The sequence below is a fragment of the Delphinapterus leucas genome, chromosome 5 (assembly GCF_059928025.1).
Source record: "Delphinapterus leucas isolate spDelLeu-1000000601 "Yukka" chromosome 5, BTC_Dleu_Yukka2, whole genome shotgun sequence".
Taxonomy (NCBI): Eukaryota; Metazoa; Chordata; class Mammalia; order Artiodactyla; family Monodontidae; genus Delphinapterus; species Delphinapterus leucas.
In genome coordinates, this window is record NC_143133.1 from 135,684,199 (window position 1) to 135,756,287 (window position 72,089).

At 38.3% G+C, this 72,089-nt stretch overlaps 1 protein-coding gene across 1 annotated transcript; it reads right to left on the reverse strand.

Moving 5' to 3' along the window:
* Positions 1–6,074: 6,074 nt before the first annotated feature.
* Positions 6,075–49,459, reverse strand: GLRB (glycine receptor beta). Its single transcript, XM_089911288.1, is given in 10 exon segments — positions 6,075–7,130; positions 13,783–14,075; positions 21,417–21,569; positions 27,027–27,167; positions 28,746–28,828; positions 28,936–29,165; positions 42,954–43,021; positions 44,753–44,861; positions 48,399–48,518; positions 49,127–49,459. Coding segments are annotated over 10 exon segments (1,554 nt in total). The 5' UTR covers positions 49,187–49,459; the 3' UTR covers positions 6,075–6,833.
* Between the last annotated feature and the right edge of the window lie 22,630 nt (positions 49,460–72,089).

Genomic DNA, 72,089 nt, shown 5'->3' on the forward strand with positions numbered 1-72,089 from the left:
TGTTATGAGGTGGTCATTATTACCGTGTTTTTTTTGTTTGTTTTGTGGGTTTTTTTTTTTTTTGCGGTACGCGGGCCTATCACTGTTGTGGCCTCTCCCGTTGCGGAGCACAGGCTCCGGACGCGCAGGCTCAGCGGCCATGGCTCACGGGCCCCGCCGCTCTGCGGCATGTGGGATCTTCCCGGACCGGGGCACGAACCCGCGTCCCCTGCATCGACAGGCGGACTCCCAACCACTGCGCCACCAGGGAAGCCCCATTACCGTGTTTCATAATTGGGGAAACTGAGGCTCAGGATGTTAAAAAAAAATTGCCAAGATTTACCGTAGTAAATGGGACTCTAGCCTAGACTATGTGTTTGAAAATCCTTGCTTGTAACAACTATAAAAGATAGACTTACATGTTGTAATCTGTAATTCTTAGATTATTTTTACTCCCTCTTCAGGAATAAGGTAATTGAGAAAACCGTTCTTTGACAAGGTTTGCAGGGTTGTGAAAAGCAAACCCAGAGCTATAACTAAACTATAACTATAACGTATTCTTATTCCTTCCAGCCCAAGTCTTTCTACCCTCTCCTGTTCCCTCTGTGTCTATATACTGGATTGGCTTCTGACTTAGCGTAGCTCCTGGGATTATTTCTGTAGGATGCACCTCCCATGTATATACCTTAGGAAATTTCACATTTTTATTTGGACGTTTGAAATTTGAAAGCTTCCAAGATGTCAGTGGACTGATTGGAAACTCTAGAGATTTTTGAATGAAAGGGCTTTTGAGTATACAAATGAATAAACCAGAGAAGGGCAGCTGTGTTTAGAAAGAGGCTTTATAACAGTCCAAGGCAGAATTTATTAGGTATTCCCTCTAATGGGTTCCATAAAATATTCTTTCAGTTAATAAGTGAAAGATCATCTTTGTAGCTGAGAAGCCTGCAGATTCTGACTCAGATTTATTAAAAATGCTGAAGCCTGTTAGTAAGTCAGCAGATATGATGCAGCTATCGTGTGCCAAATGCTTGTCCTCCGCAGGTTTCTAAAAGCTTTACGGCACGAGGTCGTGGTCCTTGAAGGATAGCAGCCAGAGTGTTTACTATTGCGAAATGCCACGTTCCTCCTGCTACGTTGCCAGCTCCATCCCTTGAGAACAGACAGTAAAGTCAGCCGAGCTTTTTAAAAGCTAAAATCCTTTGCCTCGTCATCTAGTTTACCATCTCACAAAATAGGGTTTCTCTTGCACGTCAGCAGTGGCTTAGGGGCAAGGCAATGCTAATTGACTAATAAAATCCCTATTTGATGTGGTAATTGCTGCATTCTTGCTAAATCACCGAGCCCAGGAGGTGACTCCTGGTCACCTCACTGTGCATAATATTAATTGAACTGCCATTGCCTCGGGCTGCAAACTGAGATTTACTGAAAATTCTTTCCAGTTATAGGATCAAGATCAGATGGGAGTTTTAGTTAAGAAACAAACACCAGGTAAAGCGCCTTCCAGCATCAGCTGTGGAAAATCTGCTTTTTCCTCTTCATTATTTCCTCAGCAACGTTAACTAGGAAATAAAATTCAAAGAGCACTTTAACTTTCTTTATGGCAATATTTCTCCACTTTACAATTCATAATTTTTCTTTTCATTAATGTCTAGCTTCAAAATTCTATGATCTATAGTAAAATGGCCTTTATTTAACTACAGTGAAGTATACTTTACTTAATTTTCTTTAAGACGAGTCTTTTCCTTTCAAATCACTGATTTTCTTCCTTCCCTTATGCTTTTTAATGACATGCATTATGTATTCTGATTTGCATTATAGAGAACTGTATAATTAGCATACTTTTCCTTCTCACACTATTGACTATCATTTAAGAGAGCTTCCACTCTTAAATGTTTTCTTCATCTTCATGGTTTCGGGCTGACACAAGACCCTCAAAATATCAAGTACCCAAGAAGCATTTACTGATTTACATTTTTGTTGTTGTTATTTAGTATTCTACTCTGAGAGGATTTAGAAAGACCTGTTTTGGGTGTGATACATGAGATTTGGAGACTGTAAAAATACTTACGACAGTGAAAATGCACTTATTGTTTGGAGTACAGAAATTCCAACTGGAACAAAATTCACGAGTTTTCTCATTGTTCTTGCTGGTTAAGGACAAAATTTTATAATACATATGTAGGGCTTCCCTGGTATCGCAGTGGTTAAGAATCCACCTGACAATGCAGGGGACACAGGTTCGAGTCCTGGTCCGGGAAGATCCCACGTGCTGCGGAGCAAATAAGCCCGTGCACCACAGCTACTGAGCCTGCGCTCTAGAGCCCACGAGCCACAACTACTGAAGCCCACGCGCCTAGAGCCCGTGCTCCGCAACGAAGAGTAGCCCCCGCTCTCTGCAACTAGAGAAAGCCTGTGCAAAGCAACAAAGACCCAACACAGCCAAAAATAAAAAATTAATTTAAAAAAATACCTATGTATATATGTGTGTGTATGTATGTGGAGAAAATGCAAAATGTATTAAAATACAAAATATCAAGTTTATGCATATGTGTATATAAACACCCTAAGATTATAACCACCCTTGAATATGGCATCTATATTATCCTTTCATATCAATCACAAGAAAGTCGGTGAAGCATATTTACTCCATTGATGTTTCCAATGCTTTGAAAGAACTGGACCCTAACCTCTTAAAAGGTTACAACCAGCTTCATAAAGAAAGGTTGGGGGGAATTAGTGAATGCTAGATTATTGATAGGTTGTATAAACATATGCACTTCATTTGAAAATATAATTGGAATAAATCTGCTTTTCTAAAACAAGATAATAAAATTTTAACAAGAAATCCTTATTAAAGGTTATAAAAAAAGATTTCAAACTATTTCTCATCTTAGGCCTGGTACTTTAAATTTTTATATCCAGCTATTTATGTAAACTGAAATTTTCCATGATATAGATGATGATAAGTTGAATGGTTTTTAAAGCAGCTTAATTTGAACACTGCATGTGCAATGGGAAATATTTTTAATTTTATTATTCAGTAGAGACGAAACTGTATAACTGACACACGCTTAATGTTGAAAAAAATCATATCAGTTAAAATGAGTATGGGAAGACAAACCATCCAAGACTGACCCACTTAAGAGAAATAATGAGACGTAAAATTAAACACTAACCAAAAGGAAAGGTACCTCGCTGAACTTAGCAATCCTGTCACTGCTAAGTGTGATAAGCAAAGGTCGGCCTTCAGTTTGGCTGGAGTTTGAGATGTGAGCAATGTGAGAAACAGCTACAAGGTAAGTTAAACTTTAACAAGGAGAATTTTATATGTCAGAGGGAGGACTTTTTTCCTTAGTTCATTGGGCAATACAAAGCTCTAAAGATGTTTGAGCAGAATGCCGTGATCTCAGCTTTATTTTAAAGAAGTTAATGTCATGACAAGTAAATAAAGAATGTGATACTGGATTACATCCTGAACCAAAACAAACAAACAAGAAAAGGTGGGACAACTGGCAAATCTGAATAAGGCCTCTAGATTATAGTAATTTATCAATGTCAATTTCTTGATGTGGGTACCTGGTACCACTGTGGTTATGAAAGGATGTTCCTTGTTTAGGAAACATACACTGAAGTGTGTAAATACAAAGGGCCATCATCATCTCTGCAACTGTATTTTAAATGTTTCAGAAAAAATGTGTCTCATGTGAGCACACACACAGTGGGAGAGGGAAAATAAACCTAGTGTGATGAAGTACTAACCTTTGGGGCACTGGCATGAATGGTGTACAGGAATTCTTCGTAATATTTTTGCACGTTTTTCTGGAAGTCTGAAACAAGGTCAAAAAACGTTTTTAAAAAAGAAAAGTAATATGTACACTACATACAACAGGTTAAGAGATGACCAGGCTGTGAGAGTCTGCACACAGCATCCTGACGGTCTAAAGACATTACCAGAATTTAAGATGCAGACATCTTTCAACTCAGCAACTCCACGTCTGGCATCCACTTCATGGAAATATACGCATGTGTGCACAAAAATATTTAGTGCAATGCTATTTTGTATTAGAAAAGAAAAACAATCAAAATTCATGTTTAAAAAGAAGCTGAATTCAGGCACATTCATGCTATAGAATAATAGGAGGCAAAAGATTTATCAGCATCCAATATATCCTCACATAGAAAGAGCTCCAAAATATAGTAGATGAAAAACAAATTGCAAAAACATACATATGGTAAAATCTCATTTACGTTAAATCCCATTACGTTATCTTTTATATTTAAAAGGTAGGTAGAGGTTGTAGGTGCCTAGAGGTCACTGTGGTGACCTCTGGGAAAAGAGAAAGGTTAGGTTTGAAGATAGAAGGTTATGACAACGTTAAGGGCTTACTTATTTTAGACACACCTGTTTTGCTAATACATCGAGATATTCGTGTATTACTTATGCCAAACAAAATAAACATCACAAAGTAAGTTTGTAGACTGCTGTAATTGTCTGATGCATGCGAAAGGGAAACTGAATTAGGGTGGTGTCCGCAGAAATGGAGAAGCAGTGGTTGGTGTAAGGGGGGAAATTTTAGGACTTGGAACTTGACAGGGTATATACCGTGTGACAAAGGAAGGCAGATGGCCCACGGGGGACTGGAATCGCGATGGCTTTACTGGAAACAGAAAATAAGAGAAGCGGCTGCTTTGTAAGGAGAAGATCTTTTTTATTTCGGAAACATGGAATTTGCGATACTGACATCCAGGTAAATATACTGCAAGTTTCCTAGAAAGACATAATATTTAAAGTACACAGATCAGAACTACCCTGGGGTTAAGTGACTAAATTCTCAAGATAACAAGAGAAAGCAACTGTTAGTGGACACCAGTTGTACTACCTTATGATCACTGCGTAATGTTCCATTTGTAGGTATACATACACACTTAATCCTGGGATAGCTAGTTATACATATTTGGGTATTAAAATGGATCTTAAGAGGCTACAATATTGTATTACACAAAGGAGTTCGTTCACATTATTTTCAAGAAATAAATTCTTATGGAATGAGAACTGTCTTCCATTTCGTACATTTCCCACTTAAAACTCTATATCTAAATCAAACTCCCTAAAATGAATGAAATTGGCAAGAATGAAGGACAGAGATCATAAGCAAATATAATTATTATAACTACAAATTTAAATGGTGTAAGTATTATTCAAGACGCTTTTTCCTCTCAGAGTTTAAGATGTTATTGTCCGGGTCCTAGCAGGATGTTGAAGTCCATCAACAGGGCGACTTGTGGCATTTTTAAAGTGACTCAGGTGACTGTGCTTTTGCAACTAGAGGGTGCTGAAGGACCACAGAGGACTAGATATATCTCGTCTTTTAAAGATTCAGTAATCAGTGACTCTTTTACAAATTAAAGTCTTCAATAAAATAACATTGAATTGTAGATGCAATTTGCATAAACAATACGTAAACACATTTTATTATTGAATTGACAATCCAAACCCTCAGTTGCTGCAAACTCTCCAAATAATGTAAATATACTTATTTGGTCTTATGTTTATGTTACATGGATTACTGATAGTCCTAGCATCAGCTATAGAGAAATAAAAAGGTACATTGGCTCTGATATTACTAGGGAATACAAGTCTTATAGACCAGAAAGTACCTATTTTGCAAGTTGGAATAAGACCAAAGCAATTAATCCAAGTAGCCTGGACTTTTAGCAAGAAAGAAGATACAAATGGAGGTGAGATCTAACTAAGTAATCATTTACTTAACCTTTAAATGTCTTGTAACAAAATCGAGCACTATTCAAATAAGAAAAAAAGAAATTCAGGAAAAAAATTTAATTTTACTTTAAAAGATGTGAGCATTTTAATAAAATAAAGAAGTTAAAATCCTCTAATGATTATGGATTTTTCTTCCCAACTCAAGTTACTTCTAGTAATAAGGTATTTTCCTCTTGGTTTCTTACAAATGGTACGAAATCACATATTCATTGCTATATTCCAATTCAAAATATTTATGACTCTTTTTAAGGCACAATGATTTTGTATACTCTGTATCCACAAAATAAAATCCATGAAAATATATCTAGGTTTTAAAGTGAACTAAATAGAATTTCTTTTATCAGAAACATTTAATCAATATATCTCCTTTCATTTTTATTTTATGAGAAACCAGAATTCAGCACGAATTTAGGTAAATCTAGATTTCCCTTTGTTTCAAAAATGCTCACTGGGCTTTATCATCTGGCATTTGACAACACAGGCACACTTTAAAATGAGCTGCTTTTACAAATTAGGAATTGGTTTGAACTTTATTGCTCCACAGAGCTCATGTAGTTAGAGCTGATATACTTCTACTTATAAAGTTATATCATATGTAATATGCTTTTGCTTTATCTATGATAATACCATCTAAAATTGTACAAGAATAAGGTGGCTTTCTCCGAAAGTTACAAGGGAAGGGATCTGAAACACTACGTACATTGCGATGATGACAAAACAGGGTTCAGAGTGCACCCCGTTTTATTATCAGAATTATCGGAATATTTGCAATTTACACTAACTGGAGAGAAATGTTCGGATTCCATTTTACGTAGTACGCTTATCCTTCATTTATTCCTAAAGCAATTATGTTTGCTTTACATAAATACATCATGATTAGAGCACAGACGTAACAAGATCATGCTGCCATTCCACATGATGAAGGCGCCATATTTGTATTACACTCCAATGGCATCCAAAATGCAATATATTGCTATGAAAATGCAAAGAATGTTCACAGATTGGCATTAATGAACGAGGTTGTTCACAATGCAATGGGACTTGACTTTATACGAATGGAAAAGGTTTATCATAAATATATAGACCAGTAGATAACGTTGAAGAATAAGAAGCAGAAAGGAAACAACGCTCTTGCATAAAGATCGATCCTCTTCGCTGCCGTCGGAATAACGGGTTTGGCAGGAGGCGGCTTCTTGTTGTTCTTGGCCTGGGATTTCCCAAGTCCGTTGTTGACCTCAATGGGTTTTCCATAGCAGTCATAATTGGACAATTCAAAATCTCTCGGTAAGCTTCCCACGATGCTGAAGTCGTTAGATCTCAGATCAGACTTGGACGTACAAACCTTTTTGCATCTGGTCTCTCCAACCTGAGAATAAAAATTAAAGACAGGATATTTAGAATTTTTCTATTTATAAAACGTCTTCAAAAAGACATTTTAAAAATCGGATGGTCTATTCAGTTGACTATTATGTCTCTTTGTCAAACAGAAATAATAGTCAATTGATTAAACCACGGAATTACCTGAACATTTAGGGCTCTAAAATGTTGCCTATACAACAAGGCTTATGTCATGGAATAAACTTTGGGTAGGTTATTTTATGTTAAGGGATCAAGGCGCAAATCATCCTTTATCTTAGGTGCTTCCAGGCTTGTGAGAGTTCTCAGTTGAAAGACTGACCAATAAATGAAAATCCAACATTTAACCATGACACAGATCATATTAGCAGAACATACGGAATACAAACGTCTTCTGGTACCTCTGACCTTTGATTTCCCCAGGGATCCTATTGCCAAATTGGGTTGTTTATAAAAGACTGAGACATTTATCCTTGCAATGAGACAGGCTGTGTCTCTAAACCACACTCACAAGTAAGAACTAAAAGTGGTCACAATGATCATGAACCAAAGATTGACCAGCGAAAGGCATTCCTCACTTGCTGCCTGAAGATGAATTAGCCAGAGAATCCAAACTCAGAAAATCCAAAGAAACTGGATATTTCAGCCAGATCATATGCTACAGAGACTGTTCAGTTGATCATCTCTGAAGTATTACATTTGACTCAGTTCCCTACAATACACAAAATAATTATTCCACACTGAACTCTCTCTGGCTGTCAGAAAAGCTTGTGGAAAAGACAGAGGCTGACCAGTGGCTTAAGGAAAGGCCACAGAAGGGGGAGCCCATGATTCCACTGCTTCATCTTCCACTGTTCTTACTCCCGAGCTTTGTGATTCACCTTGGGAATCTTCACTAAAATATTTACTGTTTTACCGAAAAAGGAAACCATGTCATTGTACACTATTAGTACACTCTAGTTTTTGCCTTAGTTAGAATAAGACATTGACTAATTATGTGGATTCTATTCACATTTACTAGATTATGTCTGGGTAAAAATGATGCTTAATGTAAGATGTAAAACAAGTCATTCCCCAGCAGCCCTTCAGGTACCAGGACGGTATCCTTTATCCGAACAAACACTGAGGCATATTTTCTGGGCAAAAGCCAGATGGCAGTGCTCAGAGGTGGAAGCAAAAGTAACCAACATACACTGAGTGAAAAAACAAATGAAAATGTGTCACCACATCCTCTGGCTTTATACATTTAGGTTGTTTCCTTTTTTTTTTTTTCAATTTTGAACAAGTGCTGGTAATGTTATTTTTTTAAGCTGATCTATGAATGTTGGCTTTATAATTATATCTTTATACCACATAGATATTTGTACAATCCTGTTGGGTAAGAACTTTTGAAAAAGATGTTTATGTAAATATAATTGTACAAAAGTACACAAGAAAATGTTGATAAGTAGGAATGGGGATTGAGGCACTGGAATTTCATCCTTTCTGAATGTCTTATAGGTTAAAAAAATGTGAATCACCAACATATTAAAATATTTAGAAAGCATCGATTTAGTTCCGTCCTGGCTTGATGGGACTTGGAGCTAAAGGAGGCCAGCCGGAAGAAAGAGGATTACCGTTCCCCGTTTTTTAATGTACAATCCCAGCTTCCCCATGGTGAGGACCCAGTAGAGCTTAAAGAGGAGTTATATCCTGATGGAGCCACCATTGGTCCGGGCTCTGGTCCACATCAATTTAACCCAGTGTCTAGGAAAATGTCTGGCAAAAAATAGGGACTGATCAATGGAATGAGACAGAACAAAGCTGGCAACGAGAATCTAAGTTATTTAAATGTGACTTTGGGAAATCGTTCATGTATATATTATATATGTGTATATATATATCACAAATTATGAAAACATATATTTAAAATTTACTTCCAGGCCTTTTATTTAAATTCCCCAATTTGAAATCTTAAAAGGTCACTTTCATCAAGTAGTCTGTCACCTAAGCTCTGTCTCCACACACACACACACACACACACACACACACACACGTTCACACTCACATACACTCCTGGTAAATGTCCCAGACAGAAGACCGCATTTGAAGCTCTGGTTTTCCAGGGCTGTTTGACGAATGGGTAAGTCTCAGTGTGTGTCAGCGAACTTGTGTAAAGACTAAATCACGACCTTGATCGGAAGAGAAGTTGGGAATAGCCTCTCCATATCAAACCTTTGTACTATTCTCAGACTCTCAGAGCAGCCCGCAAGCTCTGGGACTCCGTGGGTGTCCCAGGCTCTCTCTCACTTAGAATCCTCTGCTCCAAGAGCACTAACTGTGCTTTAGAATCACGTATCAAAACAAAGGAGGACTCTGGCTTCTGACAGCAACTCAGGAAGCGTGACTCCTACCAGTTCTTTTTACTTTTGCACAAAGAAGGCCATACATATTTACTACAGAAGTGCATTTACTCTGAACCGTATTTTATTCATGGCTTTAGGGGTAGTTTCAGTATCTATAAGTAACTGGACAAGTAGCCCAATTTATATGATATTATAACCTAAGTCATACATATTAACACTTAAAATTTTCTAGTGTTTTGTTTACATAAACAAATTCTTAGATTCTGCCAGCAATTTTGTTTGTTTTTTGTTTGTTTGTTTGTTTTGCGGTACGCGGGCCTCTCACTGTTGTGGCCTCTCCCGTTGCGGAGCACAGGCTCCGGACGCGCAGGCTCAGCGGCCATGGCTCACGGGCCCAGCCGCTCCGCGGCATGTGGGATCTTCCCGGACCGGGGCACGAACCCGCGTCCCGTGCATCGGCAGGCGGACTCTCAACCACTGCGCCACCAGGGAAGCCCTGCCAGCAATTTTAATCATTATAAAATTGTACCTACACAGCTCATTCAAAATGTAGACATAGAATGTTACATTTATTCCAAGAGATTGTTTAAATATAGGAAATAGTTAAGGGAAGAATAATTACTTCAATGTTGAAGTGATAACAGGAAAAATCACTCCAAAAACTTCAGTTTGGTTACACTAAATGCTTCATCATTTAGTCTATTGAACACTCTTCTATAAACGTATTTGCAGATTCTTATATTTGAAATGAGGTGTGTGTGTGTGTTGGTGAAGAGTACGTCTACTGCAGAAGTAATTTTTAATGACGTGTCAGAGCTGAATAAGCAATAAAATTAGGTTCCCTACTGAGAAGTCCTCTAGTTGCTTAAACAGCTCATAATTCATTACCTCATTTGCTGGTCTCTTCTTCTGCTCATCAGAGACTTTACACAAACACAACTTTCTTTAGTTAATACTCTCCACACATGATTATCAAATCAAACATGTACATAAGAGTACAAAGAGTTTACAATATAAATGCTATTTTAAACAATTATAATGTCACATGCAGAGGGATTAGATGAGCTACTTATAAGTAAGACAGTAACCCCACTCAACACATTTCTAAAAGTGATCTTGGTTCTACAGATCTCCAATTTATACTTTCCCCATTTTTCCTCATATGAATATGTGTCTCATTTACTTTCATCATATAAACTTGTCACTTCTGAAAATTACTGGTAGCAAAAATGAGGTACTACGATAATGAGGCTGTCAAGGATAAAAAATGATGAAGATAAGAACTTCCAAAGGCTTCAAACTGTAGCCTCTAAGATTTTCTTTGTGGTCCTTTCCAGCTTGAATCTGCACACAGGTAAAAGCGAATCGCCCGAGGCAATATTTCTGGACCAGGAGACTTAGGTGTGATTTCACGGTGGTAAAGGTATCCTCTACAGATGATAAAAATATGCTCAGAAGGGACCTGAACAACAGAGAACTTACTAGGAAAATGAGCAGAGCCTCAGTGGTGACGTGTGGGCCTGTAACAGAGAATCTAACATCTGTGTCGTCACAGTCCTAGAAGGACGGAGGAAAGGTACTCAAAAACTAACAGCTGAAAACTTCTCCCATTTGGCAAGAAACATAAGCCTTCATTTTTTCTAACAAGCTGAACAAACCCCAAACTGGATGACCCCTAAAAAAACCACTCCAAAATACATAATTAAACTTCTGAACATTAAAGGCAAAAAAAAAAAATCTTGAAAGCAGCCAGAGAAAAATGACATTTTACCTAAAGGAGAAAAACAGTGTGAATGAAGCAGAGTTCTTCTCAGAAGCCACAGAGTCCAGAAGGAATGGGCACAATAGTTTTTAGGTGCCAAAGGAAAAGAACTTTCAACCGAGGATCCCATTCCCAGTGAAGAGATCCTTTGGGAATGAAGGGAAACCAAGACATTCCCAGATGAAGGAAACTAGGAGGATCTGTTACCAGCAGCGCTACCCAAAATAATGGATAAAGGCAATTCTCTAAAAGGAAAGAAACAATAAAAGATAGAACCTTGGAATATCAGAATGGAAGAAAGATCAAAGTAAACAAAAATAGGCACAAATACAATAAACTTTCCTTCTCTCTCTGAGTTTTCCAAATTATGTGTGATGGTGAAGCAAAAAGTGTAACACTTTCTAATTAGGTTCTAAGAAGTATTTACAATAATTTTGTCATGTGAAGAGGAAAGCAAAAGGTGTTAAAGGGAGGTAGCATTTCTACACATCACACAAAGTGGCAACAGAGTGACATCAGGAAACTGTGATAAAGTCATGTGTATATAATGGGACACCTGGAGCAGCCTCCAAGCAAGAGAGTGACATGCTTACAAACAATACAGGAAACTCAAAATGTCATTCTAGGAGCTGTTCAAGCAGTCCATATGGAAGAAGGAGAAAGAAGAAAGAGATTAAAAATAGAACAAATAGGACACAAAATATACACCCTGAAAAAACCATCATTCAAAACGACACATGCACTGCAATGTTCATTGCAGCACTACTTACAATAGCCAGGTCATGGAAGCAAGCTAAGTGTCCATCGACAGATGAATGGATAAAGATGTGGCACATATATACAATGGAAATTACTCAGCCATAACAAGGAACGAAATTGGGTCATTTGTAGAGACGTGGATGGACCCAGAGTCTGTCATACAGAGTGAAGTAAGTCAGAAAGAGAAAAACAAATATCGTATATTAATGCATATATGTGGAATCTAGAAAAATGGTAGAGATGAAGCTATTTGCAGGGCAGGAATAAAGATGCAGACGTAGAGAATGGGCATGTGGACATGGGGGTTGGGGGATGAATTGGGAGATTGAGATGGACGTATACACACTACCACGTGTAAAACAGGTAACTAGTGGGAACCTGCTATATAGCACAGCGAGCTCAGCTCAGTGCTCTGTGGTGACCTAGATGGGTGGGACAGGGGTGGAGAGGGGAGGCCCAAAAGGGAGGGGATATACGTACACATACAGCTGATTCACTTCGTTGTACAGCAGAAACTAACACAACATTGTAAAGCAACTATACCCCAATAAAAAATAATAATAAAATTTAAAAAAATAAAATAGACTGAAGCCCTAAATATATCAATAAGTTCATTAAATTTAAATGATCTAAATATACAAATTAAAACGTGAGAGGGCTTCCCTGGTGGCGCAGTGGTTGAGAGTCCGCCTGCCGATGCAGGGGAGGCGGGTTCGTGCCCCGGTCCGGGAAGATCCCACATGCCGCGGAGCGGCTGGGCCTGTGAGCCATGGCCGCTGAGCCTGCGCGTCCGGAGCCTGTGCTCCGCAACGGGAGAGGCCACAACAGTGAGAGGCCCGCGTACCACACACACACAAAAAAAACGTGTACCACACACACACAAAAAAACCAAAAAAATAAAAAAAGACCTGCAGACAGCATCACGTAAGAACAGTTTGCTTGCCTCTGTCTCTAAAAACGTGTCTAACGTTCTAGGTGTTGGTAGGAGTGGCGGTCAGCAAATGGACATGGTCTGGGGCCAGATGCAGGCAAGGTTTCCAAGGCTGTAGGATGGTCTGGACCTGTTAGTCTCTTGTGGAACTTACCATGCTACGTTCAGTGGAAATGGTCCCCTGGCCTAGGGTCTTCTCAACTAGAGGTCATCAAGTACAGGCATGCTGGAGTGAGTGGAAAACTGTCCTCAATCCATGACGTGGTCTGTGGCTCCAGGATTTATCAGTACCTGAATCTAGAGGCATGGTCCGCTATTCTTAGACCCATCACCAAGTGACAAGGCAAGGTCATGGGTTTTAACTGTTCAGTTCTTCTCTAGCTACTCACTGCACTGGACAAATCCCAAACCATGGGCATAGTTTCCCTATGAGCCAGGCACCCAATAAAGAAGTAGCCTGCCTGACATGAGCATTGTGAAGCTCTCCAACTTGATGGGGAATGGGTGGGAGATTGACTCAAGAACGTGGGCCCCGTAAGCCTTCAGCCCCCCGGCCATTCGCAAAGGTTTGTCAAATGAGAAAGAGTAGGAAGGTCTGTCACTTGGGCAAGGCCTCCACATTCAGTGGTGACCATCAGAGCAGAGGAATTGAAGCATCCTTAAATTCCACAGAAAGTTCTCCAGTAATTTGATAAAGTGTTGATTTTTTTCTCAGTTACTATTGGACCTAAGTGTTTTCTATTCTTTTCCAAAAAGTAGGTTGTGTTTAGTCCCTTTGCATCTGTGAGAGAAAAACGAGTGAGAACCAATTCTACCAAACCTTTAAACCCGCAGAACGCACTTTGCTGGCCGACGTCATCCTTACCTGTAAGGTGCTGATGTGAACAGGTGTGCCCGTGCCATTCACAGTGTTCTTCTTAGCTGCACTCCCCCCCTTCCCATCTGCTTGCTCAGCCTTGGCAATTCTGGCTTTTTCCGCTTCGACTCTCTTGGGGTTATTGAGCATCACCTGGACGACCGCGTACTCCACCAGGGACGCAAAGCCGAAGAGCAGACACGCGATGAGCCACACGTCCAAAGCCTTCACGTAAGACACCTTGGGAAGTTCCGCAGCCAGGGTTGTGCACTCAGAGGCCAAGCTGAGCACTGAGAAGATTCCTGCAGGACAGAAACAGGAATTCAAGTTGCTTTTTACTCCCGTGAAATGTTCTACAATCACTGCTCTTTGATGAAATCCCCCTCCAATAACTTTCAATGCCCCTCAGGTCCCCTTAAAACTCAAAGAGTAGAAGAAACACCATGTACTTGCTTCTTATGTAAGAATTATTGAATGTGGGTGGTATGTGTGTAAACACTTAACATTTTAAAAAATAAATATTTATTTTTTATTTTTTATTACCCTAATAATGAAAGATGTACTTGGTTCTCTTTGCTCTTGCATTGGGAATACGGGAAACACTATATTAGTATCAATAATCATTTAAAACATTGAAAAATATATATTCCACCAGTTGCATCATTTCAGAGGCTCCTGAAAGGTGTGGAGTTTTGGGGATTTTTTTTTTTTTTTTAACATTGAAGAACTAAGAGACTCTCTCCTAGAAAGAAAGGCTTTTAGTAAAATATAACTTCTGCAGGTTGAAACAATATTACATATATATATATATATATATATATATTACTATTATATTGTAATTATCCTCTATCCTGAAGAAAACTAATTAACAGGACTATGTTTTAAAAGTTAATATAGGTTTTAACATTTTCTAACCTGGAAGTGAAAAGTAACATAAAAATCCAAGATCTTCTCAAACATTGCCCTAAACTCAGTTAATTATACCTATGGGCATTAATTTAGCAAATCACATTCCCAAGTTATTTTTTTATTCTTAATCAAGTGTTAGTCAACTTATCAATCAAAAACAAGCCTTGAAGTAGTATATAGTGACACCATCCTCTGTGTTTCCATAGCATTTCATGCTCATCAATAACACAGAATGTATCAAATTGTAGTAAATTTAGTAGTATACCTGAATCTTTATCCTGATGTATTAGCAGCTTTATGAATGAAATGGAGAATAAGCCAGATTATAGAAGGCCCTCAAAGTCCTAGAGTGGATCTTTTATCATATTTGGTAGAGAAATGACATTATCAAGAGAATATTTCAATAACGTCACTCTTCTAGGGATAAAAAAATAAACTGAGAAAGAAAAATATAGGAGATGCAGAAACAAAGAATAAGAAAATGAAGGATAGGATGAATGTGAAAGGATTTTGGAGAAAACATTTTTTAAAACTTGATTACTATTTAAAGGAAGAAGGAAAAGACTGAGACAAACTTCTAAACAGAATGACTGGGAAAATACCCATGAAATATAGGAAGAGGAGAATATAGAAAAGATGTGACTTTGGAAAGAAAACACCAAGTTAGGCCAGATAAAGGCCGAGAAACAAAGAACTGGTGACCACGACTCAGCACAGGGCACCCAGGACCTTCTTGAAGGACAGATTGGCCAGTATCGTTCAGGGGAGGTTGTGGTGGAAAGGGAGGGGACTCCAGAGAGGCTCAGGCATCAGAAAAAGGAGGTCAAAGGAGCAGAGAAAGATTCAGAATAATAGAATATTAATGGACATTTGGGAGATATTTATAATCCCAGGCGTTAAGTTAAAAACCATGGTGACCAATCCCAATAAGATCTGTATCATTTCGAAGATGTAAGAATGGAAATGGAGATCAGTTGAGAAGGAAGAGAATGTGGACCTCACTGTGTGCCTTGTCTTCAGGAAATCACATTAAAATAGGAAACGTCCACTTGCTTTTTTATCCTAAAATAAGAAATCTGAGCAAATATTTCTCCAGACAAATATTTCAGCCTTATATTAACATGGCCTTCAGATGAGATTACATCATTGTTTAAGTAACTCATAGTGAAATGCTGCCTGAATTTTCCTACATTATGAACCAATAAAAAGAAATGTGAAACCCATCATTCAAAAAAATGGGTATATTTATAATTTCAATATTGTGTTCTTAATATATTATTCCCATTTAATGGAGCACCTCTCTAATAAATTCCAGGACTTCTTGGTATAATTTTTCTATAACGTGTTTAAAACATATAGTCCTTATTTGTCATTTGTTACTTTCTCTCCCTAATGCAAAAACAAACCAAGTCTAGATTTCAAATCAGGGAGTATGTCGTAAAATTGCTATCAACTCTGATAAACAGGCGTGAGGTCTACATCTACTAAAAGTTATGGCTAACAAATAATATAAATCAAAGTATTAATAAATTAACTACATAAAATAGTTAACCTGAATAAAAACTTCTATAAAGAATTCAGGGTGAAGATAAAGTTGTTTAGCTCATCAATATGCAGAAAGAACTTTATAGTGATAAAATCCTTATTTAAGAGACCACTATTGATAGTGAACTCCCATTGACTATGGGATGTCCAGAGATTTCTCGTTCAGACAATCTCAGAGGAAACATCTGAAAAATAATTCTTTAATAGCATATACTCTAGCAATCTATTGCCTAAAAGAGGAATACCAAAACCTAGAAGACTGAAAAAGGAAAGCAAGAAAAAGGGTGAAAAAAGAAAAGGAAAAGAAAGGGGAGGTAGAGATATTTTTTTTGTATTTCATTTATTTATTTATTTTATTTCTTTTTCTTTTGGCTGTGTTGGGTCTTCGTTGCAGCCCACAGGCTTCTCTCTAGTTGTGGCATGCGAGTTTTCTCTTTCTAGTGTCTCATGCAGGCTCCAGAGCATGTGGGCTCTGTAGTTTGTGGCACGCAAGCTCAGTAGTTGTGGCGCGTGGGCTTAGCTGCCCTGCCGCACAAGGGATCTCAGTCCCCCAACTAGGGATCGAACCCACGTCCCCTGCAATGCAAGGCGGATTCTTTACCACTGGACCACCAGGGAAGTCCCAGTAGTATTTTTTATTAACAACAAATAGAACCAACAGAGCAAATCAAGGAGAAATTGTGCCCAACAGCTACTGTCTAAACCTGAAATCATCTTTATCCCATACTGAGACAAACTACACCATGCACCAAATTCTTATATGGAGTTGTGATTAATAACATGAAAATTCATTTAGAAATACTGCTAAATTATTACATCAGCATGTTATCATTGCACAGCATTCTAATCAAAGGATACTAAAAGGAAAACCACAATTACTACCACGTGGGAATCCAGAAATAATATCTGACATTTTTGAAAGAGATCCTTATAATCAAAAAGATCTTGAACCACTGTTCCAGATGATAAGAAAAGACCATAATAAGGAAGAAAGGTACTGTGTGTGACCTGCTAGAGGTCTGAATTGCGACCTGAATTATTCATCTTTTTACATGTATAATTTAAAAGTATTGTTTAAAAAAAATCCTTTTTAGCAGCAACTAAACCATTTCATGTACCAGAAAAAGAATGTGTTACAGTAAAGTTTACGTAGGGTAAAAAGTGTAAGACGTTACCTCCACAGTTACTTTTATACTTAAAGAAATAGCTGAAGACAAAGTCTACCTAAAGTTCGCAGAGGAAGCTTTGATACTTGTTAACAATGGGAAAAGTAAATCAAAAAGAGATAGGAAGAAAAATAAAACTGGAACACAAGACTGATTTTTTTTTTAAAAAAGCAAAATGAGTCTAGGGTAAATGACCTATGTTCTTCTCCTAAATTTTAGAAAATAAAAATTATGGGCCATAGAAGGAAAAGATTGGCAAATTGATTTCATAATCTTTTGGAAAAATGTAGGGGAAAAAAAGTAGAAAAAGGAAAGATACACTGGGTCAAAATAGCCGTATTGACAGAATATCCTGATATTTAATCTGTCAGTAATATTATTTCTTTTTTCTTTTTAGATAAAATTATATATATATGTGTGGGTCTAATCACAGAGCTTCAAAATACCTGAAGCATAATTCCATAATTAGAGTTGGGGATTTTAACAACTCTCTCATCAATAACTATAATAACTAGACAAAAGACATAAAAGATTTTAACAGTACTATCAACCAACCTGACTCCACTCATATCTACAGAATTCTACACCCAAGAGTGATAAATATACAGTGCAAGTGACATAGGATGTTTGCCAGGAGACATATGCTGGGCTGGACCATTAACAAAGTCTCAGTAAACATAAAAGGATTGAAATCATAGAGTATGTTCCCTGCCAAAATTAAAAACAAATCATATTTGAGTACTTATGAAAACGCTAAATATTTGGAATCCAAACTACACATATATAAAGAATCTGTGGGCCAAAGAAGAAATCACAAGGGAAATTAGAGAATATTTTTTTAATGAAGGAAGATGAAAATACAGTATACAAAAATTTGTGCACTGCAGCTAAAGCAGGACTTACAAGGGAAATTTGTAACTTTAAATGGCCATGTTAGAAAAGAAGAAGGGTCTAAAATCGGATATCTGAGTTTCCACTTCAATCATCAAAAAGAGATCAAATAAAATCCAGACTGAGTAAAAAGAAATAATAAAGATAAGAGCCAAAATCAATGAAAAAGAAAAATAAACAAATAGATAGAAATGAATGAAATGAACGCTGATGTTTTGAAAATACCAAGAAAACGGATAAGTCTTTATCTAGAGTGGTCAAAAAAAAAAAAAAGAATTCACAATTTAACAATATCAGTACGTAGGAATGAATACTTCACTACAGCTAGACATGAAAAGGAAAAACCAATATTATGAACGTGTTTGTGCTAATAATTTTACCTACTCATCTAATAGCTAGAAATCAATTGGTAAAATTTGCCAAAATAAAGGAAAAAAACATATAAACCTTTAAATATACTCAGAGAAAGCACTGAAGCATTTGGCAAAAGTCAACAGTCATGATAAAAACCCTCTGCCAACTAGGAAGAGAAGGGAACCTCTTCAACCTGATTAAGAGATCTGTAATAACTACAGCCACTATTACACTCAACACTGAATACTTCAACTATTTCTACCCAGAATCAGGAATAAGCATCTCTCACAACCATATTCAACATTGTACTAAGGTCCAAGGCACTACAAGAAGTAAAAAAAATTAAGTATTTGGGGAGTATATGACACAGGAGTATGAATCAGGCAAAACGGTACCATTATTTTGATAAACACTATGCTAATATTTTAGAAAAGTTAAACAAACTTTTCCTATAAAATGCAGAAATCTCATTTCTAGGTGTTTGCCCAAGAGTAATGAAAATGTATGCCCACACAGAGCCTTGTACACAATTATTTGTCACATCACGTATAATACCCCAAAACTGGAAACAACCCAATCCCCAACAACTGGTTAATGGAGAAACACACGGTGGTGTATATCCATACTATGAAACGCTACTCGGTAATAAGATAGAAGCAAACATTAACACACGCAACAGCACATATAAATCTCAAAAACCTAAATATGTCCCTAGTTTTCTTTTCATGAGTCAACATGTTGACTGATCCCACTTTCAATTTACCACCACTGACGTCCAGAGGTCCGCGATCCTACCAGGCAATCAGGGTGTATTTCCCCAGTCCCTTCACTAGTCTCTCTCCCTTCAGAACCACAGTGCTTTTCCCCATCACCCTTGCAACTCATGACCTGGTTTCCCATTTCACTAAGAAAACAAAATCAGAGGCTAGCCCCCACGACCACGTCTACCCTCGCATCTCGCTGTGTGCCCTTCAGCTCTACCTTCTCTCCTAACGCTACAGACCAGCAGTCAGTCAACCCGATGCACCAGGCACATCTGACCCACCGCCTATTTTTATAAATACAGTTTTACTAGGACATATCCACACCTATTCAGCTACGTATTGTCTAAGGCTGCTTTAGTGCTATGACAGCGGATTTCGGGGTTTCAACAGAAACCTCAAATGTTTGCTATTCAAACTGTCGCCGAAGGAGTTTGCTGACCCCGTGGACAAATCCACTGTGTTCTAGCAAAGGCCAATCCCTCGTTTCCTACCTCCCATCCCCTCTCACTGCTCCTGCACTTCTACCGACTCTCATTTTTTCCTTCACTACTGGTTGTTTTCCACCAAAAATAAACGTGTGTGGATTGTGCCCCTTAGAAAAACAAAACCAAGAAACCTCTCAGCTCCCATCCCCCCTGGCTATTTCCCCACCCTCCCCTCCTGTGGGCAGCTAACGACCTCCAACAGGCCGTTTACACCGAGGGCTCTAGGTCCCCCTCCTGTATTCTCCTGAGTACTCCGACCAGGCTTCCCTCTTCTCCTCACTCCATGGAGACTGTCTCTGTTCTGGATCCCAGTGGCCCCCTAGGCTGCTAAAGCCAAGGGCAATCTTTAGCCCTAACCTTGACCTACAAGCAGCTGGCTGGTCACTCTCCTCGCCTGGACACACCTTCTCCACTTGGCAGGATTCTAGGAAGCCACATCACATAGATTGTTCCTCATCTTCTCAATCCCAAGGCTTTAGTCCTGAGATTCTTCTACCTACACTCCACTCATCTCCTTAAATACCATCTACAAGATGTCTTGCATGTGGGATTTCAGAAAGCAGAGTCAGGGCTTCCCTGGTGGCGCAGTGGTTAAGAATCTGCCTGCCAATGCAGGGGACACGGGTTCGAGCCCTTGTCCGGGAAGATCCCACGTGCCGCAGAGCAACTAAGCCCGCGAGCCACAACTACTGAGCCCGCGTGCCACAGCTACTGAAGCGTGCGTGCTTAGAGCCCGTGTTCCGCAACAAGAGAAGCCACCGCAATGAGAAACCCATGCACCACAACGAAGAATAGCCCCCGCTCGCCGCAACTAGAGAAAGCCCATGTGCAGCAACGAAGACCCAACACAGCCATAAATAAATGAATTAATTAAAAAAAAAAAAAATGAAAGGCTCTCGATTATTTCCCCAACCCGAGACTATTTAAGCCCTATAGAGACAGAATTTTCAAGTCTGGCTATTGGTGTTTCTATGTCACAGAGCATTAAACATCACAAACTGGAGAGCGTGGCCTAACCAGCCCTTCCTCTCTCTAGCCTCTCTTGGTGGTACAGCACACAATAACTAGTGTTTAGGAAAATGATGCAAAGTCATGTTTAAAAGATAAATTCTATTACATATTCCCTGATGAACAGTATGAGACAGTATATGATTTAGAAAGATTTCTATCCAAATAGTCATTTGTTTTTAAGCTTGGCACCACTGGGGATTTTAGCCTTCCGTTATCCGTGAAAATCGCTTATTAATAATTATTTCATGAGAGTCAAAGTAGGATGGATTAACTGCTTAAAATACCCCAAGGACACAAAAAGAGAAAACTTAGTTTAATTATAGAATGCATAAACACGGAGAAAATCTAGTTCAATGTCAAGGACTGAAGGAAGTCTGAAAAAAAAAAAAAAAAAAGGTTGCCATCAATTCCAAAACTCACTGTCTCAAAATCATTTGGTATAATTTCAAAATTATACAGTCATTTCTATAAAGATGCAGCGCACTTGCGACCCCCCGAGAGAGGCTGGAACACGTTACCCAGGGGCACTCTGGCAGCGCTGGCGTCGGGGTTGATCCAGAAGGACAGCCAGGACAGAACCACGATGAGCAGGGTTGGGGCGTAGACGCCCATCATGTAGAAGCCCACCTGCCGCCTCAGGGTGAAGATGACCTCCACGCACGTGTAGTACCCTGCCAGCGACAGACACGGGCAAGAGTGACACTCCCGCCACATCCCACCGCAAAATCACATCGTGCCCGGAAATTACAGGTCGTTCCTGCTTGAGGCAATTTCACAAAGTGAACTCCACGTAAAAAGGACGGGGGCTGGTTCTGTAAATATGTATCATTTACGTGATCTAAGAGGACGGCATGATGAGACCTGTTTCACCCGACCTCTTGCAACTTCATTATGAGATTGACAAACAGACACCATGTGCTGCTCTGGGATGGCCAGTCTCGGCTTTTAAGTCTTTGCTCCGAGATTTTGCAGTGACTTAAACTTCCCATTATCCTTGGGTCCTCTGGGAGCAAAAGATGTAAAGAAGCCACCGGGAGCATCAAATCAGAGCAGAGCAAGTCTAAAAAGAAACATGCCTGGATTACACGTTGTCAGTATAATTTTCAGCCACGTGGACCACTTCTTATCTGGAAGGGATGACCGTCTACCAGAGCTCATACGCACATTTACGCATGAAATGTGCAGGCAGTCTTGGAGGTAAACACGAGGAGGGTAAGTGAGGGTTCCCAGTCTATGCAGGTAAAAGCTTGTAAAGGCAAACATCTGACATCCCAACCAAGTCTCCCCTGGTTCCACTCCAGGACCTCAAATGTTCTGGAATCGAGGGAAAGGGCTTCACTTTCACAGGCTGAGACTAAAGCAGACGTTGCCCTTACACATCATTCTAGGACTGCCATGATGTCAAGTAGTCTCTCAAATTAATCACAAATTATGGGCAGCCTCATAATAGCCTTTGCTGACTGGAGAAAGAAAATACGTGACACAAATAGCCTCCCAGCACTGGCATACAAGAGACGTTTCCAGATGTTTGAGATGAATTTTTTAAATGTTCAATTTAGATAAAAATGTCATTTCCCATTCAACAAAAGGAAGGGCATATGCATGAATTCCAAAACGTTAAAATATCTTCAGTTGTGTTCAGTTTAAACTGTACATAATTATTTAAAATGCTGAGACAAATGAATGGACAGTGCGTAAATAAAATAATTACGGGGAAAATACAATATTACTTTTTTACTGTGTTTTAGTTTAAAAAGTTGTACTTATCTAGTTTTCCTAGTTGGGAAGAAGGTATATATTTCTGATGCTAGAATAATCTTCATATTTATTCATTAATAGTATCTAGAGCAGTAATTGCACACAAATAGGGTCTTTCAAAGAATGGCTATTCTCATCCCTTTATCAAATAGCTTAGATTAGAAATCTATCCTTTTCCCAATAATCACTGATACCTCGGAGGGATTAGAAAGATGTTAGGGCTAATCTGTAACAAAAATAAATAGTTGATTTGAACTGAAGCAAATTCTAATTATGCCAAATGTTTCCATATTATAGCAAAAAAAGACAAGCATGGGCTTCCCTGGTGGCACAGTGGTTGGGAGTCCGCCTGCCGATGCAGGGGACACGGACTCCTGCCCTGGTCCGGGAAGATCCCACATGCCGCGGAGCGGCTGGGCCCGTGAGCCATGGCCGCTGAGCCTGTGTGGCCAGAGCCTGTGCTCCGCAACGGGAGAGGCCACAGCAGTGAGAGGCCCGCGTAGCGCAAAAAAAAAAAAAAAAGACAAGCAATGCAGAGTGTTTGTCTTTTTTAAATTTTAAGTTCATTAAAACTAGGCAATTCATTTAAATGGTGCACAGGTTCTAAAAAGATATGAAAGGCAAAACGATGGAAAATCCCCCTCCCTTTTCAGTGCCTACCTCTTATCTCAACTTCCTGCCTGGACAAATGAGAACATATGCTTCCAACTAACAACCATGTGCAAAACTTCCAAACTATAATCTTTCATAAGCCCATTCACTGCAATTAAGGAGGCCCACAGCGTTTCCTACACGCGGTTCTGCAGTACCTTGCTTTCTAAGAGTGTCACTCCCTCAAGGTAACTTTACACTCACCTAGTGCCTGTAAAATGGGGAATAACACATATGTGCTTATTATGTATCTTTAGGAGCCTAGGTTGTCACAAGGATTATAACAATTTTCTATAAAGTTGCTCACTTTCCAATGCATCTGTGCATCCCATCCACCACATTTAGATGACAGCCTAGTAACCGATTGCTTCATCTGAAGCCACCCCCCGGGGAGCTTCCCAAGACGTGGATGCATTTAGCAGTAAAATATACGCCTGGATATCATAGTGATTTGCTCCATAAACTTTTATGAGAAACATTTCTTGATCTTTTTTGATTTCCTGGTACTGTTACATTTATGAGGGGCAGGTGGGCAGCTAATGGGTATAAATGCTCACTGGCAAATTCAATTTATTTTCTATTTCCTGTGAGCTTTTATTTGATTATTATTCACTCAGGCTTCCAATTTAAAGATTTTTCTATACTTGTGTACCCATATATTTCTCCACCTGTGTAATTTCTACTATTATAAATAAAACCCTAATTTTTAATAAAGTTAAAGCCAAATCGCCATTTCAGATAATTTTGTACAAATTAAAGAAAATATTGGCCATCATTTTATATGTTGCTTTCTGTATCTTTTCCAGTATTCTACACTGTTAAGCTTTCCATATATTTTGGATGTTCTATTTTCCTAGATACATTTCTAAGTATTATCCAAACATTAAAATGTTCTTCTTGGGGCTTCCCTGGTGGCGCAGTGGTTGAGAGTCCGCCTAACGATGCAGGGGACATGGGTTCGTGCCCCGGTCCGGGAAGATCCCACATGCCGCGGAGCGGCTGGGTCCGTGAGCCATGGCCGCTGAGCCTGCGCGTCCGGAGCCTGTGCTCCGCAATGGGAGAGGCCACAACAGTGAGAGGCCCGCGTACAACAAAAAAAAAAAAAAAAAAAAAAATGTTCTTCTTATATCCATATACTGATTCATATAAATACTGACAAAGCATGTTTACTGAAATATAGTGCCAATTATTATTATGTTAGCCATGAGTTTTTTCTTATTTTCTGTATCTAATGAGATATAAGCGACTTATTTATGATAACTCAAAAAATACCACACACACACAAAAAGCTATTAAAGATTTACTTATCGTAAATCTTGAGTATATCCCCAAATACTCTCTACCACAGCACACCCTCTTATTTCCTTCTTAGGACTAAAAGAATTATATTCACTTTACTTGCTCGCCATGTAAGAATATGGATCTATAAAACAGCAGGGATCTGTCCTTTATTCACTGCTGAGTCCCCAAGTAGAGGCTTCTTTTTTGTTAAGATTGTTTTGATGTGGACCATTTTTAAAGTCTTTATTGAATTTGTTACAATATTGCTTCTGTTTTATGTTCTGTCCTTTTGGCCAAGAGGCATGTGAGATCTTAGCTCCACGACCAGGGATCGAACCCGCATCCCCTGCACTGGAAGGTGAAATCTTAACCACTGGACCTCCAGGGAAGTCCCGAGACATTTTAAGTTCAGGGCTTAAAGGTGAAAAAATGAATAACCCCATGATTTTCAATACTATTACATGATTTTATACTACATAAAATTAGAAATAAAATTACTGGTTTTATTTTTCATCTCTAGATGAAGTTTAAAAAACTTCAGTAAACTCTATTTCAAGTTTCTCAAACAATTTAGAGACTATTCATTTTGAAATGTTAATCATATAATCTGGATGTGGGTAACTATTTTCCAAATATAATAGCACTCACTGAACTCACAGGACTGTTGTGAGGATTAAATGATAGAATTCCTGCAAAGTGCTTAAAGCAATGCCTGACAGATAGCAAGAACTCAAAAAGCCATCTATTAAATGTTTCTATACATCAATCCTCCAAAAAACTTCTCTCGGCTTTCAAGTTTATTCTACCAATGAATGCTTTATCCTACCAATGAATGCTTTATTCTACCAATGAATGCTTTATCCTACCAATGAATGCTTGGTAGGATTTTATTCTCTTGGCTTTCAAGTTTATTTTTTCCATTACTAGGTGAGAAATCCCTGAAAACTGTAGTCAGTCTCAATTTGCGTGAGTCATAGGGAGGAGAATGACTGTGCCCAGGTTACAGCTGACACTGATTTGCCCTTGACATTCAGGAAGTCGTTGACCCTGCATCTCAGTTATTTTATGTGTTCAACAAAAGAGCTGACTCAGCATTAGCCGACCGATCACTCCCACATCTGACAATCAAGGTATCTACGATTTCTTCACTGAATACTTTGATGGTCAAATTTTGAAGAGCTCTGTTTTTCCATTAAAATTTTTGATAATTCTTTCAGCAGTGTATTTGCTTATTTTGTCTCTTGTCCTAAAATACTATAAGCTCTACAAGAGAAGGGACTATTTATATATAAATGATATATAATCTGTTAATTTAATTGAAGGTCAATGACAACAGATGCTTAAACTAACCTTATCTCTAAGTTGGCACGTGTTGTATTTATTATTACAACAACGTAGATATGCAACTATTCACTCTATCTTTTATTCTAATCAGCAGGTATGTTTTAAATCATATTTTGTCCTTGATGATGTCACGATGCAGCATTTTAACTCAAACATCTCATCTCAGTAAATTTTCCACAATTACTCTACACATTTTTATTTTTGCAAAGTCAACATAAATGTTGCAATAAACTTTTTAATTACATCTATTCCTGAATATCTTTGTCATGATTTACTTCCTGATACAGAATTAGAATTTTGTGGTAATTTATAAGTTAGACTGATTATTCGTGTGAATGTATTGGTCAAAAGTCATTCACCTTTTTATTTATATTGCTGAGGAAAATAGCACTATATTTAATATCTAGAGCCTTCAATAACCTATAACCTCTAGAGGAGACTCAAAGGTTGAATACTAACCATATTAGGAAAGTATTGATCAGTGAGTACTGTATTTTCATTTCTGTAAAGCTTGACGTGATTTAATGCGTGAGGTTAATTTGTTGAGTTTTCATAACTGGCTGTTCCATAACCTAGATCAAGAATATTATAGGGCAAATTTTTACTCATGTCCAATTATTTCATGTGTTTACTGTTTCCTGCACAGCATAAAGATCAAATTTTTTGAAAATTAAGAAAATGGGTCAACCAACATTGAAAAACTGCCCCAAAGACAGCAGACGAATATATATGGGTTACATTGTTTATATCCATAACGTTTGGCCCTAATATGAATCCTGTCAGAGCAGAATTTCTAGGCAACATCTAAGAAAACCACTGCCTGGAGATTTCATATAAAATAAAATGTTGAAAACCTGTTGTTATCCGGAATTACATAAAGAAAAGCAAAACTATCTAGTGATAAAATAAATTTTAACTTTAGTGGATGTAATTTTATGAAACATTTAAATATATCAACATACAGATATAATGTTTATAAATACTGAATTTATTTTTTAACTAGTTTTCTCTGTTCTGTCCCTAGCATATTTTAATATTGAAACAAACCTTTGAAATAAGACTTAGTTTTGTTTAATTTAAAGAATATTACTTACCAGTGCCTTTGTAGTATTTTGTACAGTTACCATATTCAATATCTTCCTTTTTAATATCAAATTGAGGCAAAGCAATTTTTTCTAATTGAACAGGATCCCCTGACTGCCAGATAAACCGTAAGTCGTCAGTTGTGTAACCAACTATAAACAAAAGGAAATAAAATATTAGTTTGAAATATAATTACTGACACTTCTTTAACATTTTAACATCCAGATATTAAACACAGAAATGGTAAAACAATAGGCCTTTTTATGAAACTTTTGTTAGAAATGTAAAGAGGTAAAATCTATGGCCACTAATAAAAATATTAGCACAAGTTACAGGTAATTGGCTTAAAGAAAGAACAAGCTAAAATAATCAGCATATCACAGATGGTAAAAATCCTCGGGTGTCATGAACAGTAGTACATCTGTCTATGTCAGAATTCCAAACTGTCATCAATGAAAAAGTAGCAAATAAGTGATATTAGCTTTCTGAATGTACACATTTACAATCATGCAATATGCTACCTGGAGATTTTTAAAGAAACTTAAGCACCAAAATGGGTTTTTTTGAAGAATTCACTACCAACTTCCCTAGAGGAGTTGCATGGCCAGAGGAGAGCAATAAAACAGCCCCTCAAATGGACATCACTCCATCACTAGAGCCTCCTGGAACCCACATTGTGGGCTTAGGTAACCTGGCTACAATTCAAGGGCCCCATGGGTTTACAGCATGTTGTAGCCTACCGTTCAACTCTTACATGCCTATATTTTTTAAAGCCATACTTTAGTGTATCTAGTAATAGAATTGAAGGTATATACACATTTGGAATTATTTATAAAAAATGCATATTGACACACAGGCACACGTGTATACAATACACACACAGACGTGTACATACATACACTTATATCTGCAAAATCTCACATTATAGTTAGAAAGCAAAAAATATTGTTCAAATTTAGGACCCAGCTTCAGTAAATTAAACAACAACAACAAGTAACCACTAAGTGACTTTAAAGCATGTCATCAAGCAAGCACATACATTTTATAAGGTGATTCTTTGTAGGAATAGGTCACAGTATATGGGTATTCAGGCTGAAGATTCCTTCCATTAGTGTTAATTTTTCAAGTTTTATTTCCTACTTTGATTTTCACATGACAAGCTTCATAGCAAATTAATTAATAAATATATTTTAGAGATAAGCATTTCAATGACTACACCTGATACCTCTTTTAGAAACTGAAAAATATATGATTCTAGAAACATAGAAAATCTAAAATCCAATTTTGTAAAACATAATTTTTTTATAGATCCATAGAAAATGAATGCTTGGTAGGATTTAGATAATATTTTTCAATGTTTTCCAAATTTTCTGCTCTGAAAAATGTGGATTTAACATTAGAAAAGTTATTAGGACATCATTTTCTCCTTTACCTTGCCTATATTACTAACTCAAATGAAGGTGGCGATTGGAATAAGTTAGAAGGGTACACACCTACACCTACGACAACTCAACTGAAATCAACTGGTAACAAAAGAATTCATCTATCTTAGTATACAAATTAATACAGTAAAAGGAAAACTATAATTTCCCTAAATAACTTATTCTAACGTCTATTTGGAATCAAAAGCATTAGTTTCACCGTTATTATCTAAGATATTAGTAGCATGTATTGCCTAGAAATTTTAAGCATTTTTATCCCTATGGTGACTTAGGGTCTCATTTACATACAGCTCTCAAGTTGCATCTTGCAACGTTGTGTATCCATGGGAAACAAGGTCAAGTCCAAAGGGCACGAAAGAGTAATAGATAGCCTGAAAGCAGAAACAGACGTCTTAGAAGTTGTTTAACACATGTCTCTGTGATATGCTGATTTTTAAAGGAAAATATGAATCTACAAATATTAGAGAGAAAAGAGTACCTCATGCTGACGAGGACATCTCCATCCCGAAAAATAAAGAGGAGAATATTTTCCTGGGTTACATCATGAAAATTGGCACTTTTTTCATTTGCAAAAAATAAATCAGGTTTCCACAGACACTTGTACATCGTGGGGTCCACCGTCAGGGCATCTGAGCCCCGGAAATCACTAGGCAGCTTCAGTCTGGGGTCGTTCCACTTCTGTCTCAGGAAGATGTTGACTCTATAATCCTGGGAAAATTACGTGTGCGTGTGTGTTTACTGCCATTTTTAAGAATGCGTTCAGCACCAGAATAAAAAGGGTTCAATCATTAGCAGCACAAATACGTTTGCTCTTCCAACATTAACAAGGATCACAATAGCTTGGTATAAAAAGCCCCTCGTGTCTTTCTAAGACTCTCTACAGACATCCTCTTAGCGCTTGCGAGTTCAAACGTCGTCATAGAACTTTACCAATAATTGCTTTACTGTAATACAAACACCAATTATACCAGCGGGTTAGTTGGTATTGTCAAAAAAGCACAGGAACTGCTAAATACTGCCATTATTCTTCCCCCAAAAGTAGGATACATTTTCATTAAAAATAGATAAGAAGCCAAGAGAAAATATTTCACTTGTATCTTACTAAGTAGCAAACTACAAAAATAATTTATATGTATATAAAGCTACAAGGGGGTTCGGGAGGGAAGGATTGGGAGTTTGGGGTGTGCAGATGGAAGCTGTTTATCCATAGGATGGATAAACACCAAGGTCCTACTGCAGAGCACAGGGAACTACATTCAGTAGCCTGGGATAAACCACCATGGAAAAGAATTTTTAAAAGAGTGTGTATATAAGTATAACTGAATCACTTTGCTGTACAGCAGAAACTAACACAACACTGTAAATCAACTGTACATCAATAAAAATAAAACAAAACTACATATATGTTTAAAACACATACTTTATACTTGAGGAAGGAAAGGAAAAATGATCCTTGCCTACTCATACATGTAAATGATTATACAGAGGTAGTCAAATAACAGTTGGATTTTGCCAGATGAGAGTACGTGAAAAATGTGTAAATGTTTTTTTCAACTCCAGTAGGAAAAGGTTTTGAAATCCACTAAACAGCTGATAATCTTTCTTCAGTTTTTTCCTATCTCCAAAGTTTTAATTGTAAAACTTTGTAAAAGTTGGATTATATCAAGACATGTATATTCTAAGAATATATGAACCTGGAAACATTGTTTGATACCCTAATACATTTTATATTTGCCAGTGAAATGAGATTCTGGCACACACTGGGTTACTGGGGTATATACAGTCCAAAGCAGCACGGTGGCATTATGCTCAGGTTGTTTTATTTTAATTTTATATGCTGAACTCAGAATATGCACCAAAGTGCTCAAGGCATAAATGACATTGGGCTTCAGCATCCTTATTTTCAACCATTCAAAATTCACAAAATACTATCTATCCATGGCCTTTTGACATGATCAAAATGAATCAGGTCATAAACTTCAAATCAAAATCCAAATATTTAAATAGGAAGAGATGATAGATTATCTTTCTTTAAATAATAAGACCTAACGTATTTATATGAAACATAAATGCGCACATTTTATTTATGTATAAAATAAAGCATAAGCAATGCGCAGTGACTAGGAAAATTTGAGGAATTCACTTCCTCTCTCCTATGATGTTCAGATTCTATAATAGTAATCAGAGGAGGGTAAGGTACATATTGATAATAAATATTTACTGAACTACAAACAGTGAAGTAAGATTTAACCTACCTACGTCTAACAGCTAAACTTGATGTCTATAAAAACTGCAACACATATAACGCAACATTGTAAATCAACTATACTTCAATTAAATACATGTTTAATAAATAAATAAACTTCAACACATAATATAAATTGATTGTTAAAAATCATACGCAGGTGGTCTTGAAGTGCGAAAGTCAAATAAATTAAGAATTATGTAAGCTGGCACTGAACATATCTGTACCACTGGCAGGGAAAACAAAAATAACATTTTCCTAATCAAATGAACATGGAATCAAGGAGGACGTGAAGGAGACCTAGGACCCTGGAAGATGAAGACCTGCACTACACAGCTCCATTAACTTTTTGTCAAATATAAACATATCTTACAATTCATAATGGGACTTAAGCGGTTACCTCATATCTGATTGTGACAGCTAAAGAAATTAGCTCAAAACATGTCCAGGACATAGGCCTATCAGCTGGTAAGCCTTCCAGTGGCCACAATGCTGCTTCCTGACCAAAGTTTTTCTCATCCCAGAAAAACATGCATGGCCCCCAACTTAAGAAGAAATAAACCATAGATCTGATCATTTTCAAATAAAATTCCTAGTATGCTAGCTTCGCTAAAGCACACGGTTGATATACGCTTGCCATTACTTTGCGCACTTAACAGTATTCAATTCCAAATTATTTGCTAAAAAGCTTTCCCGTAATGATCAGCCAAAATGACTGGTATTCTAAAATTATATGCAGTAAAAGCTATTCTATTACCCTCTTATAACTACTGTTTCTTATCCAGGTAGATCATCAAACACTACATGTTCAAGCTGTGGTACTTGAAATACGTATTCACGGTATTACGATAAAATACTGGGTCCTAGGGGTCAGATGAGGTTGCCGATGTATCTTTTATAAGCTCATTATTAAAGCTATGGTCCCTTATTTTGGTCAATAGCCATGACATGAAAATACTGAAGATGAATTTTTCTTTAATTTTTCATTTGCTTATCCAAATATAACTATAGTATCTTTGTATAGGTATTTACTACGTGCTAGGCATATTTGGCCTAAGTGCCTTACAAAAATATGACTATTTTTGGAAGTTTATACTATGAAAATGGTCTCTTGGTGCTCATAGATGCTTCCTATTACTGGGAAGTACAAGGTAAGCTTATTGTCGTGTTTCCTTTCTGTCTGGCAGCTAGGGAACTGAAAGCTAAACCCTATAGCTAATTGAATTAATGTATAGCTCACATCCTGGTATGACTATCATTGTATGGCTCCTACACATTTAGTACTGTTTCAATTACTTCATTGTATTTTTGTTATTCTTATATACTGTAAATCCTCTCCAGAAACAGGGGGCTGGATAAAAAAATAAATAACCGTTGAGACACTGCCATATACTGACAAGACTCTTTCAGTATTATTTGGGCACAACTCCCAAGCAACTTTACCAGTGTGGCTTCTAAAACTGGATGCTTTGTTTTAGCCTAATATTAGGTTTTATTACTTTAAAGAGGGTGAGAAATATGTGTAGAGATAGAAGTACTAAGATCTCATTGGTATTCTTTATCTAGACCCAAGCAACTACATTTTGCTTCTTAGTAATTAATTTCTAAAGACACTATATCAGTATTTTTTTAATATCAGAAAGATATCTGACAGGAATTAAAGCAACGCTAACCTTTAACTTCAGCATATTTTGCATAATTAAAAAAGAAGCCATCTTACAATGTTTGGGGTGGAACTTCAGGAATTAAGCCTGCATTATGTCGAGCTCCCCTCGAAATCTCCACACAGGCACACATTCTTTTGGGAGCCCTGTTCTACTTCCCACCTATTTCCAAAATGGAATGGTTAACTCATCTAAAACTGTATCGCCAAATTACTTTTCTTTTAAAATTTTTATAGCAATTGCAATAGTGTTTTTCCATGTGAAGTCCATTTTTCTAAATTCTTCTTGAAGTCTAATCAATGTTTCCACACCATCCCAGAATATATTCATGTCATTTATCATTTATTAAGTTCAAAGCATTTGAATCAGCTGAAAGCTGATGAAAGCCCTAGATAGTATCAGAGACCTTGACAAAATAAACTGTCTGTGTGAAAAATTACAAAATTACAAATGATACAAGAATGTTTTAATCTACAGTCAACCCTCTTTTTGTTCTATATGTCTGAGACAGGCTGGGACCTGGGACCTGGGACCCTTTGCTGCAGGGCTTGCACCTGGACACACGTTTCCTGCAGCCATAAAGAAACTATAAGGGACTAAAAATAACTGACAACAGCAAATGGAAATGAGGGTGTGGAGCAGTAGGAGCTCTCACTGCTGCTGGGAATCAAAATATTACAGCTACTTTGGGAGACAGTTTGTCAGTTTCTTACAAAACTAAACACTCGTATCATATTGCACTCCTTGGTACGTACTCAAAAAAGTTGAAAACTATGTCTACACAAAAACCTGCAAATAGGTATTTATTGTAGCTTTAGTTATAACTGCCAGAACTTGGAAGCAACCAAGATGTCCTCCAGTGGGTGATGGATTAATAAACTGTGCTCCATTAGGCAGTGGAATATTATTCGACACTAAAAGGAAATGAGCCATCAGGCCATGAAAAGACATAATGGAACCTTAAATGCATATGACTAAGTGAAAGAAGCCAATCTGAAAGGGCTGCATACTGTATGATTCCAACTATAATGGCATTCTGGAAAAGGCAAAACTAAGGAGACAGTAAAAAGATCAGTGGTTGCCAGGGGTTAGGGGGAGAGAAGAATGAATAGGCAGAAGACAGTGGTTTTCCAGGGCAGTGAAATTCTTCTGTTTGATACCATAATGGTGGATACATGTCATCATATGTTTGTCAAAGCCCATCAAACGGGCAATGCCAAGAGCAAACCCTAATCTAAACTCTGGATTTTAGGTGATGATGTGTCCATGTAGAGTCATCGACTGCAACCACAGGACCACTTCGGTGGAGTAAATCCATAGTGGAGGAGACGCTGCACGTCCAGGGGTAAGGGGCTGACAGGAACTCTCTACGCTTTCTACTCATTTTTGCTGTGAACCTAAAACTATTCTAAAAAATAAAGTCTACTTTAAAAAAGGAAATGCAAAAAATTATGTAAACAAAAGGAAAGGGAATAAATAAAAAGTTAGCCAAAATTTGGAGACAGGCAAAAAGATGGCCCTTTCAACATCACACTAAATGCTATCTAACAAGCCCACCTAAGGGTTGTATGAGTCTCTAGGAAAATGTAACTTTGTTTGACTTGCCATTTTCTATGGATTAGGGCCCAGACTCTGTACAATTATGTCATTTCAAGAAGATTACTAAATTACAAATGATTTCTGTCAGGTAGGAAAGACATTCCCAAAGGTATGCCTTTATTGCCCTGTGGAACACTAACAAGTATATCTAATTTAGCAACCTAATTGCAGCATTCTTTCTCTCCAGTCTCCTGAATTCTCTACTGAATCAGCTTTACTATCTGGCTGGTTCCCTCATTAATGAGTTAAATAAATCACTGACATGTCCTTACAATATTCATGTTTTTAACTTTTTAAAAATTGTGCTTTGTTCTCAAAATGTTAAGTATAGAATTACCATATGATCCAGCAATTCCACTCCTAGGTACATGCCCAAAAGAATTAAAAGCAAGAGACTACAACTGATATTTGTACACCCTTTTCCATAGCAGCATTATTCACAATAATCAAAAGGTGGAAACAATCCAAGTGCCCATCAACTGATGAACGGATAGACAAGTGTGGTATATACATATACACACACCCTGGAATATTATTCAGCCATAAAACGGAATGACATTCTGATACATATTACAACATGAATGAATCTTGAAAACACTACCCCAAAAAATCAAGACTAAGAAAGAGTTTGTCCAATATTCCTACCTAGAGAAGGAATGCAGAGGAAAAAATAACCCTAGGGAGGGTAAGCATTTAAAGGGCTGGCTTTCTCAGAAGTCTGAGAAAAAGAAGAAAGCCCTGAGAATGTGATTTCACCAAACCAGAGTCAAAAGCTTTAAGATGGTTCACAGCAATAAATGCCATCAAAGGTCAAGTACAATCAAACTGAATACTTTCAGCAAATGAGGGAGACACTGATGATTTCAGCAAAACACTGTGGCATATAAAAAGCAAGATGACAGAGAATTAGGACGTGAACAACGTTGCCTATCTATAAGACGAAGATAATAATGATACACCCACAACACAGGCTTTTTATCAGCAATAAATGAGAAAACATATGTAAAGTATACAAAGTTCATCTGGCTATATTAAGCACTAAGCAAGTATCGATGTTTTGTCTCATTATTGATAGTATATGTCCTTAATGTTGTTATTCTTTTATAATGTTGGTAATAGAGGTGAATAGGCTTTTTGCCTCAAAAAAAAAAAAAAATCAAGCCTATACCGTAATTCATCGGGCTTGCTCTGTACTGTGATCGACCTACAATTATTCTAAACGGTAATCCATTTCTAGGTCACAAATCTTGAAACTGCTTTGAGCATCTCCTGAAGTGAACTCTTCTTGCTTTCAGCTGCACTGATGTAAATTCAATATACCACAAGCTTTGAGTCTCTACTGTAATCCTTTTTCAAATTTTATTTCTGAGTAGAACTCCAGAGTTGTATTACAATGAGTATCGCTGAAAAACTGGAAATCAGTTACTTCATTGTATCATTCTTGGTCATTACGTCTTATTAGCTCATTAGGAAAGTGCTTCCAAGATGCTTTTCTATTAGTTGTGTAGCTACATAGTATTATATTCAGTACAAGTTGCTGCACGCTGATGCATCTTTTAAGAGTGTTTAAAAATTTCACAATTTAAATTAATAGCTTTGGCTTAACATTCATTAAAAGATAAAAGATTATTAATTAGTATGCTTTGGTCCATGCTTTATGGGCATTTCTAAATAATTGCTACTTATTGGCATTTCAAAGGCTCTGTATCTAGATAACTAACTTAGAAACCTATTTATTTTCATTTTCACTTATTCAATCACTATACTTATAGCTCTATCATTTATTTTGCAATAAACAACTTCCCATCAGAAACAGACCTCTTTTATCACCGGGAAATTACTTAATTGTTTTGAAAGAACTTGGTGACAAATACTATCATTATTCATTCCAAATAGCACACTAATAGTCATGATCTGGAAAATGGATGTTCTCCAAGATTTTCAGTACCAATTAACACCCAAATTACACTACTTATTCAAGGCAATAAAACATTTCACGAGAAGGCACTAAAAGTGGTTAGTTTCATTAATGATATTTTAATATTAAGAACCGTTCATCTATATTTTGTGTTGTTGTTAGGATACCTCTTCTGGTTACTTGTAATTTTTACCTAACGCTCACATACGTGATGTTTCCTCATTTGATTTCTTTACATTACGATAAAAAAAAAATGGCGTTCAAGAAAATAAAGAAAATCAACTCTCATAGCATCTGGCAGCATCATAATTAAAGTTCTGTCAACAGAGCTGTTATAAAGCCTGGTGCGAAAGGGATTTAAATTTGGTCATTAGTGAGGTTGGAAATTTCATGTAAGAACTGCAAGCTACCAAAATGTCAGTAAAAATTCTTAGGTTACGCTTTATCTATTTTTCTCCATATGTGATTTTTAAAAGTTTTTAGTTAAATACTGTTTAATCACACCTTATGAATATTTAAATTTTTCTAGACCTATGTCAACATTCCACTTTTATTAGGGGTGCCTGCTAGGTGATACAATGCGACCACCCTAAACTATAAACTACATGAGTTGCAGTCTGCTGGACTGGATATGTAGCAAGTGCCCAATATATTTCTGTTAAAGACAGAAGGGAAGAAATAATTTCTATGACATTTTGACAGGTTAGGATATTTGGCTAGCACTGTTTACACCATTGATTTAATTTTTCTGTACCAGCTGATAATGACAAATTTTGGAAGGAGAAGATAAAACTGGGACATTTCTCATCCTTCCTTTTTGTCTAAGACAGTTGACCCTCGTACAGTGCAGGGTTAGTAGTGCCGACCCGCCATTCAGTCAAAAGTCCGCGCGTAACTTTATCGTGTGCACTTCTGTATCTATGGATTCAACCAACTGCTGTAGATCGTGTAATACTGTAGTATGTATATAGTACTACAGTGACAAAAATCTGTATAAAGTGGACCCGCGCAGTTCAAAAATGTGTTGTTCAAGGATCAGCTGTACAGTCCTCTTACTTACGACGTCTGATCACCAGTGCTTCTGAATAATATAGCTAAGAGAAATAGGATAGAGAGTAACTTAGTAAACTAAGACAAGTTGTAAGGAAAGAAATTTAAAGTTACATATAGAAGAAAATATATAAAATCAAATTGCTTTAAAACAACAAAGATAAGTAAGTGCCAAGAACTAGAATTAAGGTCTTTGAGCTGATCCCAAATATGATTTTCTTCTTGAAAAGGTCATGCAGCACAAAGGCATAGAAAGCTTGGCAGGATCATGAATCGTAGTGCGACAATAATTCAATATAATTACAAAGCGTGTCTACACCAAAGAAAATGGATTGCATAATCAGGCTTTTATTTCCATGAAAGAGTTCTTACGTACTTCTGATAAGGTAAAGTGTCTGTGTACAGATCGTTACAATAAACCTAATACCTAATTTCCCCCACAAGTGCAACAGTTCACATTTTCAATTCTAAAAACCAACTGATGTAAGCCAAAGGTAGGAACTGAATGGAAAAATCAACAAATATTTTCAGTATAACCATAGAGCAGATGCCACCTCGCCTCTAACAAACCACTCTTTTGTTTTGAAGGTCTTATTTCAGTAGTCACCAGCAGTAGCATATAAACTGATACAACAAGTGACTGCTCTACCAAATTCAAATGAGGATGATTCCATTTATTTGATGATTTGGGTAATGCTGCGATTAAGTCAGTAAATATCACTTACAGCATTAACAACGATGTCTTACAGAAATGGAAGGTAGCAGAATGCCAACGAACACACCGACATGAGAAATAGGAACCATAAAGCTAAAAAATGAGATTATGAAACAAGCTGAAGGAGCACATACATAACCATGGAGGTTAGAAGGGCTTAAGGAGTATTAATATGGCTGTGACGTTGTTTCTTCCACTACACAGTTACAGTTTGTGAACAAATGTGAGATTGATTTTAGTTTAGCAAGTTAGCCTCTGAATTATGTCCCTGCCACTCTCTCACTTCGTCCCAGCTTACCCTTATACACTACCAAATGTAAAACAGATAGCTAGTGGGAAGCAGCCGCGTAGCACAGGGAGATCAGCTGGGTGCTTTGTGACCACCTAGAGGGGTGGGGTAGGGAGGGTGGGAGGGAGGGAGACGCAAGAGGGAAGAGATATGGGAACATATGTATATGTATAACTGATTCACTTTGTTATAAAGCAGAAACCAACACACTACTGTAAAGCAATTATACTCCAAGAAAGGTGTTAAAAAAAAAATAGCCTCTGAATTAGAAGACAAATAAGCAGGAAGGCATGTTTTCCAAACAGAATTGGCTAAAATGTCCTTACAGCAGTGTTAATGTGCACCACCTCGATGGCTTCTTTGTTTGGTAATGAACTTCATACACTGGAGGAAAGGGCTGCCCTCCTCCTTCAGAAGTTGCCCCACCTCTGTCTGCAGTTCCTCACGCTACGCCCACCCGAAGCTCTGTGTTCTACATTATGTTTTCTGGAGTAAGCAACTGCCGGTTAAAGTAGAAAGATCTGAGCTGCAGAGGAAAGCTCTGGGCAACACTGAAGCTTCCAAATTTTAGGGCTTCCTTTATTTCAGCAGATCTTTGTAGGGGAATTTCCCAGGGGGTTATTCATAAACAAAACCATAACTGTACAATGAAGCTGCTAACAAACATAAACGGTTCATTTTCTTTAGGATAAGATTCTATCCTGACAGTACGTTAATTTGCAAATGCATGACAACCAAACAGTGAACCACTCCTAAGAGTTACTATGCCAGGCAAAATGCTGTTGCTTTATTTCTATAGTTTTTTCGCTCTTTTTAGGGTGTAACACATCAAGTACACAACAGATTCCAGCACAAGCCTGTCTGGTATCACAGCCTACACACTATTCATCATACTGTCTCTATGAACATATATCTTATATTTAGACAAATCTAAGGCTCTCTGCTTTTCCAACCTCTTTTTTTTGGAGGCGTCTTTTTGTTTGTTTTCTTTTGTTTTTAAGAAATATGCTATCCGGTTATTTTCAAAAAGCCAAGAGATCTAACACAACATTGTAAATCAACTATACTTCAATAAATTTTTTTTTAAAAGACAAGAGATAAATTCTGGTTAGAATGTAGAGAAAGGGGAACAATTGTACACTATTAGTGGGAATGCAAACTGGTACAGCTACTATGGAAAACAGTATGGAGAGTCCTCAGGAAATTAAAAATAGAACTACCATATCCAGCAATCCCACCTCTGGATCTATACCCAAAGGAAACAAGATATCTAGAAGCGACGCTTGTATTTCCATGTTCACTACAGCATTGTTTACAATAGCCAAGGCATGGAAACAACGTAAGTGCCCATCAATGGAGGAATGAATGAGGAAAATGTGGTATGTATATACATATATAGTGGAATATCATTGAGTCTGAAAAAAGAAGGAAATACTGTCATTTACAATAATATGGATGAACCTGGAGACCATTATGCTACGTAAAATAAGCCAGACAGAAAAGGACAATTACTCCATGGTATCACTTATATGTCGGGTCTTAAAACAACGTTGAATTCATAGAATCAGAGAGTAGGAGAGTGATTGCCAGGAATTTCGGGGTATGGGAAATAGGGAGAGGTTGGTAAAACGTATAAACTTTAGGTTGTAAGATGAATAAGGTCTGAGGATCTAATGTGTAACATGGTGACTGTAGTTGATAACACAATTGTGTAATTGAAATTTGCTAAAGGAATAGAACTTAAATGTTCTCATCAAAAAAAAAAGAGATAAATGTGGATGTGCTAATTAAGTTGATGGGGGAAATCCTTTCACAATATAGAGGCATATCAAATCATCACATACACTTTAAATTTCTTACAATTTCATCTGTCAGTTATACCTCAATGAAGCTGAAAAAAAAAAAAAAGCCCACCCTGGGTGATTGGAAGGAAAAAGAAAGAAATAACTGCTCTCCACACGTGGACCCTCTTAGTTACCCTGCTGAGTCATCACTATTATTTCTGACTGGTGTCTACAACAAGTAATGAAGAGCAAGCTTGTCTTAGATAACACTTTTTTCCCTTAGAAGACATCCTAATGTTATCTCTATATCGAGAATAGTTTGTACCTTTCCTAACTATTAAGCAACAAGGTATTAGGGCATCTGTTTTTGGAAAGACTGAGTAAATCTATAAAATATGACAGCCTTGAAACACACATCTATAAAACTCTGTCTTATAGGTATGCATGAAATAAACACTGCAAAAGCAAAAAATAATACTTATGATAAAATGGAACACTTCAGTCTATTTGATGAGTATGGTTCCAATTCTGAACCTTTGGGCTGTATCTTCACAACACAAGGGAAAGCCAGGTTATTTCATCAAAAGAAACAGTAAATATAAATAATTTGGTTCCTCTGCATAAAGGTCTCTAAAACTAACCCTCTACTATTATAACATTATTTGCTCTTTTTTTTTTTTTTTTTTTTTTTTTTTTGCGGTATGCGGTCCTCTCACTATTGTGGCCTCTCCCATTGCGGAGCAACAGGCTCCGGACGCGCAGGCTCAGCGGCCATGGCTCACGGGCCCAGCCGCTCCGCGGCATGTGGTATCTTCCCGGACCGAGGCACGAACCCGTGTCCTCTGCATCGGCAGGCGGACTCTCAACCACTGCGCCACCAGGGAAGCCCTGCTCTGTTTATTAACCCTATAAATGTTCAACATGAGTCTATTGTTTAAATTTGCTTGCCAATTTTTTTATGGCTACGTGGACTCACTTTTTGCTAGACAAATAGAATTTATTTGTTCATTTATTTAACCGGTATTAGTTAATAATATGACATTATTTATGTGTTCACTAACTGAGGGCCTATTGTCTCCTCACTTTACAGGAAATGAAGAAGTTGAATACATTCTTCCTGACTTAAGGAGTTAATAGTCCATCAGAGAACAAAAGGAAAAGACACAAAAATAGTTGCATTACAGTCAAGAAGCGATCTGGTTTAACAAACAAACGTGATAGAGCTGAAAGACCTGGATGGAAAAGGGGGCACAGGGCGAGTGGGAGTAGCTCAGAGTAAGAGGCCCTGATTACAGACGAGAGATGGAGGTTCGAGGCAAGTAGCGGCGACAAAGACGCTGCTGAAAACTGGTGGGATCTGGTCCCAGCAACGGGTGCTTTGGGCTCGCTACTGTGAAGAGCAGGCAGGAGGACAAGAGACGATTATGTGAGAAATTACGCAGTATTTTGTTATAATCCTCAAAGAGCCTGTAAGAAAGTTCTTACTCCTTTTCTGTGTCCCCCACATGTTTTCAGCTTGACACAATTAAGTAACCACTGATGGGACCTAGAGAAGTGTAGAATCTGATGTCTGGGAGGCATTCAATGCTCATTAAAGAACAGATACATTAATGGTACTGCCTGAGTTGGGACACATATGTAGCCTTCATGCAGATGAGAAAAAACATCCCTGCATTAGTTGTCCTAAAATGCAAGATAGAGTTGGGAATGTTTCCCACAGGCTGAAACACCTCGATGGTGGTGTTTCGGGATTAGCGTAATGGTGCCATGAAAGATAAAACAGGGTACAGGGAAGAGTATAGAGACCAAAGAGATCCCCTGAAAGTTTCACCTTGAGAAAATGAAATTTCTCACTCTTGTTAAGTGAAGTGCTTAGATAAACTAGTCATATTTTCAAATGATGAGGGCTAGCCTTGTCTCCTGAGTGATATATGGTTGTCTGTCCTTTATTTCAGAGCTGTCTTCTACTGATCTATACTATATTAGACATACAGCCATTTAGGTGAACTAAAGTCACTGCAAGTGAATTTTGGACTTGATTTCAAAATCTTTAATTATCCAAAATATCTACACACTGTCTAAAAAAAATCAAGTACTCAGGGCTAAAGACATGGTTCTATAAAAAATAAATAACATTCTCCTCACAATTAATATATTATATTCTTATATTAATTAATATAAAAACAGGTGTCATAATTTAAATGCAATATACAATTGCTTTTGTAACATACTCTGCTGCTCCTAGGAATAAAGGAAAACATATTTAAAATCATTCTTTCTCTGGTCTGAGGTATTCCCTGAAAAACTCTACTGTGTTCTAACCATTGCTATTAGGCTTTTAATCCAAACCTTATATTATTCCTTAAGAAAAATATAAGTATCTCAAGAAAAAAGATACCAAAAAAAAAAAACATTAAGCTTTCTTTCTCCCACCTAAAGTATCATTTCAGCATATGGTTTTTCAAAAAGGGTACAAATCTAATATGTTAAAACATTAATAAGCAAGTGGACTGTACCGAATGTCTTCTAAAAGCTGAGGGGTAATTGCATCACACATGGCTCAGGGCATCTACTAATCACCCTCCACAGACATCTTTGCCCCTAACGCCCAACTCACCCTGGATGGCAGCCCCACCTCAAGCCTCCCTTCTCTGTTCCTTTCGCTCTTTTCTGTCCCTCCTTTCTCTTCCTGGCCGTCTCCTTGCCCTTTCTTTGTGTCGCATAATCTTTTCAGGGAGCTCCGCTGCTCTAGTTTAGGAAAATCAAATTTGCTTTTTACTATTCTCTGCTCCACACATCACAAAATTAGCACAAGAGAAAAAACAAAGATTCTTCTCAGGAAATTGGAAGGAAAAAAAAAAAAACTATGAACACTTAAATATTTTTGAATGCTTCTACACATAAGCATATTAGGAAAAAATGTCACTCCAGAATATTAATTGCATAAATCCTTTTCCCAGGTGGTATCCAATTAGCCGTTCAGAGTGAGTACCTTAATTCTCCCAAGTCTGTAAGTTTCAATGCAATATAAAGACTAAATTTGAATTGCAAAATCACAAAGCCATTGAAATCACTGATTCAACAAAACCCTGAAATTTGAATATTTTATACTAGGAGACAGATTGCATTTTTTTCCCTGAGAGTTACTCCTTATTCTTCAGTTATAATTTCTTCCACTATCCTCTAGTTAAAATCTTCTCAATTAAAAATATTAAATTAGTTGTAATCTTACCATTGTTGTCTCTTGAATAGATCCAAAACTGTTGATAAAAATGTTGACAACTACATCAACAGGAATGCCTGTCAATAAAAATTAAGGATATATTTAGTAGCTGTAAAAAACTTGGTCAGAATCTTCACTTTTTATGGTTTATGCATTTGATTTTTCTATTTTTTCCAATCCGTATGGATGTAAAATTATAAACCTATGGTTTCAGGATACCATGTTCACAGTTGCTATTGACTTATTTTTCTAAATAGGGATCAACACACAAATAAAAAATGAGTTACCTTGTACTTTATAGCATTATTTATTCAGAAATATTTCTCTCTTAAATTGTAGAAATTCTGGGAAAATACATTTACCTTAAATTGTTTTTTAATTGGGCTGATGCGTTTACTTTAAGAGATTGTAAATTATTCTTTAAAAAACATCATTTTTAAAATATGGGTTCTTTTTTGCATTTTATAATCATTTTAAATTGTCACCTTAAATGGTAATGCAGAATCCAATTACAACTGCTATATTTTGATTTTTAACTCATGAAAATGCAAAGTTAATCAGACATATAACAGAATCATTATTAAGATTTTTGCCTGACCTGCTGGAAAATCATTTTAAAGTTCATAGAGTGAGAACTAAGTATAATGTTGCCAATTTCTTTCTGTTTCTTTTTTTTTTTTTTACTCATTGTGAACCGCTGCTTGGGCTAACAAAGGGAAAATGTGAATTTAGCCTTTTAGCCACATAACCTCTGACTGATGAAAAACAGGTGTTGAATCGATACAGGGTAGACATGTGACAACCCAGAGCACAGTGCTGCTGAAAGTAACCGCAGGTTCTGGTAATGAACAAAAACCCTGTTTTTATAACAGAGTCGTATAACTTCACTTGACTAGAAGCAGCTGCAAGCTTTTCTTCCTTTCTTTCTTTCTTTCTTTCTTTCTGTCCTTCCTTCCTTCCTTCTTCCTTTCTTTCTTTCTTTTTTCCATAAAGGAAAAATAATCAAGCCTTATAATGTTAATCCAATCTACATTAATACCTGTCCTTAACCAGCAACAAAGATGACAGTTTTCCAGAGATATGTTCATATAACTTTTCCTAACTCATCAAGAGGAAGCAAGAGAGGAAGAGAGAGAGGAAGAAAGAAAGAAAGAAAGAAAGGAAGGGAGGGAGGGAGGGAGGGAGGGAGGGAGGCAAGCTGTACCATCTTCCCACAACTTTTAGCTCAAGTACAGTTTTGGTTCTTGAAAGGAATGATAGGAGATAATGTTTTCTTGAAGAAAACATAGTCATTTTATTCACAAAGTTAACACGCTTTTAAAAACCATATGGCCATTTTTTTCAGCTAAAGAGTAGAGGGAATTTTTTTAATCAATGTAAAAACCTAATGAAGATTAAAAAAAAGAATTTAAATGTCTATCAGAGCGTTCTCTATCCTCAAATGAGTATACGGCCATTCTCCTACAAAGTAGAACTTTGGTGTCTGAATGAAAGTCAGAGCCTAAATTTTAAATTATTAAGGTTAAGAATACAAAGTACTTAGAAAGCCCATCAGATCGGTTAGCCTATTAATTCACAACACATATTTTTTGTTTTTAACTGGGAACTATATAAGCCTATTAGCACTAATACTCTGCTTATCTTTAAACATCTTTGCATTAAATTGCTCTGACTTAAGCACATTACATGACAGTTACATGTCAATTTAAAATATACTGTTTTGAATAAAACAAATAAATGATTTTATACAGATAAAATTAGTTTTTAAACTGCAAAGAATGGAGATATTGGGGTGGAGGGAGACCAACCTTTGAAATTTGGTCTTATCCTGGGATCATAACTGACCAATAGCCTATTCAAGATATTGCTAGTGGAGTTGGCCGGTACTCGGGCAAGGTCCTCGGCTGACTGCTGCCTATACGAGAAAAATCAAAACAAAGCCCTGGTAAGTATTTAGAATAGCAAGCAACAGGAATGCGTGATGTTCATTGGAGAAAAGACTTCGCTTTTTGAGATAAATTTGCAGCATGGCTTTTCCAAATAGAGGTGAAAAGTAGTAGGCTTATCAGAATCCCAAAAAGTATTTGTCATAAAAAATAAAAACAAACACAAAAAGTATTTTAGCGTTTAATTTTACCAAATGCATGAAACACTGCCCTAAATACTTCATGTTACTTTCTTTAAATAAAATTAAGCAGACCTCTCACTTGTCCTGAAGCAACATGCAATCAAAATCTAGACAAGCACAAAAGAATGGCAGACAAGGAAACAAGAGCAAAAAATAGTTTTTGAATAATATATATAATATTAACCTTCCACCTAAGCAAAGGAGTATGTGAATACTACAGGATGATACGGCCAGAGGGTCCAAGAATTCACAAAACAATCATGCTGACCCATAAATGATATTGTCCAAGAAACACACAAGGAATGCTCTCCGTGGAGTAAAATACACCAGGGATTGGTAAAAGCAGTTCCTCAAATATCAGACCAATTAAAAGGGGAAAATACAGAGCTCTGAGATACAGCTGCCTTTTCTTTTACATGCACATATTTGCTGTCAACTATCAAAAAGAGAAAAAATGCCATTTTTTCTATTTTAATCAACTTTGAACAATGAATCTTGACTAGACTGGTAGTTGCTTGGGAGCACGTAAACGCTTCCTTGGAAGCCAATGGAAACTGTTGTTCTTTACTGTTGGTTTGGATTCATTTACCACCTGTAAAGTCTTATCATATAATCATTTTCCCAGTCCAAAAATAATATTCATGAAAATCACAGGGAAGATTAAAACTACACTTGGAGCATCCAGCATTGTCTATTCTGTACCGATACGGTAAAAGTGTCAATTTCATAAATGACATTATAGGAAGCAAAAAATGTCATGTGCTTGGCTTTGTTTTAAAATCCCAGCTCTGACCTATCAGGCAATTCCCTTCTGTGTTAATTATCGTACAATGTGCTGATAAGATAAGACACAACCACTACAGGTGAAATATGACAGATATTAAGAAGCGCATGAAAAAATCTAAAACTACTGTGAGTTGATAAGACAACCTTTTCAAGTAGCTCTCAGCAAGAATCCAAAACATTGGAGAAAAAAATGAAAACCAATTAGTTAAGCCCCCCAAAGGTGCAGGAGATTAAGTAGATTTGTTTCTCAAGACCTTATCAGCTCCTATATCCTAGCTGCAGGATTTGGGGACCAGTAATGAGATTTTCCCATTCATTCTCCAGGATTTGGGGACCAGTAATGAGATTTTCCCATTCATTCATTTTCCATTTCATTCTCAAGAGAATGAGGTTATGTGGCAAAATTAGATATTAAGATGCAAATTAGTGTCCAAACCCATCTACAAGTTTTCTCATTCAAGGGAGGAAAACGGAATTGATGGATTACAAACTACACTTGAATTGGATCAATTAAGGACTGCTATTATTATGTCTCGATATAAAATCCTTCACAAGTACATTTCTTCTAAGCAATAGAATGAACCAGACAACATAAAGACAATTAACAATTTCTTTTCTTTTTTGACCATTGGTCAATACATATTTTCATGTCTCTGCTGCAGGTAACCTGATATGAGTCTTTAATCAATACTTCACCTTTCTTTATATTAGAAATTCAAAGACATTTTAAAATTTAAGTGAAATCTCATGTATTTATATTCTCATGGATGAATTCAGGGATGTTTCTCCTACCTAAATAAAAAAATAGAAATCATTCTTTTTCAGCTTGGTCAATCCTAAAATAACATTAAAGTCATCTCCACACATTAAAATATATTTTAAAAGCCTAGATAGCTACATCACTTTCTTCAAGAGAGCTGAAACAATTTGCATATAGCACATTTTCCTGTGTTTGCACTTTACTATACATAACCTTATAATTTGGAAAGTGGCTAGTATTTATACAAAATAACCAGGAATAAGAAGAGTTAAATGATTTTAATTAGGTTCCATGCTCAATGTCTATTTCGTTATTAGAGATTTCACATTCTGAATCTCAGTCCAATGTTTTATCCATCTGATGAGGCCATTGTGTTTTCTTTCAATAAATCTATCAACGATTATGATATTATTACACAACAGGATTGATTTCATGGAAATATGATATTAATTTAAGACAATAACTGAGTCTACTGAGGCAAAGTCATCAAATGACTAGAGAAAATAATGTCTTTTATATCAAAAGCCTTTTTACAGCCTGCCTCTTTTGTTCACTCACCTAAACTTGAACTGATGTCATGACTAATATGCTAAGGAATGGACCAGGCTGTATAGCTGGATGATGTAATGTTTTCCAGCACTAAAGGAAAAATCCAGAAATGTCTCTCCAAAGAGGGAAGCTCAGTTTTCCATTAACTGCAGAATGTACTTATTTTCCATGACCCTTTAGCGACCACACAGCACTGCTGCATTTCAAAGCTGGTGTGCGCGGGCATATTGGCTTCACATCCTCCCTTAAACCAGGAATCTGAGTCAAAGGACCGTTTTGTTTTTCCAGTTATAAGTGCAGCAACCATGGTCACAGGTCTTCGCAGACCTGAGTGTGGCAGGGCACTAGCCAGGTCATCTCAAGGCGGGAGCTGCCTGCTGGCTGTGAACTAAAGCAAGCACCGTGGAGGGAGGAAAGAGCAAGGCATGTGAAATGTGTACGTTGTATTATTTCTCCTCTTTACTCTAGGGCAGTGATTCTTTACCTCTTTTTTAGCACTACAGGTACCACTGAGAATATGATGAAAGCTATGTGCTTCCCTTAGAAAATGGCCACAAAGTTTGCAATGCTGAGGGTTCCCGGATGTGCCCCACAGGTTAAGAAACCCTCCTTCGTGGAAACAAATGTTGTTATCCTCACCTAAAGTGAGATAAGGGAAGATTTTTTTTTTTTTTTAAAGCTGATGGGACTTTGTCAAAAAGACACAGGAGCCAACTGAAAGAGCTCCCTATGGCCAAATCTAGGATGACTTGAGCAATAAAATAAAATTGTACTGGCTTATAATCCAAAGTATAAAATAAGAACGCATGAGTCCATAAAGATGTAAATAAAATGGCTGATTGAGTAAATAACTAAATGGTAGAGCACAGACGAATCTCCTGTGCAGAATTCCAAATAACTGGCATAGATCCTCTGCTCTCAAATTGCTGGAGCATCACACCCCCAGCTTGGTGTGAGCTGTGCACAGTGACACCTTTCCAAAGAGCATGGGACGGAAAGGGGGAAAAACAGTAAGTTCGGGGGAGAAACCTGACAAATGCGACCTCACCCAGGTGATTAACCTTAACCTCTAACCAGGTGATAAGTCATGTTGACTCTGTGTACGTTTAATATGATGTGATGGGACTGTCATTTCTAAACGAGTGTTCTTCCTCCCCAGAACACATAGCTTCAATCTAGTCCTGACAAAAACATCAGACAAATCCCAGCGGAGGGACATTCTACAAGCTACCTGACCACGATTCCTCAAAGCTTCCATGGCCACAAAAAACAAAGTCTGAGAAACTGTCACAGCGGAAAGGAGCCTAAGGAGGTGTGAGGACTGGATGCCATTTGTATCCTGACTGGGGACCTAGAGCAGAAAAAGGACATTAGCTAAACACTAAGCAATCGAAATATAGACTATAGTCAATAACAATATACCACTGTTGGTTCTTTTTTTAACATCTTTATTGGAGTATAACTGCTTTACAATGGTGTGTTCATTTCTGCTTTATAACAAAGTGAATCAGCTATAGATATACATATATCCCCATATCTCCTCCCTCTTGTGTCTCCCTCCCACCCTCCCTATCCCACCCCTCTATGTGGTCACAAAGCACCTAGCTGATCTCCCTGTGCTACGCGGCTGCTTCCCACTAGCTATCTATTTTACGTTTGGTAGTGTATATATGTCCATGCCACTCTCTCAATTCGTCCCAGCTTACCCTTCCCCCCCCCCGTGTCCTCAAGTCCATTCTCTACGTCTGTGTCTTTATTCCTGTCCTGCCACTAGGTTCTCCAGAACCATTTATTTATTTATTTATTTAGATTCCATATATATGTGTTAGCATATTGTATTTGTTTTTCTCTTTCTGACTTACTTCACTCGTATGACAGACTCTAGGTCCATCCACCTCACTACAAACAACTCAATTTTGTTTCTTTTTATGGCTGAGTCTTGAGTTGTAAGAAATGTGCTAAACTAATGTAAGACATTAATAATAGGGGAAACTAGATGCAGGATATTGGGAACTCCATATTATTTTCTATATTTTCTATATTTTTCTATAAATCTAAAACTGTTTTAATTTTTTTTAATTAATTAATTTATTTTTTGCTGCGTTGGGTCTTCGTTGCTGCACACGGGCTCTCTCTAGTTGCGGCGAGCTGGGGCTACTCTTCTGTGTGGTGCACGGGCTTCTCATTGTGGAGGCTTCTCTTGTTGTGGAGCACAGGCTCTAGGTGTGCAGGCTCACTAGTTGTGGCTCACGGGCTCTAGAGCGCAGGCTCAGTAGTTGTGGCACACAGGATTAGTTGCTCCGTGGCATGTGGGATCTTTCTGGACCAGGAATCAAACCCGTGTCCCCTGCATTGGCAGGTGGATTCTTAACCACTGCACCACCAGGGAAGTCCCTGTTCTAATTGTTTTAAAATGTTCATCTGAGGAACAAAAAAGAAGAGGGGGGACAAATAATAATAATAATAAACACCTCACCAAAGATGAGCAAGGTGGCAAATAACGTATGAAAAGATGCTCCACATCATGTATCACCAAGGAGATGCAAATGAAAACAACAATGAGGAACCACTACACACCGATCGGAGTGGCCTAAATCCGGAACACTGACAACATCAAATGCTGACAAGGATGTGGAGCCAGCAGACACTTGTATTCATTGCTGGTGAGAAAGCAAAATGGTGCAGCTGCTTTGGAAGACATTTTGGTGGGTTTTTATAAAATGAAACATACTCGTACTATACGATCCAGTAATAGCACTCCTTGGTATATACCCAAAGGTAATGAAAACTTAGGTCCACACAAAAACCTGCACACAAGGCTTACAGCAGCTTTATTCATAACTGCCGAAACTGGAAGCTACCAACATGTCCTTCAGTAGGTGAATGGATAAATAAACTGGGGAACATCCAGACAGTGGAACATTATTCAGCACTAAAAAGAAATGAACTGTCAAATCATGAAAATAAAAGGAGGAAACTGAAATGCATATTTCTAAGAAGCCAATCTGAAAAGGCTGTATAGTTCCAACTATATAACATTCTGGAAAAGGCAAAACTAGAGACAGTACAAAGACCAGCAGTTGCCCAAGGGTTGGAAGTTTGGAGGAGAGATGAGTGGGCAGAGCACAGAGGATTTTTAGGGCAGTGAAAATACTCAGTATGACACAATAATGATGGACACATGTCATTGTGCATTTGCCCAAATCCACAGAATGCTGACCACCAAGAGTGAATCCTCATGGAAACTATGGACCTTGAGTGATCACGATGTAGATTCATCAACGGTAACAAATGTACCATCTGATGGGGATGTTGATAATGAGGGAGACTAGGCCATTGTAGGGGCAGAGGGTACACGGGAAATCTCTGTACCATACTCTCTATTGTGCTGTGAACCTAAAAATTCTCTGAAAAAGTGAAGTTAAGAGAAAGAACAAGAAAGAAGCTAAAAGATTCAGAGAGGCACTCACACTTTCTTATTCCAAAATCCACAGCTATAACTGGAGGTAAACTCTCTATACAGTCAGGTAAAACTGACATTTTGATCATACGTGAAGGCTGGGGCTTATGAAAAACCACTGCTACAAGTCTGTACATATCCTCTTACTAAGAGGTTAGTTCCCATTTTTATCTACATGGAAGAATTTTTAATTAGACAATCAGATAGACATACAAAGACAGACAAACACTTCCTAGATTCAGGTAATAAATCAGGTCAGTAGTTATTTAAGAATCCAGATAATTGTGGGGTTATTGTACTTTTATTTGTTTTGTATTCGCCTTGCTATAGTATAATTTATTATCACCTCTCTTAACAGCTTCGGTATTTATTTTCCATTCGGTTTTCCCAAATTGTGAACGGAAGGTTTATGAATACAGTGAGTGATACCTTTGACTGACTAGTTGACTTTAATTAGTTTTATATTATTTGAAAAGAATGTGTTTATGAGTGTATGTGTATATGTGCAGCAAAGTCTGTTGTGTTATAATTGTCCAAGAATTATAATTACAGTGTTCCTCAACAACCATTTTGTCACTCCTGTTGGGCTTAAGGAACTGTTAAATCCCATGGAAACATTTGACAAACTTGTCTGTCTTCAATTACGCAATTACATTACCCATGGCTCATAGAAAAAAATATTTTTCATGAAGTAGAAACATCTATTTAGAGATGCTATGTATTGGACACTAGTGATTTCCAAAACTCATCAAAAACTGCGGTCCTTTTGATACAGGCCTCATGGCACAAGGAATTAAACTTAAACCTCAACCCAAACAAAATGTTTACTGTGCAATTATTTTCCATACTACACAGAAATGGTATTCCACCCAGCCCAGCAAATCAGAATCCATAGTGTTGCAATAATACCTCTGACTCTGAGACAAATTACAACTGGAACAGGATTTATCTTCTGTCAGTTTTCCGCACGTAGCATAAGTGTAAAATACTTCCCTTCTGGCCTAAGAGACGTGGTAATAAGATAAGCTCCACAGTCGCATAATAAAGTTAAGTACGGGTATCACTGAAGACACTCTTATCTTAAGAGTGGACACTGTACTAGTGCCAGACAGACTGTGAGATTGCCACGTGACACTGGCAAATCACTTCCCCTCTCTGAGCCTCCGTGTACTCACCTTTAAATGAAGGTCTAAATGAGGTGAACTCTAAGATCCGTGCAGGTGCCAATCCAGATACCCCTGTGATGGATCCTGGGGTGCTGCTTCCCCCCAGATCTCCCAGCACAACTGAGGCTGCCAGAAATGTGGCTGCTTAAGGCTCTGAGCTCGGTCTCTTCAGAAACAGCCTTCAGCTGAAGGCGAGCCATGTCTGAAGACTCTCTGTGAGGACACCAAGCCCCAAGTCCCTCTCTACTAACCGAGGCTGCTCTAAAGGCCATCCCAGCCTCGAGCTCCTGGGGCATCGACTGAAGCCTCAGTTGCAACTGCCTTGTTCCTGTGTTTGAATCTGCCTTTCTCAGCCCCAAGAGGTCTTGTTCCCAAAACAATCTCACTCTGCAGTTCAATCTCCATCTCAGAGTCTGTCCCTGAGAAAACTCAACTTAGGACATTAAACAATAAGATCCCTTAAAGAACAACAAAAGCTTCACCAGCCACGCCACTACGATCTACTGCATTTCTCCTCTACTTCAGTCGTTTAAGGTTTCATTTAAGAAAGCTCTTGGCGTTCACAACACGCCATGCACAGTGCATGTGCTAGTGAGGTAAAGAGTCAAACACACATACGGGTGATTCTGACACGAAGGTGGTATTTAAAGCGGCAGGTCCTGATGAACGTGTCCAGCGATTCTCAGCTTCGATTGTGCACTGAGCCCCCTGGAGGAGCTCTGCAGACTACAGATGCGAAGTCGCACGCCCCACCTCCAGATTGAGTTAGTGCGGGATGAGACCCAGGCATCAGCATTTAAAAGCTCCTTGGATGATTTTAACGATTAGACAAATCACTAGTTAGAAAAAAAAAAAAGTTTACAGTGACAAAAGGACATGGAATTGAAACACCAGGAGCCCCAACATTTAATGAGCAGATGTAGGAAGATATGCCAACAATTAAGGCAAAGGATAAGCTGCCCAAGAAGAAGGAGGTGTGGGCAAAGAATGTTGCCGCCATATCAGTAAACAAAGGACGCTGCAGCCATCAAGCCATCACATGACAGCCGCCCCCCACCCCCGGCGGTGCCCCCTGAGGGGACTCAGGATGAGGACGCGGGCCCCCGGCAGCTGAGGTGCACGTCAAAGGAAGCGTTTCAGTGAGCCCGGACTCTTGCATCTTCCCATACATAGAAAATTGCTAAATTCATTAAGTTGAGATGTCTGGCTTTCGTTAATTAATGGTAATCTTTTGATGTTCCGATTACTTGGTCTTTGTTGCAAAAACTCCTCTGTGTTCTGGCTCTCCCCTTACCTCTTTGGAACAGTCCCTCTGAGCTATTCTGAGAGGCTGCATCCTGGGCTTAAGTCCTCAGTTTTGTCCGCCAAATAAAGCATAATTCTCAACTTTTAGGTTGTGCATTTTTTTCCGTCAACAGAGAAAACCCACAAGTGTGGCGTCAACAGAACTCCAGGAAAAAAATATTTGATGGAAGGGTTGGTTCACAGGACCAAAGCTGCTGAGAGGTTAATAAGTTGAGGACTAAAAACTCTTCACAGGATTGAGCAAAAGGGAGAGCTGCTTTCCAGCTGAGGGAGAGACAGAAGCCACACTGGATGGGATGGTAAGATGTAGGGTGGGAGATGGAATGAAGAATTTGATTGGAGGGACTTCAGGAGATGGAACAGGAAATCCTGGACTCTCCTCCCGCCATGGATACACCATCTCAACAGCAAGGCACGGATCCATCCCCTCTATGAGAAATCCAGAAACTAACAGACAGGCTTCTCCACCCAACCAGCCTCAATGGCCCCGGTAGGAAAAGGGGAGACACTGTATCCCCACAATCCCCACCCCCCAGGCACCGCCCACCACAACACAGACCAGGGAGAACAGGGAAAGAGTGGAACCAGCATCCCAGCTCATTGGGGTGCCACCCCAGGGATGGGCTTCTAGCTCGCCTGCCTCCAGACAGTGATGGGGCCGGTGGATACCAATCCCGTGGGGACCACAGAGATCCAAGCCGGGGCTGGAACCAGGAGAACTGGCCATGGCCCCTCCCACCATCTTAGTGCACAGTGTTGAGCTCTAAACCCCAGCTCTGGGGGACTTCCCTGGTGGCACAGTGGTTGAGAAGCTGCCTGCCAATGCAGGGGACACGGGTTCGAGCTCTGGTCCGGGAAGATCCCACATGCCGCGGAGCAACTAAGCCCGTGTGCCATGGCCGCTGAGCCTGCGCTCTAGAGCCCACAAGCCACAACTACTTAGCCCACATGCCACAACTACTGAAGCCCGTGCGCCTAGAGCCCATGCTCCGCAACAAGAGAAGCCACCCCAATGAGAAGCCTGCGCGCCGCAACGAATAGCAGCCCCCACTCGCCGCAACTAGAGAAAGCCCACATGCAGCAACAAAGACCCAATGCAGCCAAAAATAAATACATAAAAATAAATAAATTTATTAAAACAATAAAAAATAAAACTCTACCCCAGCTCGTCCCCGCGTCTGCAGCTCAGGGTCCCTGCCACACTCTGCACAATAGACACTGTGCGGAAACAACCTAATGTCTATTGATAGATGAATGGATTTTTAAAAGCAGTCCATGCATACACACAATGGAATATTACTCAGCCCTAAAAAAGGAAATCCTGCCATATGCAACAACACAGATGGGCCTGGGGGACAGGATGCTAAGTGAGATAAGCCAGTTTCAGAAGCACAAATACTGCAGGATTCCACTTATATGAGGAACCTAAAAGAGTCACACTCATAGAGACAAAGGAAAAAATGGGGGTTGGTGGGAGTGAGGAGGGAACTGGAGTTGGTCATCAACAGGTGTAAAATTTCACTTAAGTAAGATGAGTAAGTTCTGGAAATCTACTGTACAACGTTGTACCCAAAGTCAACCACACTGTATTGGACAAAAAATCTGTGAAAAGAAGTAGATCTCATGTTAAGTGTTCTCGCCACAATAAAAATATTTTAAATTAAAAAATATATATATCCAGTGACAACTCGCCCCAAAAGAAAATCCACACTGTATTTATACATAACAAAATATTGTGACTGAGTTATTACGCAATTTAAGATAGAAAAAAAATCAGTCAAATTACTAGTTTGTTTTTGTTTTTTTTTAAAACCAAATGGCTGATTATTTGAAATATTTCCCTAGCTAATATTTGAAAGCCAAGTTTAACGTCCTGGCTTTCTTCTAAGGAAAATCTGGCCCATGAAGAGATAAAAAGTGAATACTAGCAGGACAAAATATCACTGGGTATAGTTCCCAAATATTTGGGCTTCAAAAATTAATAAAATAAATCTACTCTTTGTTACCACCCCCAAAAGAAGACTTGGACTATACTGACTCCAGAAAAGGAGAAAAACTGACTAGAAGCAAGTGTGGGTTTCAGAAACACGTGGGAATTTTTCTTTACATTAGTCTGTGTTGTAAAATCTGAGGAGATAAAAGATGCAGTTGAGTGGAAAAACTTGGAAATATTAATTCCCATTTCAGATTCCCTCCTCCCCGCCAAAAAAACCCAGAGTCAATGAAATCTAAGTCATGGGAGACATAATGAGTCCTGGATGGAGGTGGGGAGTGCCTTCTCTGAAAGGGAAAAGGTGGGGAATACAGGCAGGATCATATGCCTGGTGGGAAACAGTCAGACAGATGTCCTGTCCTCCTTGAAAGTTTCACTCTAACAATCCAGAACAATCTTCTTGTTTACCTGCCAAGAACTAAGCTATCACAGAGCACCCAGAAGATAAAAAATGACATATACTGAATTGCATTTGAAAACAATTCTGAACCTTAAAGGTAACCAAAAATACATCAATGTGACTGATTTTGAAACTTACGTTTTAAAGGTATTATGATACAGTATCCAATACTGTTGCTAAATGATTCACTAATCATGACTAATATCAATTACGGCCTACCATTGTCTATATTTGTTAACACCTTTGGGGGGAAATGTTCTGTGAGTGTAAATGTTTCAAGAGTTGAATCTATTTCTCCCTCACAGAACCCATACTTAAATAGAACTACCATTCTTCGTATTCTGCACGGGTAGCATTCAACACATATCGAGTTAGCCAACTGCAGCCAGGCGTTTTCCTCAGCCTTGGAAACGTGCGCAAAAAACAACATGCAAAAACACCTGCCCTCCTGGAGCTCAACCCTGGACTCATGGAGTGATTGCCACCGGACAGGAATCCAAAAGCCCCCAGGTGCCAGTCCTGAACGTGCACTGTTCAGTGCTAAGGTTTGCATCTGATGCGGTTTCAAATACCCAGGATCCAGCCACATTTAGGAAAAGGTGGTTATCACAACTTGACGATAAATATCTCCACTCCCAGTTCATTTGCTTTGCCTATTTTCCCACGTACGTTTCTCTGTTTACCTTTTTATTTCACGTTCGACTAAAAATTAGAAACAAAATCGAGTCCATACCATGTTAGGGAACGCCCCAAGCTTTTGTATCTACCTGTGTGAAGATGGATATGCGGATTCTAAACTTCACAGGGAAATGCGACGAGCCCAGGATGGCCAAGGTGACACGGAAGGAGAACCAAGCAGGGGATGTGAGGCTTTCCACTCCCTTGATGGGGGGTGTGTCACTGCACAAGGTGAGCAGTCCCGGACCAGTGGGACAGAAAAGAGAAGCGATAACCGACCTACAGTGAATGTACACTTGCCACTTAGCAAAGTAAGGAGAGCCTTTTGCATAAATGTGCTGCCCTCACTGGATATGCCTGTCCCATCATACACAAACAATGAGCTGAAGTGGGCTACAGAGCTAAATGTGAAACACGAAACAGTGACAGCCTCTAGGAAAATAACCAAAACAGACTACTTCGTGACCTGTGTCAGAGAAAGATTTCTCAAATAAAACACAAAAGCATTAATAAAAATTAATAAATCGGACTTCATTAAAAATAAGCACTTTAAATTAGGAGTTTGGAATTAACAGATATACACTCCTATATACAAAACAGATAACCAACAAGGGCCTAGTGTACAGCACAGGGAGCTCTACTCAATACTCTGTAATGACCTATATGGGAAAAGAATCTAACAGTGGATACAGGTACATGTATAACTGAATCACTCTGGTGTACCCCTGAAAGTAACGCAACACCGTAAATCAACTATACTTCAAAAGAAAAAAATAAGCACTTCAGTTCATCAAGAGACACTGTTAAGACATGAAAATGCATAACAAAGATGGGAGAACTGACTGTAGTACAGTCATCCGGCCATATCTGCAACCAGGATTCAACCAACCTCAGGTGGAAAACATGTGAGGAGAAAAAAAATTCCAGAAAGTTCCAAAAAGCCAAACTTGAGTCTGCAGTGTGCTGGCAACTTCTTACATAGCGTTTACGTGGCACGGGGCACTGCAAGCGCCCTAGAGATGACTCTTTGCACTGTACATCGTTGTTATAGATACTTTTTCTGTATGGTTTATGATGATTTTGAGATTGTCACCATATCATTCTGAGCCTTTCTAAACCATATATTAAAGGCAAGGTCCCCTTCTCATCTAAAAAAAAGAAATATGTAGCCCTTGACATGAGAGGCACCATTAGTGACAGCATCCTGGCTCTGAAAGCCATGCCGCCTGGGTGTGAATCCTGCTTTACTAGCAGTGTGGCCCTGGACACCTAACCCCTGTGCCTCAATTAGCTGTCTTGTAAACAGTGCTGATAATCCTGGAAAATCACTCTTTTTCATAAAAGGCATGTTTTCAGAATCAAATTAGGTGATTTACGTTAAGAGCTTAGAGCACACCAAATACTTGGTGTTATACATCAATCAGTGCACGGTACCCTATCTTGGGTCATCGGCAAAGGAACAGAAACTGGTTACAATTAAGAAGAGCCCTAGGGCTTCCCTGGTGGCGCACTGGTTAAGAATCCACCTGCCAATGCAGGGGACACAGGTTCGAGCCCTGGTCCGGGAAGATCCCACGTGCCGTGGAGCAACTAAGTCCGTGAGCCACAGCTACTGAGCCTGCGCTCTAGAGCCCACGAGCCACAACTACTGAGCCCTCGTGCCACAACTATTGAAGCCCACGCACCTAGAGCCCTGCTCCTCAACGAGAAGCCACCACAATGAGAAGCCGGCGCACCGCAACGGAGTAGCCCCTGCTGGCCGCAACTAGAGAAAGCCTGTGCGCAGCAATGAAGACCCAATGCAGTCAAACATAAATACATAAAAATAAATTAATTTTACAAAAAAGAAGACCCCTAGTCAGAAAAAAGCTGATCCAAACCTGTTGAAGTTTTCAGTATGTGATTTGATTCACAAATATGTAGAATATCCTGATTTCATACACATAACGTACATTCATGCATCTTCTTTTCCAAATCAACACCCTATTCCTACTGCTCCCTCGAAATTTATAGCACCGAGCTAGTAAAAGGGAGTGTTTTCCTTGCTACTACAAACAAAACTCAAAAACAAGATATTCAGTAAAGAGAGGCCAGAGCAGGCCTTCCCTGGTGGCGCAGTGGTTGAGAGTCCGCCTGCCGATGCAGGGGACATGGGTTCGTGCCCCGGTCCGGGAAGATCCCACATGCTGCGGAGCGGCTGAGCCCGTGAGCCATGGCCACTGAGCCTGCGCGTCTGGAGCCTGTGCTCCGCAACGGGAAAGGCCACGGCAGTGAGAGGCCTGCGTACCACAAAAAAAAAACAAAATTGTCAATGTTAATTTTATTTCTCTATCATTTAATTGTGTCTAGAGTAGGGATTTAATAGACTAGGTGACTCCTGAGCTGGGCTGGAAGGATAAGGAAGCAGGTAACAGGTGGAAAGGGAAGGCGGAGGGCAGATTCCAGGAGGTGGTCACAGCGAACACAGCAGATGACTAACAGAGAGGCACTGAGAAGCACACGATGGCAGGAAAAGAAGGTGTGGCACATATATACAGGCACATATATACAATGGAATATTACTCAGCCATACAAAGAAGGAAATTGGGTCATTTGTGGAGATGTGGATGGACCTAGAGACTGACATACAGAGTGAAGAAGTCAGAAAGCGAAAAACAAATATCATCTATTAATGCATATATGCGGGATCTTGAAAAACCGTACAGATGAACCTATTTGCAAAGCAGAAATAGAGTAACAGACATAGAAAACAGATGTGTGGATACCAAGGGCGGAAAGGGAGTGTTGGGACGGATTGGGAGATTGGGATTGACACATATACACTACTATGTATTAAAATAGATAACTAATGAGAACCTGCTGTATAGCACAGGGAACTCTGCTCAGTGATCTGTGGTGACCTCAATGGGAAGGAAATCTAACAAAAAGGGTATATATGTACACGTATAGCTGATTCACTTTGCTGTACAGTAGAAACTAACACAACATTGTAAAGCAACTATACTCCAATTAAAAAAAAAAAGAGAGAGAGAAATACATGGTTGGATATACAATGAACATCTCAAATCTGCTGACACTAGAAAACAGCAGTTCTCAAAGAGTGGTCCACAGACACCTGAAGGTGCCCAAGGCCTTTCCTGAGCGTCCAGAAAGTCAAACTGTTCTCTTCACCTCCATCATCATCGTCGTCATCCTCCTCAAAACAACATTTACTTTGTTTCACGCTGCAGACATTTGCACCGATGCTGCACGAGCAACGGTGGATAAGACTCCCAGTGCACAACTCAGGAAACTAATAGTTTTACGTAGCAAGAGTGTTCGTGTCCTTAACCTCTAGACACCAGCGGTAAGAAATAAATAAAAGATGTGAAAGATGGTGTTCCCATGTAATGTTCTTAAAGAAGCAGTAAAAAATATTAAATTTTGCAATTTAAATCCATATTATTTTAATATTCTGCATGAAAAAAATGGCAAGTATCCAGACAGCACTTCTGCTGCACAGAAAACTGAACTACGAGAATTGTTCCAAAGAACAGCACTTGGATGACTGTTCGACTTGCTAGTGAACAAGAGACTTTCATGCAACACTGTTTTCGTGGAAGACCATGGGAAACCTATGGTGATTCAGACTTGGATATTTGGCAAAAAAGTTTTCACAAGTGAAAGGAGAAAACCTGTAAGTTCGAGAAAAACTAATGAGAGTATTTGCTGCCGGTCTGCTGATACTAACAGACTTTCCAGTGAGATCAAAAGTAATAGTAAATGGATGTGATTATTTGATACTGTATAATGAAACCTGTCAACATTTGGAAGATCTGCAAAACCCAGCAAACCAATAATTTCCAAATGATCGATGCATGCTATAAATTCATGTTTGGGCAAAAAAAAAAAAAGTCATTCAAAATGAAAGACCAGCAAATTTTAATACAACAGAGATCAAAATGTTCACTGATCTGATTTCAGATTTTACATCACAACTAACTTTTAAGGAACTATCACTTGTCCAATTTTGGCGTGGCATTAAAAAGGAATATTCACAATTATAGAAAGGCTATTGAAATACTCTTCCCTTTTCCAATTATATGTCGGCATGAGGTCATATTTTCTTCACCTACTTCAACCAAAACAATGTATCACAACAAACGGAATCTAGAAGCAGCTACGAGAATTCAGCCGTCTTCCATTATGCCAGCCACTGAACAGACAGGAACATTGTAAGACAATGCCACTCTCCTCACTATTGTTTTATTTTTGAAAATATAGTTAATTTTCATAAAAATAAGTCATTCATGTTAATCCGCAATGAGTATATTTTAGGTAATTTAATAAATATTTTTTAAAATTTCTGTTTCAATTTATAACAAGGCAACATCAATATAACATCAACTCCCACATAAACTAAAGCTCACTGTGTCCTTAAAGATGCTTCAGATTGTAAAGGGGTCCTGAGACCAAAGTTTGAGAGCCGCTGTTTTAGAGGATGAATTACAGAGGACAGGATGGAATTCAGGAGTCTGGGGAAGTCCCTGCAACAACAGATTCAAGGTGAAACGATTAGAACCCAACAAAGACCACACCCGTTGAGATGCGGAGAAATAGCCGGATGCAAGACTCATTTCTGAGCAAGAATCAACAGAATGAGTGACTGATGACATGATCCAGGTGAGCGTCCGGGACAGAATGGAAGATGTTTCAGCCGTTTCTCATGAAAGGCTGGGTGCGGAGTTGAGGAAGGCTGAAGGCAGAGCTGGTTTGATATACTAACTCTGAGGTCCAGTAGGAAGTTACAAATAGTGCCCTGGAACTCACAAGAGTAGTTAAACCCGGAGATAAGGATGTGTGTGTAACCACAGACACAGGCAGAAATTACTCAGGGGAAGAGCGATAAGTAAGAAGCTAAAAGGACCAAGATGAACATCTAGCAACATCCAGGATATGAATATGTGGCCAAACCCACTATTTCTGGACAGACCAAAAAGAATAGCCGGGAAGGTGTCTAATCAGGGGTAGCAGGAGAGGCAGACGCAAAGCTGGAAGGCAAATCAGGGCAGAGGGTTTGGGGGTAAGAGATCACTTCAGGACGCAGAAGGCAATCATTTGTCCTTGTCAAGTAAAGTAAGGACTCCGAAGAAATTTTGCAGATTTGCTTAAAAGAAATAAAAATAAATATCTTCATCAAAAAACAGAATGGTGGCAGGAGTCAATACTAATAGGAGAATTAAGTGGTTCTACTGTTTCCTTTGTTACAACAATAATGTCTGGCTTTTGCAATTCAAAGAAATTCAAGTAAAGAAAAGGAAAATGTTGTGAATTAGAGCTGAAATTGTGGGCTGTCAGTTTAAGAAATGTGACAATGAACACAGAGGAAAAAACAAAGTTGATGAAATAGGAATACAAAAACTATGCATTTGGGACTTCCCTGGTGATCCAGCAATTAAGTCTCCATGCTTCCAATGCTGGGGATGCAGGTTCAATCCCTGGTTGGGGAACTAAGGTCCCACATGCCATGCAGTGCAGCCAAACAAACAAAAAAACTGCATTTTTTCAGGTAGGCGACACTTCAGCGTAGTTTTAAGCCCTTAGAAAAAGGAGCCAAAGAAGAGAAGACGATGAAGCACGGGTAAGCAGAGTGTGGTGATGGGGCGCGTCTCAGAAGGGGGTGGGGGACGGAATCCGGGACTGCGAAAAGGACGTCCCTCTTCCTCTCAGTCAGGAGCCAAGGAGAAGAGAAAGGATGATGCCACAGGCAGCTCTGGAGGGAAGATGGAGGGGTGAGTGAGCTCGAGTCTAGCAACTTCTATTTTTTTTCTTTAAAGTAGAAGTTCGTATCGTAGGTGAAGACCGAAAGGGGTATTGATCAAGGACTGAAACCATTATTAGGGAAAGAGAAACATGGAGCCACTAAGGGCCAGTGAAGAATTGAGGCACCACAATGAAGACCCAGCCAAGGCTACATCAACACACAAAATAAACCAATGAAGATTCCAAACAACATTTGTAGAATGAAACCGAAAACATTATAGATATTCCAGTCAAATACATATGGAACTCCTGGGAGATATTAAAGGGTGTTGCAATACGACCTTTGGATTATCTCAGCAGCCACGTCCATGGTGTAAACTGAGAGCTGAACACAGATGCAAAGAAGGCTACGAGTCCACTCATTAAATGTGGGCCTCTTCTATTAGGTTACTCTTGGGAGTGGAGTCCTAAACTCCCCCGAATCATCAAGAATTCCTCCTACTGTTTTCTCACAGGAGGACTAATAAAGGTCAGATGCTTCACATTCTCCAACAAAGTCTATTAGTGACTGAATCTTTGTTTTGCTGTTACTCCAATCAGAGCTCTTAGAAAGGTAATTTCCTATTTACATCATCTCTCAGAGGAGCTATTTGTATGTACATAAATTTGAATAATTTGCTTCTTGAATTCTAAGTGTAAATTTCCATGTTGAGGGCAAAGGGACTCATTTACGACGTGCTCTCTGCTCTCTGGAGGACCGCAGTGATGTGCTTTTTTCAGGTAGTAGCTCAAGAAGGATACAGGAGACTTCGGCAAAGATGCTCTATCCTTTACTGCATTACAGAAATTATTCACCTCCAAAAGAAAACAAAAGACAAACACAGGACACATTTTTGTAAGTCAAATTCCTCAGTTTGTGAAAAATTATAGAGTTAAGAACGGGTACAACTTACCTTTGCACACATGTGATTCTTCTACTTGGGTGGATGGTTACATACCTACATTTTGATAAGTCAACTCTGCAATTAGATCCCTTAGTAATTAACTTGCTTAAGAAACAGAATTTTGTGTATTCTCTTTCCGTTGGTTAGGCTTGTCTAGTTCTAAATCAGAAAATGAAAAATCTTGACAAAAACAGGAATAGTTAGCCCTGAATATAAAGGTAGCAAAACAATCACAAATAAAACTTGACTGCATCATAATAGATAGAGTCGGAATGAATGAATAAAATTAGGAAACTACTGAGATGAAACTTTTCACCATAAGAATGAGAAAATTGAGACCCAAATAAATTAAATGACTTATTGAAAGTTATAAAGCCCATCAGCAAAAGTCCTAATTGAGATACAGCAGTGGGCTTTCTCCCAAATTACAAGGTTTTATCCATCTAGATTAAGCAGACATACAAAGGGAATTTTAAACAATGCATGTTTCAAGGTGATCTCTAAACATGGTCCCAGTGAGCCACTGACCCATCAAAAGATTAATTTATGATTTTTCTATTTGATCAGTCACCCATTTGATTCCATCTGATTTAGTAAGTATAAACATAGCTGAAATGCAGGGAACATTGAAATAGGCAGAATATGAAACTATATATATATATGAAAGTGTGTATCTTTACGAAAGTGTGTGTGTATATATATATATTCTTCCTACTTCAAAATTCCTTGAATCAGAGCTTCATTTATGCTTACTAAATGAAAGTGTATATACTGTAATGAAAGTGGAGAGACAGGGAGAGCCATCTCATCTCAAGTATTTATAATTTGGCTGAAGAGTTAACACAATATATACATTTCAACTAGAAAATAAAAGATATCATAGGAAGAATATTACTATTGAATCTAATCAAGTGTCAAAACACACAGGATGCACAGAAAGGATTCTAAGAGATCAAGAAGAGGGAGTTTAATTTCAGCTCTAATCGTAAGCTCATGAAACCTTGGTGAAAAGAACTTTTAAATTCGGCAACTTCCCAGTGATGCTTCGTTTAGGTAGTGTCCCTACCCAACCTTGGGAGGTTCTGGTGACAAAGAACCTCCCAAGGAAATCCTTGGATAGTTATATTGTTGGATAGTTATATCCTATCCTTTCAAATGGAAATGTCTTCCTCTATGTTTCTCTCTTTGGTCTTGGTTCTATAACTTGAGGTCTAAATGTGAATTCTAGCTCCTATTATATGAAAACTCCTCACAATGGTGGATTACTCATCTACTCTTAAAGAAAATAACCCACGGTAAACCTATCAAACCACAGACTTTCCTGTTCCTGCAAACGCTAATCATGATTATCTGAACAAACTCCCACGTAAATCCAATCCTCACAAACGAATGCAACCAGGATTCAACACAATGTTCCAGGTATGATATACCCACCACGAAATTAACCCTTTTTTTCCCTCTGCAAACACTGTATTTCTAACAAGGTCCAAGACCTTAATGCATGAACAGCCATAGCATGCTAATAATTTGCACTAATCTTACTTTCAATGAACACTTTTAATCGTTTAAAAGGTTTCATCAGGCAAGGTAATGACTGAGATGAGCCCTGAAGGACTGTGTAGATTAAGCAGGAGGTTGTCGCTCTATAACCATAAGCATGTCTAAGCGTAAGCAGTGGCAGGTTGGCACAAGGACAGATCAGCCTTTCTAAGATGAGAGAGTAGTTTCGCACAAAGTTCCACATGTAAATCAGAGAGACCTTTGAAAGTCAGAGTGAGCAGTCTGCCCTGGATCCTTGAGGGAATAAGAAGACATTGTGGGTCCGGAACATAAGATTAACAAGATGAAAATGGAAACGGTATGTAAGATGAATAATAATGAGCGGGGAAAAAAAGTACGGCGAGTAATTAGGAAACTATTGTAACAGACTATGTAGAAAATGACGGTAAGAGGAGACGCAATGAAGAGGACAGATACAGGAGATCATTTTAAGAGAAAACAGGTTCCATTTAAGTTTCATGCCGGAATAACTAAAATAATGAGGATTCCGATTTCAAAATCTAGGAAATTATTTGGAAAGGGAAGATCATTAATTCAGTTGACTGAAAAATAATATCATGCCATTAAATCAGAATTGTTCGTTAGGTAGTAAGAAAATACATAACTGCCCATCAATGAAAAATTTGATCTACCTTTGTTATAGTAATAATAATACAGGCAGTTTTCAATTATATCCATTGTACAGATTCTCCATATCCATTTCCAATCAGCCTTTCATTTTTGGGCCAATGTATTTATCTTGAACATTTCCATTAGGAAGTAAGGAAATGGAACTAAACTGAAATCAATCCATTCTATTAATGAATAACAGGTAATAAAATCAGAATAGGAAGAAAATGGCTAACATTACACTTAACCCAACCCTTCATACTACACAGAACTGATGTCTACGAATACTACCATTAAATGGTATCTCTCTGAAGGAGACAAAAAAAATCTCATATTGGTATCAAACACATTTATACACACACAACTTTTTTAGGTTGTGAAGAAACTAATAAAAAGTAGTCATATTGTTTCTCATTACACACACAGAACCATAAATCTTCATGTCATGATTTTAAAGCTAGAGTACCAACAGTTTGGAGGAAAAATCATTAGGATGAAGTAAATACAGGCAAACATGACCGAACAGTCATATAAATAATAGCAGTCCTCATCCAGGATCAATTAAGGGCTTCTTATGATGCTCCTTCACACCTAAGGTACAAGTCTGGGCCCAAAATGGGAGAAAGATTTCAAACGTAACTTGTAAGCAAATTCGTTACACTTACGGTGAGCTATCAGATGCCTGGAATTCAAACAGTCCTCAACAAATGGTAGAAAGTTCCCTAACTCAGCGATGGTCCCTAACTCAGCGATGACGAAAATGTCAGTATGTGTCAAGAGGTTACAGTCGGGCCAAATTCAGTATTAAAAAGTGTTACTGTGTCTGCTATGAGTACAAACAGAAGTGACAAATAATGCTTTGGTTTTGGTTCAAATAGTTCTGTTTTGTTTTGCTTTTGTTCGTTCAATCAAGAATTCTGCAAGTATATTTTAGAATGTTCTGGTTTCATATACAATAGACATATAAACACAAATCCATAAACCTATACCTTCTTCTTATCAGTTATGGCAGGCATTGCTCAGATTATTAATGTTCATCATCCCTCAATCGTTATTTCTTGAGATTAACAGTAGCTTGACATATTTATTCCGATTGGTTTAGGTCAGAAAAGAGAAAAGATGGTCTGAGTTTGAAAGATATTCAAAAAACCTGATTACTTGTGAAATTTCAAGAAGAAATGCTACCACTGCAAGTTTTTAAGTCCTTATTATTAGACCAGGATATACTTATTTTATATGGTAGAGCTCTCCACGACAATGCACCAAAATTAGCAGCCAAGCTATTTAAATCTGGGTGGAGGTTAAATTTTTAAAAGGTGATTCTTTCTATATCATTCTGCAATTGGATAATCATAAGACCGTCATCACATACAATATACTAGAATCAAAGACTCTTAAAAATCTCACAAATTGAAATGTCCTTAAACACCTCTGTCTGGCCAAACTACCTACCCAAGGCTCAAACTTTCTATAAAGTATGCCTGCAAGTAATTATCCCCCGTGGCTTGGGGTTGCTGTGAGCTCCACTGCCTCTGTTCCCAGGCAATTATATCTGGCAGAATGCTATTAGAAAGTTCTTGCTAATTTGGAGCCAAAAATATCCCTTCTCGTGGTTCTACTCATTAGTCCTGGTTGTAAGTATTGGTGCCAAGCAGCAAAGTCTACTTTGTCATCTGAATCACAAGTTTTCACAAAATTGAAGATAACTGTCAAGTACCTCAGTTCCTTCAGCACTTCCTAATATGACATTATTTTAATTACCTCAACTATTCTTATTTCTCTCCGCTGAAGGCATTGACCAGCACAGTGCAGAAATCTCTATAAGTCTTGCTTTAAATAATATAATTCTTTTAAGGCTAGTAATATGCTTAACACAGAATTGGTAAAATAAGAACACTAATTTCTTTCTTAAGTAACTATACATACAGTTATATTTAGCTGGGATGGAAAGACAGCGTACAGAGTTGCTCATCTACGTCAGGTATATATATTATATATCACATTATATCATGTCATATTATACTATGCTACAGTATATTATTATTCATTTGTATTATGGTTACAACACTATTTAATATTTTTGCCAAGTGTGTTCAGCCACACTGCTTTCCCCATCCTATACTTGCACACATGATTTCTGAACCAAAGTGCAGTTTATACTTCAATCTCGTTAGATTCAGCCCATCGCTTTGGACTTCCAAGGTCATATTAGATCCTAATTCTGTCTCCCGTACCCACCATGTTTCAGTATCACATTGCTCTCCATCTGGATGTTTCCTCTGTATAGTTTATTTTAGTCATTGATATGATGTTTATCACGAGAAGGCCAAACTTTCACCAGGAAGCATCTTCCATGCTGAAGATGCTCTACCAATATCCTAGACATTAACTCCCTTCTTCTCCTTATATTAAGACTATATGTCTAAATACTGTCCAGGGAGATCATATAAATTATTTGCAAGTACTGTAACAAAATCCAGATACAGTGACTTGTAAGGGTCAACGATCTTGAGTTTGTATTCACTCTTTAAACAAATGTTTATTGCATGTACATTTTGTACCCGGCACGGTGTTGATCTCTGGTGACTAAGTCTGTAAGACAAGCCCTCACGGAGTTTACAATCTAGTAGGGGGAGCAGACAATTACAGCTGATGTCACCACATAGTTTTATAAGCAGGATAGGCAATTAGGGAACCTCGAAGGCACAGAGTGTGATTGTCTAAATCAGACTGTCAGGATTAAGAAACGTTTATACTCCAATAAAGATGTTAAAAAAAAAATAGATATCCACCTTGCAAGATGGGTTATGAAAATCAGTCAGGATTAAAATGTTATAGAATCTATAATTTAACCATTTCATAATGTTTAAAAAACAAAAATAAATCTATCCTTGTACTTAGCATGTAATAAAGGAATATTATATGTAGCTGAAATTATGTTATTTAGGAAGCAAGCATGGCCTGGAGTCTTTCACTAGTGTCTATTTGCGCATATATTAAATGCATTATGGTGTTAGGCGTCTGTGAATAATTAAGCAAGAGTCATGTGCAATAATTCAGAAATGATTCCATTAATGGTCAGAATTTTTCTGCATATTTAAAGAAAGTAAAAGCATATGAATGTGTGTGTATATATATAGGCATATACATATATATGCACACATATAGAGAGATTTCTGATTCAGCAGCCAGCATTAATTTTAATTTTTTGTTAATAGGTGGAGGAAATAATAAACACTTTATAATATGAAAAAAAAAAAAAGGTTTCCCAAAGGAGACAACAAAGTTTGAGTCTGGGGTCATTACGGGACAGTCAGACTCAAGTGTTGGATGTATGGATGTGGTGCTCTTCAGAGAGATCTGGGCCGGGCAAGCAGATACAGGAGTCGACAGCGAACACGTGGTATTTATCGCTGTGGATTTTCATAAGACCACTGAGGCAGGGGTTAACTCATGGAAGAAGGAAACCTCTGGCATTTTGGTAAAGGGAAGAACACTTCGGAAGTGTGAAAGAGCAAGCGTGTATGAGACTTGAGTAAGGGCGTGATCGGGATGCAAAGATACAGACGGAGGAGTCAGAGGCCAGTTCAGCAAGAGTTTTGTGTGCTGAGCCAAGAAATCAGAACCTTTTCCAAAGGTTATGGAGTCCCTCAGGGGGCTCTAAGCGCTGGAGTGGCTTGAGTACACTGAGCAAAATACACACTAGGGTCAGGGTGGGGTAGGAACTGGTGGAGGAAGCCAAGAAGAGGGAGACCAATAAAGAGCTCACCAGAAGGGCTGGGGGGAGAAGTGACAGCGGCGTCATGATGGGGATGGAAGTGAGGGACACACTCGCAAGATGGCGCAGACTCTGAACGTGGAAGTCTCGGCAACGACTGGACTTGAGAAGCTAAGGTAGAAAGAGGGGGTCCTAGGTAATCCCTAGGATCTGAGTTTGGATGGCAAAGGATGCAAATGGAAACACTGTATTAGGAGACGTGGGGAGGATTTCTGTACTCAGGTTTTTATCATTTTGAATTGAGTTTTAAGATCAAGATGGGATAACCAGATAGAAGTGGTGGATGTATGGGTACATTCTTCAGAGAGGCTGGGCTGCATATAGCACCTTAGGCATTAAGCCACAGATTTGGACAAAATCGCTGAGGCAGAATGTATAGGAAATCAGAAGACCAATAGATTCAGGTCAGTGTCAAATTCAAGCTTTAAAATAAAAAGCTAAACAGTGTCCAAGGACTTAATCTAAAACATAGCTTCTAATTTAAAGTTTACTGTGTATTTATTAATATATACTGAATTTCTAAAATTTTGGGACTCAAATTTATCAGATAGTTTGGCAACCTGGTACTGCTGCTCCAGTTACACACCAAAACACAATGAATAATAGCATAAATTTATCACTTTCAAGCTTCTCAAAACAATCAAAGGTTAAAAAAATAATAAAGAGCCAGGGAGAGAGTATCATACGATTCAAGCTCCACATCAACCTAGAATACGAAGGGTCCTAAGTCCTTTCTACATTTAGAAACAGTTTTCCTCTTATTTCCAATCTTTGGGAAGAAATGTTCCAAGAATAAAAAGGGAAGTTTCTGCTCCTGTTTACTACACATGCACAACACATCAACTGTATATATCCGTTCAACACCATTGCTCTTCAACTCTGTTCAAAAAAAAATATAAAGAAATCAGAACATCACTGGGCAAGATTTCACCATATTGAAGAGTGTATGGAAGCCTGTACGTAACTTCCGAGTTTTGTAATCTCAAATATTCCTCTTAATCAAGATGTTTTATGCTTAGTCAGCTTACACAGGATGGGCAAACTGGACCATCCGCTGAGAAACAAATAATCTACATATTCCTTCCCAGCCCGTTATTGTAACTGAGATTCCCAACCTGGATATTCAAAGAAATTTAATACAATGGATCCAACAAAAGCCAGAGAAAACCTTAGCCTTCAGAAGTTCAGTGACCGTGAAATCAAAATTCTTAGTAAAATGCTCAAACAAAAAATATGCAAATGTAATTCTCCAAAGTACATCTACTTTTTAATAAGCTGGATTTGGGGCAGCATCACCAGGGCTACTGTTAATAAAGCTTTATTCAGTCTCATAATTGCAAGAAAGTAAGTAATATAATCAAAATTTGAAAACTGTGGTAGAAAATTTCAGAGATAAAACTTTAATTTCTCAACATACCTAAAACACTGCGATACGGGCTCACCACGTGTATGTTGGGCCTTCCACTTGAAGGTTTCCATATGCACCAAAGAGAACCTTCTTTGTTTCACTCTTTATATATCAGATTTAACGTTAAAAATCTGTCCTAACCAGAGACAGCCTAAGCATATACAGTCAGTTTACATACAAGGCAACAGGCAGTTCTGGGAAGAAATAGGATGCCCTCTAAAAGACTCCTGTAAGGTACACGGCAGCCGTAAGGCTTGCAGTTGCCATATTCAGAGCTGTGATTCATGACATTTGACAGGATACGGGCGGGCGGGGGTGGGGGGCGGAAGCAGGGCTGGGGCGAGGGAGACAGGAGCCCCATCAGCTTCCACAGAGAGCGGAACCCTACTGACCACAGATGGCTTGACTCCACACATAGGATCAGCGTGCCTTCAAGACAAATACAAGAGTTCACATCAATATGCCAAGATTTATCCAACAAAACGTTAAAATGAAGGATATCCAAAATATGACAAGGTGTCCTTATCCTTGGGAAGAGTAAGGCCTGACCATGTCCAGTTCCCGAAAACGCGAGTCCCCTGGTTGCAGCTCAAACACTCTTATCTGTGAAGATGAGTCACACTCAGTAGGGCGGATGGGGCCATCCTGTCACACCCAGAAGCCTGGCCCTGATGTCAGGCTGTGTAGACTGGAAGAAGCAGGACTATTAACGCTGAAAACTAGGAGGTATTTCTTAACAGGGAGCTTTACGTACTACGGGACTTTATATGGGTCACCATACCGTCCCCAGACCTTCCATCTCACATATTCATACAGACGTCCATTCCAAAATACCAACTCTAATATCCTTTCTTTACAAAATTTACTTCCCAGAAGGTATCTTAATAATTCTTATGAAACATCTATGAAACTATAATAATCAATATTTAAGTAGTGATGATGCTGGAATAATGTTACCTGAGATCAATATAGCACTTAGGAAATCTTAATGTAAAAATAACCAGTACCAGCAAATTAATTCTTACTCCACATTACTGCATATGTTGTAACATTATTACTTAAAAGCACGTATTCTGTGAAGGTTATTGATTTATATACTGTTCAATTGTTCTAACTATTGGGTACTATTTACTGTTATTCACCAGTAATAGTAACACTTTATTTTTTTAAAAAATGGAGTCCAAACCATAAAATATTTTTGCCGTTTTTTTTCTGAGTGGGGAGGGAGTGGGAATTGGATTTAGATTTTGTTTTTACAGGTAACTTCAAATTTAATGACATATTTTTTGAGAAATATACTCATTTCCTAAGATAAATCTTTTACCCAAAAAAACCCCACTGAAATGGAAAATGGATCTACCATGTAATTCTTCTCCTGCCGTGCCTTAATGTGAATTAAACAGACCTTAAAATCATAGTCTAGCAATGTGATTTTTTAAATGAATATTCAATTTCAGTAGTATTTTTTTTAAAGTCAACTTTTTGAACTGACATTTGCTCAAAGCAGGGAATCTCAGTAACCAGCGAAAGTTGCACATTCAGGGTAAGAAAGAAATAGTAACTTTTTTCTACTTTTATAAAAGATGTATGAAAATTACAGAAGCCCAGGGCACGGACAAAACTTTATAAAACTTTACCTTTACCATACTGAGAATTAGCTTTCCCACTGTAAAGCCCTCTTCGCTCACTTTCTACGTATGAAACAAATGGGCTCAATTCTGATAGGGAAAGTTCTGTTGCCATGTGTTTCAATAAACCACTTTGATGAAAAATGCAATAATATTTCTCTGTATAAGAATATAAGACATGAAGAACATACGATGGGCATAGGTACTGCTTCTTTTTCCCCTTCCCTTTCTTTGAAGACTTCTCTTTAGAA